The 69,785-nt window shown below is 41.2% G+C and overlaps 7 protein-coding genes across 16 annotated transcripts; 3 read left to right on the plus strand and 4 right to left on the minus strand.

The window, feature by feature from the left end:
• Positions 1-1,649: 1,649 nt before the first annotated feature.
• Positions 1,650-7,266, minus strand: faxca (failed axon connections homolog, metaxin like GST domain containing a). Its single transcript, XM_029497144.1, has 6 exons — positions 6,954-7,266; positions 4,555-4,690; positions 4,001-4,197; positions 3,591-3,808; positions 2,826-2,942; positions 1,650-2,502 (listed from the first exon to the last, which is right to left on the minus strand). The coding sequence occupies exons 1-6, from the start codon at positions 7,211-7,213 to the stop codon at positions 2,198-2,200; spliced, it is 1,233 nt and encodes a 410-aa protein (XP_029353004.1). The 5' UTR covers positions 7,214-7,266; the 3' UTR covers positions 1,650-2,197.
• A 2,358-nt stretch (positions 7,267-9,624) lies between these two features.
• ccnc (cyclin C) lies at positions 9,625-13,742 on the minus strand. The gene is made up of 12 exons (XM_029496279.1): positions 13,612-13,742; positions 13,143-13,249; positions 12,905-12,989; positions 12,330-12,399; positions 12,160-12,211; positions 11,977-12,032; positions 11,210-11,245; positions 11,029-11,120; positions 10,794-10,861; positions 10,581-10,660; positions 10,244-10,362; positions 9,625-9,792 (listed from the first exon to the last, which is right to left on the minus strand). Exons 1-12 carry the CDS (start codon positions 13,641-13,643, stop codon positions 9,738-9,740), a joined length of 852 nt encoding a protein of 283 aa, XP_029352139.1. The 5' UTR covers positions 13,644-13,742; the 3' UTR covers positions 9,625-9,737.
• A 603-nt stretch (positions 13,743-14,345) lies between these two features.
• On the minus strand, positions 14,346-19,752 carry pgm3 (phosphoglucomutase 3). 2 transcript variants are annotated; one of them, XM_029496555.1, is made up of 13 exons: positions 19,698-19,752; positions 18,177-18,385; positions 17,859-18,043; positions 17,530-17,597; positions 17,268-17,401; positions 16,913-17,108; positions 16,662-16,819; positions 16,497-16,580; positions 16,317-16,415; positions 16,042-16,161; positions 15,758-15,880; positions 15,306-15,479; positions 14,346-15,175 (listed from the first exon to the last, which is right to left on the minus strand). In XM_029496555.1, the coding sequence occupies exons 2-13, from the start codon at positions 18,381-18,383 to the stop codon at positions 15,086-15,088; spliced, it is 1,638 nt and encodes a 545-aa protein (XP_029352415.1). In that variant the 5' UTR covers positions 18,384-18,385; positions 19,698-19,752; the 3' UTR covers positions 14,346-15,085. The 2 variants fall into 2 exon arrangements, with proteins under 2 accessions (XP_029352415.1, XP_029352416.1); XM_029496556.1 differs by lacking the exon at positions 14,346-15,175 and having other exon boundaries at positions 15,337-15,548.
• Positions 19,753-20,384: 632 nt separating this feature from the next.
• Positions 20,385-39,891, plus strand: LOC115037829 (clathrin coat assembly protein AP180). 9 transcript variants are annotated; one of them, XM_029496583.1, is made up of 24 exons: positions 20,385-20,893; positions 21,014-21,308; positions 25,817-25,959; positions 26,471-26,546; positions 26,848-26,950; positions 27,097-27,190; positions 27,310-27,421; positions 27,511-27,617; positions 27,705-27,746; positions 28,355-28,428; positions 28,659-28,664; positions 29,253-29,265; positions 29,363-29,493; positions 30,036-30,109; positions 30,353-30,367; positions 30,895-31,065; positions 32,271-32,363; positions 35,222-35,293; positions 36,831-36,917; positions 37,675-37,736; positions 38,556-38,609; positions 38,764-38,841; positions 38,950-39,063; positions 39,568-39,891. In XM_029496583.1, exons 2-23 carry the CDS (start codon positions 21,179-21,181, stop codon positions 39,034-39,036), a joined length of 1,824 nt encoding a protein of 607 aa, XP_029352443.1. In that variant the 5' UTR covers positions 20,385-20,893; positions 21,014-21,178; the 3' UTR covers positions 39,037-39,063; positions 39,568-39,891. The 9 variants fall into 9 exon arrangements, with proteins under 9 accessions (XP_029352443.1, XP_029352440.1, XP_029352446.1 ...); XM_029496580.1 differs by lacking the exons at positions 30,895-31,065; positions 32,271-32,363 and adding exons at positions 33,515-33,772; positions 34,045-34,119; XM_029496586.1 differs by lacking the exon at positions 30,895-31,065.
• Positions 39,892-41,406: 1,515 nt separating this feature from the next.
• LOC115037830 (serine protease 23-like) lies at positions 41,407-44,121 on the minus strand. The gene is made up of 2 exons (XM_029496589.1): positions 44,009-44,121; positions 41,407-43,477 (listed from the first exon to the last, which is right to left on the minus strand). The coding sequence occupies exon 2, from the start codon at positions 43,471-43,473 to the stop codon at positions 42,043-42,045; it is 1,431 nt and encodes a 476-aa protein (XP_029352449.1). The 5' UTR covers positions 43,474-43,477; positions 44,009-44,121; the 3' UTR covers positions 41,407-42,042.
• Positions 44,122-45,959: 1,838 nt separating this feature from the next.
• Positions 45,960-47,216, plus strand: LOC115038075 (C3a anaphylatoxin chemotactic receptor-like). Its single transcript, XM_029496902.1, has one exon. It carries the CDS (start codon positions 45,980-45,982, stop codon positions 46,892-46,894), a length of 915 nt encoding a protein of 304 aa, XP_029352762.1. The 5' UTR covers positions 45,960-45,979; the 3' UTR covers positions 46,895-47,216.
• Positions 47,217-60,706: 13,490 nt separating this feature from the next.
• Positions 60,707-64,292, plus strand: LOC115038268 (terminal nucleotidyltransferase 5A-like). Its single transcript, XM_029497133.1, has 2 exons — positions 60,707-61,780; positions 62,747-64,292. The coding sequence occupies exons 1-2, from the start codon at positions 61,355-61,357 to the stop codon at positions 63,560-63,562; spliced, it is 1,242 nt and encodes a 413-aa protein (XP_029352993.1). The 5' UTR covers positions 60,707-61,354; the 3' UTR covers positions 63,563-64,292.
• Positions 64,293-69,785: the final 5,493 nt, after the last annotated feature.

The raw sequence follows: 69,785 nt of genomic DNA on the forward strand, positions 1-69,785 counted from the left end.
TTATTCCAATTCAATTTTGATTCAATTTGACCTACAAATTTGCAATGTTACCTGATAACAAGCCATGTTTACAGCGCTGACCTCTGAGGTGACAGGGAGCAGGAGAGTCTATAATGGAGGGAGCTATAGTAGCTTATTAACCTTTACCAACCCTATCTGTTGGAGTACAGACGGCTCTGCAACAGAGATGTTACGAGACAGGAGTCAGTTCGTGGGAGCTGCTGTGACTGACCAGTGCCATTGATTGATCACACCACCAAATTTCAGGAGCAAAATCTTCCAAAAAAGACATGTAGATTACTTGAACTGGACCATTTATATACATGATGTATATTGGCTGAGTCAGTAAATGACAGCCCGGTAAGGATTCCTCTTAATTTCAAACATAAACAATAACTGAAGTTTGGCCAAGAATAAGAAGCAGCAGCATCATTATAACTACCACACTTTAACAATTACCAAATATCTTTCTTTGCCAGACAACCACCATTACTATTACCTAAATAAACCCTCAGGCTCAGCTGTGAATGCTCATCAGTGCGTCATCATTCACACAGATGGCGACTCAGCCATGAGCACAAAGCACATACTGTATATCCGTTGCTTGCAGCCTTAATGTGCATTTGCTGAATGACAAACACACATAAAACCTGCCCCTTACCACAACACACCACAAATACCACAAAGCCTCGCAGAAAATGAAAGATGAATGCAGTGGACCTGTGTCTGCTCCCTTATTGCTTTACATAATGTCTTCTGAGCTATGCATCATTTTGACATATGCCATCTGACACAGAAACTCAACTAATCCATCGGCTGCATCTTCACCGTCTTTGTGTGGCTGATTTGACTTCAGAGGCACCAGGAAAAAAAAGAAAAAAGTTTCACAAAATGAAACTTAAAGAGGCCAGCAAAGAATTGTAGATGACAATATCCATATGAAGTGTAAAGGTAAGTTTTTTTTGTTTGTTTGTTTGTTTTTTTTTTTTGGGCACGAGCCAGCCATGCACTTTCATTGAGATTATATATCTATATTTTATCTATTTCTACATGATTGTTTGACTCGCTGTTAATGCTTGAACGCATGTAAAATGTCTATCTGACCAAAGGTTATTGTCCTCAATGACAATGCTAACAACTCAGGAGGCTAAAAATGCGCGTTGTCACATTGTCATCCTGATGTTGGACAAAATGAAAATCATTTGGCAAAATACGTGTCTCATTCAGACGAAAGAGACTTCAAAGTGCTTATGGCAGAACGCAGTTTACCATCCATTGTCCTCCATTAAATTTTACTGCACTATTTAAATATGGGCAGCGGGCATGACTCCCAGCTTTGGCGAAAGACACGCAGAGGAGGTCATAGTGTTCTTCATACAGACCCTTGAACAGCAGATTGGGGATTCATGGCGACTACTACGAGACAGCTTGGCCACTTGTGTCCAACATATTCAGGATTTTATAGAAGAAACACCAAAATATTTTTACACCATATGACAGAAGGGATGACTTTATGTCTGCAGGCTATCTATACTATTTATACTCACGTAGAATCAAATATTCTATCTATTGAATCTGAGAATCAGATCCATCTATATATTTACACTGAACTGTATTCATTCACACAAATCTTGTACAGTTTCTCTACGTGTCAATGTCATATCAATACAAGGCGTTTAAGGGTTCAGTTGAAAACGCACAAGGCTGGGTGGTGCAGGTTGCTACGAGGGGAAAGCAGGGATCTCACGCACACGTAGTTGCCAAGGTTGCGGCAACAGGTAGGTGATAGGTAGAAGGTTGTGACAGCAGTTGATGTCCACCATGTGGAGTTTCTCAGCAGCAGCGTCATTTACTCCTGATTTTCATGCTTTTAATTGGAACTTTTCGGTTTTTTTTCCCTCTTTCTCTCCTTCTCCTTTTTCTGCTGCCAATTTTTTCCTCTCTCATTATTATTATTATTTTTTTTTAAATCTACGCCTCACTGCCTTTGCTTCTTCAGCAATCATTCATCCACCACAGTGCACCAGTTGCACCTCATCGCCCTACACTTCTCCACCAGCACAGGCAACAACAGACATACTCCCTAGTTAGTTCCTGAAGTAGGAATCAGGAGAGGTAGGGAGCATGTGTGCAGGTGGGATGCAGCACCCTCCTGTGGTCTGTGCATTTGTAGTGTGTCCTGTAAGTGTACACTTTGTCAACACTTCAGCTGGTCTATTTCAGAGCACTCTGTGTCCATGTCGGAGTCGTACAGCGAGTGGCCTGTAGGGTCGCTGTCAGGTGATGGTGGGTCCTGTGGTGTGTGAGTATGCGGGGTGCCTGTGTGTGTATTGTCCTGGAAAGTGTCTGTGCGAGAGTAAAGACCCAGATCAGGGAGTTTGGACGGTGAGTCGCTGCCTTCTGAGATGTCCTTGTAGCAGAAGTCCTCCAGGTCCACGAACCACTCGGGCCAGAATCGCCGGCGGATACGCTCACAGTACATGGCCAAGTTGATCAGCTCGCCTGGGGTTTTAAATATTAAACATTCCATCTTATAAAAGGGGAAAATGTTCTCATTTTCTTTGTCTACTGTCTGTCTGTGATACTAAATGGAATATTTGGATATTTTTCTCTTTTCTGACATTTTATAGAGCTTAAAAATAATCAGTTAACCAGCCCAATGGACTATAGATGAATCAACAATGAAAGTAGCCTTTAGCTTGAGGCATAATTAACTCTAATGGCTGTGAAGAAAGGAGGAAAAAGCCCTCTGCATATCACAGCTTTCTGTAAATAAACCCAAAAGCCTGCATGCAATGATCCCTCCTCCAATTTGATTTAGTCACCTTTAATTAGCTGTTCTGGGCGTGTTCCGGGAAGCGTCCACATAGCAGGAGCCAGGTGACTGAACACTGCAGCATCTACTGTTGAAAGTTTAGAGCCCATGAGATACTTCTTATCACCTAAAACAGCACAGAGAAAAAAATATGTCAGGTAAAAATAGAATCGTTGTGTAAGAATGCTCTGCCTCCAGCTGTCGGGAAGATTTCATGTGACTGGACTCATGAAAGTCAAAAATGTGTGGACTGCAGACTTGCTTGACCAAAACTGATACGGGATGTTGACTGACTGGGAGCTTGAAACAGAAAACAGGTGGACCTGACTGCTCTCTTTTATAAATATCTGGATTTTTCTAGATATTTCTCTCCTCTGAATAGATTTCTCTTTCTTTTTGAAATCTCACAACATAAAGTAATGGGCTGTAGTATTAAATATCACCACAGGAGGTCAGTGTGTAGCTGTCCTGCTCTGCCTTGTATATACACTTCTTGCAAGTGTGAAGAGATTACAAAAATTGTCACAAAGTTTCCCAAATACAAAGTCTAAAGTATCTTTTTGACATCTAAGTGGACTATGTACTGTAAATCCAACTACTGAATACCTGCATATATGGTCAAGTCTAAGATGGCTGAGTTGTTTGAGTTAACTTGTGCTCTTATTTTCAGAGCTGCACTCAAAGCCTCTGCTCCCCCAGTGAGACACAATAAAATTCACAAATACAAAGAGTGTAAATTCCTCAGTAAATAAAAAAAAAAAACTCGGTTTGTCACCTAGCAGTGTGGCCAGGGTGCGCATGTCCTTCTCCATCAGAGCGTAAACCTCCTCCTTGGAAAACCGCCCAATCCCGTGCCCGTACATCTCCCTCTTAACAATCCCGCCGGTCAGGTGACTCAGGATCCACTTGAGCAGGTCGCTCATCGGACCGCTCACGGACAGCATCTTCTGCGTCTCCTCCAGGTTGTCCACCCACTGACAGTAAGCAATAGTCCTGTCACACATATATACATACATTTGTAAGTAATGGATGTGTCATGCTTGCTTCAAAATTTTCCATAAAATAAGAAGGGAAAAAAACTGTACATATGAATACAGTAAAATAAGAGGAAAAAAATTGCACACTATTAATCAATATACAGCAATGGCACCAGTACAAAACAAAATAACACTGCTGGTCCCTCACCAGTAGAAATGTTCCTCGACCATTTTCGTGATGGCGCGGGACATGGCCCTCTCTTGCGGTGTCAGGCTCTTGTTAAGGCTCACACCCAGCCGCTCTTCCAGGAAGTCGATGATGAATTCTGTGCCACACACCTGCTCCTTGTTGTACTCGATCCATGGCATCTTTCCTTGTGGTGAAAGCTTCCCATCAAAGTAGTTCTGCAGGGAAAAGGGGTTCAGAAAAAGCAGAGGGGGAGAACAACGTGATAAAGAAGACAAGAAAAAAAGGTGTAACCTAAAATGGAATAGAAGAAATGGTTGGTGATAAGTATTAGGTGAATTAAATTGTAATTGGATGAAGAGAAAGCATTTAATGGAAATTTTAATTATCCCTTGCACAACAGCAGACAGCGGAGAATCTGTTTGACAATAATTAACCACAGCAAAAATAATTACAGCAAAAGAAGAAACAACTGATTTTTCCACCACACACACACAAAAAAATGCACTTAAAGCTCAATTCTGGACATCTACTTGTAGAGAGTTGAAGTAGTAGTGTTTAATCAAATGCTTTACCTGGTAGGGAAGGTCAACCATGCGGAGGTAGGTCTCCAACTTAAGGCAGAAAGGCGACAGGGATGGGGCGCCAGTTTTGGGCCTTGAAAACTGGTGGAGTATGATGGCATCTTTAGAGTCCAGCTCTTCTTCCTTTCTGTGTGGAAGAAAGCATGACAAGGCTGCACGTCAAGTAGTAGGAAAGGCTTGTGAAGACAAACTGTGTGTAACTGTGTGTGTATATACTTGCATGGGTAATGTAGGAGAGACATAGCTGTGTTCACAGTCACGTTATGCTTAATTTACAGTTAGTTCACACTGTGTTAACCATTCAACGTTAGGCTTTGATGTTATAGTCGGGGTTCCAATTGATCTTGAGGGTATGCTTTTATTAAAGTAACTCTGGACTACCAGCAATAGCAGGCACTTCACTGACCTGTCGCCAGAAAATTATCTGATTCATTGCATGAGAATTGTTTGTGATGGTTTAATTATTTTGTGTGATTTTGTGTTTTTCATAATCACGTTTTCAGTTATTTCACTTCTCGTGTTCACATGTCGAATATTCCAATAATAAATTGGTGTTTAATCAAATTAACTCTGATGTAGTATTCCATTATTGGTGTACTGGTTGTGCGGGACTTAATTGGAAATTAAAGCAAAGCACATACACATTTCAATTAAGATGATTTTTTCCTCTCAGCTGCACAGTTTAGGTAAGTTTCCAGGGCATGAATGGAAGCACAAAAACAAGTCTATGTGTATGGACTTGGACTGTTACCTCTGTGGGAGCCATTTTTAAACCACGATAGTGGGGACATTGCAGCATTGTGAGGACATTATGGTCTTTATCACTTCTCAGACGTGTAACCTTAAATGTAAAACATTAAGGTTGGAAATAGGAATTCACGCATTTGTGAAGGTTAAACAAGAGCCCAAACAAGTGTAAACAGACAAGCATTTGTGTGTCTGTGTGGGTATAGGCTATCAGAAGATAACTCAAGTGGTTGGGATTGATTGAATAAATCAAATGATCTGCATCAAATGCTCTCTGAGTGGCCCCTGGGCTGTTTGTCCTGGCTGAACGCACATTGCTCTGTCACAATAACAGATAAGCTCTTATGAAAGATTACTATGTATTCATAAAAATAATATCGGAGATACAAAGCTACTTAAAGGTCCAAGCACGAGACCAGCAATGGCAACAAATTCACGTGGGCACAATGCAGAATTATAGGGAGCTGTCCTCTGTGAGCGGTGCTGAACCGTGGAAAAAAAAAAAAAACACAAGCCGAGAGCAGAGGAGCTGTCTGTTCTGCTGTGGTGCTGAAGTGCCCGCTCACTCTAACGAAGGCACGTTTAATGGGATCATGTCAAGAATGCGTTGCTCTTTGATACAAAGGAAAGTGCATGCTGGCTTTATACACGGAGAGAGAGACAGCTGCAATGTTTCACTGCACAAACAACAGCCAGGTGGATTCTGCATCAACAGCGGCTGTGTACTCCAGAATGTCGCTGCTTGTCAGTAAATGCAAACATTTACATTCTGACAAATAAGAGTTTTGAGTGCATTAAAGCGGTTCCAAGTTGTTTGCCCTTCCTATGACTTGTGTTGTGATTTCAAGCGTCCTTCTAGACTGTGTTGTTGTAGCCGCGGGCCTGGACTGCAGGTAACCCGAGACTCTGAATAACCCCCATCCCCGACAAAGAAAAGTCAATAATAATGAATGAAAGTAGGATTATAACTGTCACATTATCTTTTGCTTTACAACTTCCACCTCCGGATGTGGCGTTTGGCTGTTTACATTAGAGGCTGTAAAAGGATTTTCCTTCATAACTGCAGTGCTTTGCTCTGAGGTCTAACGCCGGACATGTTTATGAAAGCTGAATTGGGAAGGGGCGGGGGGGTCAGAATAGAGCAACAAAAGGTGAAGCTACATACACATCATGTCGCCTTGTCCTTGAAACACAGACAAATGAAAGTGACCTGCTGTCATAGTCTGCAATGTAACAGGCCTTCGGGCTAGGAGAACAACCTCTCAAACAAACAACACGGGATGTGAGTCGTTGCCATGATTAGAAGTGTTTTTGATTGGCTGACTCCAGAATAACAGACACTGCAGGGTGTCACTCGCGCCATTAATTCATCAAAATAAGCCAAAAAGACGGAAACCTCCTGATGTGTATGTTTGTGAGGAGGAAGATGGCTGGGGGAGTATGCGTGGGGTGGGGGCTTCGTTACATCATAGCCCACCCACTCACGATTCCTTATTTTCCCCTGTCTGCGCTCTCACCCTCCCAACCTGACGAGATTAAGTAACACCAAACCCCTGAGAAAATACAGCTGACCTGGGAGATCCGGACTGATCCACAGAGCCCGCCCTGGCCCAGGAGCCCTGCAGCTTCTGTGTTATTAGTACCTGATGGCCAGCAGTTCGTGCAGCAAATAAGCCGCGGCAGCCAGCAGAGCGCCCCCGGTCAAATACAGCGTCTTCCGCCACCACGAGTCCGAGCCCAAAGCTGACATGATCCCGCCGTAGTCCTGCAGTGGGTAGGCGATGATGTACCCATAAAACGAGAGCTGCTCATCAGAGCCCAGCAGGCCGGAGGAGAAGCTCTGGTTCTGGCCAAGATCAACCACACACGACCGCGTCCAGGCGTACCCGACGCGCCAGTACATGCTCTCCGTCTCCGGCCACTTTCCGCCTCACTCCGGCAGCTCGGGGCTTCAGCGGAGGCTTCATGGGTGCCGGGGGCTGCGGCTGGAGGGCGACTCACGGAGCAGTGGCCGACTGGACACAAGCGTCCCGCCCGGGGCTTGTCCCCGCTGCGGGGTCGACATCCTCCGCAGCCAGCTCGGAGCTCCCTGGTTGTGGCCTCCCCCGATGTCACTATCAAGTCAGACAAAAGAAACAACACAGCGTCCGGTTACACCTTACAAAATAAAAGAGGCTGCAAGGAGAGTGTTTTTGAAACATTCTTGGGCAAATGCCAAAACAAACACAAGCAGATAAATACGAAAGGGAATATTATTTGTTTTCCACATAGACACACACGGCCCAGACTGCACAGGGGAATAGCTGTAGCTGAAGTTATAGTTTGGAGATAAGGAAAGGGATGAGAGCTTATCGAAGCAAATAAGGATTTCTTTGCACAAACTAGCGCAGTAATTGCAAGCTTACATTGGTACATGTTGTTGAAATTGTCGCATTCCATCTAATGTAAACGGTCACATATTTTATTTTGACGGAGACATGCCGTGGTTTGGAGTACTCTTTCCGCTGCTCTCTGCAGGCTTCATGCAGCCAGTTCCAATGGTACAAAGTCCTAGAGGCAACTACTCTTAAATATATCTAATGAGAATTTCCGAACATGAACCATAAACAAGGACCAGTGTGTGGTTGATTTGTTCATCTGTTCCTTCTCACCTTAGCTGTCTGTAATTGAAAGTAAAGACATTATGGCAGTGTGTGTATATATATATATATACACACAGACAGACTTTGAGTGACTTTTGCAACATGCTAGAATATTCCCCTAAACTCCCAAGAGATTGTGTCAATGCCGCATAACAGCTTGAATAAAAGTCCAATGACCCCCTTTCTTTTTCACTTTATACATTTTATTACCGTAATTGATCCTCCAAAGCAAAACAAAAAAAAAAAAAAAACACATTTTCAAGTAAATACATTTTGGATTTTTTTTTTTGTTTTGTTTTGTTTTGTTTAACATCAGTATTTGTAGGAAAATTCACATAATGTGGAACCTTTCTATTTCCAGGCCCATTTATGTAACAGATGGAGCTTGTCAAACGGTATGAAAATGCCAGAAAAGGGCCAGATGGAACCTGAATTCTCTTCTTTCTGCTCTCTGGGTAGAGGAAACGTGGGGTGGCCTTAAACAAGATGTTTTTGTCCTAGTGAAAGTGGCATCCCTGTAAGGGACAAACCATGGGGGGCGGGGGGGGGGCAAATCTAATTACTACAAACACATTTACCCCTAAAATACATTTTACAATTTACCTGAACAGGACAATGTGCAATTATGAAGGGTATTCTCTGTAACCAGCAGCTTTTATTTTATAAGGCTTTCAAGCACCTTGTTTGACTACGACCACACACAGCTCCCACCGTATTACATCACAAAAATATAGGCATCTACAGGTATATGCATACATATATCGTCACAAATCAATGATTAAATAGATGACAGACAGCAAATAGAAATAAGAATGTACAATACAAATTAAAAAACGAAAGTTGAATCAAAAACCGCTTTACACAAGACATTATTCTACAACTAAATCAGGATAAATGAACAAATAATCACAATAAAAAGAATAAAACTTTGCAGCAGGCAAACTAATCATTACAGTGAAACCAACAGGGGCTTTTTCATCTGAAGCCAAAATACGAAGCTAAACTCCTTTAACAAGCAAAAATGGGAACGATAATAAGTGAATAGAATTATATGGATATTTACAACAGACAGGAGGGAATGGCAGGAAGGAGGCATAGTTGTCATGATTCATAAGAGTAAATTCAAAGACCTAATTTTTTACCTTAAAGAGGAGCCTCTCCTTGATCTTATCCCACCAGGGTTCATGATTAACCATCAAAGGACAGGAGTATCCAATCAATTCACAGTTGTAGTCGGTGCTAACAAGTCAGATCCGCTCTTTAAAACTCAAGATCAAATTATTTAACAGAGAGGACCACTGTACTATATAGTCCCTGAGGAATGAAACCCCCCCAGGCTGGCTGCTCACATGATGTACACATACAGACTCTCATGCATACACAGTACTTGTGATCAAGTTTTCTTGATTCCCATAGAGGTTTGCATCCAATGACGCGCTCCTCCAGGCTTTTCAAGGATGTCAGGATCATCACAATGATAATCACTCAGTTTACCCAACATTTCCCCGCCCCAGGATGTTCCTCAGTTTTAGTCCATTTCAAGTCAAGAGGCCTCATCCAGATAACCAAGCTGCTGCCAGCGTTTCTATGGCTGCTTGTTCGTTCCATAACCCACATTAATCAGAAGGGGGAGAGTGAAGACATGGGTCTCTGAGTTTGTTCAGCTGAGTGCTTTTCCAAGCTGACATAGCAAAGTTTGTGCTGTGCGATTTTTTTTTTTTTTCCCAAAAAGGTACACTCTTCGTTACATCAACATTATGGATTTCCATGGAAACAGACGCCACACTAAGACTGGCTGTAGGAGTTGCTTTGGTTCCCGTTGGAGCTCTGGTCGCTCTCACTAGAGACAGATCGGTGAGAAAGATGTAAACTGTCATATTGGAAACGCCTGCTCTTTTTCAAACGAAGTGAAGTTAACTAAAATTTGGAGGAAATATAACTTCAGAAACATTTATTCAATAAGTACAAAAAGCACTGATCGACAGGTATTAAACTGTTTAGAACTGACTTCTTGCACATTTGGCTTCAAAGCCATTTAAAAGGCATGAGCATATTACCATTGGACAGTGCAGCGCACAGTTTGCACAGAGTATTTCTTAGGCAAAGGAAAACGCACTGTAAGTCCTGACTCAGCATGACACCAGGAAAATGCAAGGTTATGCTGTTTGAAATTGCTCCTTTGTAATCACTGTATTTTACTGTTTGTACTATTTGTTTAAACAATGAATTAACATATATATGTACTGATTACAACACTCGGGTTGTCATATGGAAACAAATCTAAGATTTACCTATTAGGAGGAGGTTTGGGCTTAGGCATCTTGTTTAGCACAGCAGCTATCTCCTTCCTGTCATCGAAGTTTTTCCACTGGTCGTAGAGCTTTAGGATGACACGAATAATCTCCAGGATCTTAACAGGAAACACACAGAAACACAAGTTAATCATAGCTGACATCCCATGAAAATAAATAGCGCATCAGTGTGAACAAACCAAGGGAACAAGGAGATGACTTTTGCTGCCTTTAAAATTTAAGCAGCAGAACATATATTTAAAGGACATGAGTAGCTTTGATTAAAAATGGTCTTCCTCCTCAAAAAAATGCTAGCGGCAACTTTAATAAGTCTTACTTTATCCATGTCAACGGAGAGCTCTGCAAACCACTGCCTGGCATCTTTCTGTTGCACCACACAGGCAACATGTAGACAGGCTGTAGGCAGAAAAGAGAAAAACTGATAATGTTGCCGTCTAATAAAGCTTTTCATACATCAGTAAATACACTATATGCATATAAAAATACACTATATAGCAGCAATGACAAAATGCAGAGTGACAGCTCTTACCCAGAGCAATCATGAAGGGAGGGTAGAGCAGGCACAAATCTGTCCTGTATGTGTCATTCACTATTCGCCTGGTACAAGCACATGACAGCAGTGATTGAGGCCAGCAACAAAAAAAATAAAAAAAAAAATAAAACACACAGACACAAAAAAAAGCACAAAATCAAGTGTTGTTTTTTTCCTTATACAAATTTCTATCACATAAACAACAAAAACCATTCCACATGTAGTATCATACCAAGCCAGAGGCAGCAGCATGTCCTCCTGCCCCATGTCCTGCACATACTGCAATAGTGGTCTGTAGGGGTGGTACACAATGAGGCAGCAGTCCTGAAATATTGCATACATCACTGATAAGTCACACAGGCACTCAATCAACCCTAAGACAGAAATGAAGATATAGATCTTTTTCTACTCACCATCAACTCCAAAAGGTAGAACTCACATTCCAATATCTGTAAAAGCACAAATTAAATTGTCAGAGCAGTTAAGTGAATTTTGTAATACCTTTGTCCATGCATGCACTGTTGCATTTGACAGCTCATATAAGCAACCTCGCTCCCAATGCTACATCATAGGACAGATTAACATTTGTAAACATTTATACAATCACTGTTGTTGTTGTTAACTACTGCAAAAACTGTAGCTTTTCTCCTTGACACTGATTTCGCCACATGTCACCATCACTCAAATTTATGAAGCGTGGAGAGGGAAATTAAAATTTAGGAGGTGCAGTCCCTTGCTAACTTGTTTTATACTATGTGAGCCGCTCCCTCCTTTTATCACTGCATGGTGGCAGACTATAAATAATAATTAACACAATCCTCTGGACAGGCCAAGTGTTCAGGACAGCCAAGGTGACGTCCTGACAATTCAGTGGAGACACTTGCTAGCACAGCAGCAGAGTTTTTAAATCATATAACCACAAAAATTTGTAGCAGAATCTCAAATTTTGATAGACAATGTGTCAACACTGTATTGCTATTTTGTAATGTAGCACAGCAGTGAATATCTTTTCAGTAGAAGCAGGAAAAAACAACTAGCATATATGCCATTGTGCTAATGTCAGGGCTTTCACTCGTGAGTTACGGACAGTTTATTTTAGTAATAAAAGTAAATCCATCTGTATAAAAACAACTAAATACCAAAAATGTAAACTTCTGTGGCTTTTAGATGTTTTACTCACATGATTCATTCTATAAGGGAACTCTTTTGGGAAGGCATAGGAGAACCTTGTTTTCACTGTTGTAGAGTAAAAAAAAAAAAACAAAAAAAAACAAAAAAACATGTTATTGCAGTAGACAGCACACTTTGACATGAAGTGGCAGTGACATATATATTAAAAAATATATTAATAGTTGTAACTTACACACAGATGTTGCAGCAGAGATCAGCCTGGTATTTGATACAACTCCAAATTCCTGAAAGGACCATAAACAATGAATATTAATAGCAGAAAACGATACACGTGTACTTTGTCCATCTCACCATTTCCCATGGCTCATACGTTCTATTCCTGCTAAAAACAGACTTCCATACCTCAACTTTGGAGGCCAGGAAAACACAAGTCGGAGCCATGAGCACTGGGTCTATACTTTTCAGTGAATACCTGTAAATAATTAGGAAGAAATAGTTACCAAATTTTAAAACTTTAAAAGTGAAAAGAAAACACTTCAAAGCTATCAAGACCCTCAGAGCCGAATGGGGAAATTACCGACTATTGTGCCCACTAGCTTTTAATCATCGTGATGTGTAAAAATATTGTGGCTAATGCCTCTGTGCATTATGATATTCTTTAACTGATATATTGATGTAGCTGACTGAGCAGGACAAGTACAGATATAGTTAGAACCGTTAACTGTAGTTTGGATCTAAATAAGTGACCCTGTATACCAAGTCAGTGGATCCTTATTGATGCTATCTTTGTGATTTTCTGCTGTGTCATAACAAAACGTATATATGGATGTAAATAAAGACGTTGTCATTTATTGTTGAGGTAATGTCCACGCAATGTTGTTTGCCCCAAAGTGACAACATTAAACTATGCAACCTAAACTTATAATCTACGAGATTTAGACATGAATTGCTATATCTAAGTGCCACCTGCTCCTCACCTGGCATAGAAGCGTTTGAAGTAGACAGTTGCGGTTGCAATGACCTGTTGTCGCAGCTTCAGGTGTTCCCCTAAAGCTTGGATCACTGACGGAAGAGATAAAGACAAATTATACAGTTCTACTGTTTTCAAATACAATCTCATGGACACCGGATGGACAGAAGAGGTTCTGTGGTTCGATGTAAATAATGAACAGGTATTTAGCTGAAAGCAGACAAAACAGACACTATTATAAATACCATTGGCAAAGAAGATCTGCAGCTTCCAGTACTCCTCCTCTGTGAGAAACTTCAGGTCCTTCTGTCGCTCTTTCATCAGGTCCTGTTTGTCCAGGACCCACTGAAGACTTTACACATAAAATGCACACCATCATTCAAATATAATCACACACTTGGACTGGTTTGTCAAACTGTGAGCAAGCAAGCTAGCAGGTAGCGCAACATTATTTACTCCACACAGCGAATACGTTACCGTCGTGGAGCAAGGAAACTACAAAAACAAAGAAGGCACAATTGTACATTTTAAAACCAACACGTGTGTAAACGCGTTCCCTGTCTGTTTGTGTATGTCAGTATCGATGTATTTAGAAATAATAAGAGTTACAGATGGACAGCTAGCGATCCCACACAGACACCGCTAGGCCTCACAACAAAGACGGCGATTTACAAAACAAAGACTTAACATGTACAATTTTTCGTAAAAACTCACTAGTGGGAACTTTGCCAGAAGTTTCCCGCCATGTCGCAGAAAGTTGAGGTAGAGAAAAACACTTAAAATGTATTTTTCTTTCCGACAAATAAGTGAACACCGAAGGGAAAGTAGTTACGCTAAGCAGACACTGGAGTAACACTGAAAACTCGCCGGCAGCCCCCGATGAAAGGTTCCGGGATTTTATTTCCGCCTTCGAAGCCTCAACACAAATCTTTCACCCAATGCTTATAAAGACTCGTTTTCATACACATAGCTTCACGCATTAATCATAGAATTAATTAATTATAGAAAAGTTCAGATTCAGGGTGTAAAATATGTGGATGGAGGGAGTTAGTGATTAAATATTTTTGATGTAATGTGCAGTGCTAAGTGTAGTAACGTGGTTTAAAGCACATTACTTGTACATTAGACTTACATCATGTGGGGACAATTTCACAGTGGTAAAACTGGGATTCTTTCAACCGCCCTCAGGTTGGGGAGGTTCAACATTCCTCTGCAATGCTGATAGAAGAGCTGAGGAGGATATAAAGACCTCAGCAAACAAGGTGTCAGTGACCAGTGTTTCTTCATATCGCTAGCATTTTGACCCCCTTTGCCTTCCAGCTTACATGTGTGGTTTGGATCTTCAATGAGGGCCAGGAACTGGAGGCAATGAAAACAAGGAATGAGTATTTGAAAGCTCAGATCTGTGATGCAACTGAGGAATGCCAAAAAGTGGAAAAGGGATGACGTGGTATTGCACTCATTTATTTATACTTGTATATTTTCAGTAAATTTTCCCATGGCAAACCACCTTAAAATAAAAACTCTCATCTCCTCTATATTGTACCAGGAGTGGATAAAAGCATTTAAACAGGATTTTAGGATGACCAAGGAGAAGATGGCTTTGCTGCTGAGGGAATATCAGCAACTAGAAAGTTTCAAGATGGCACAGGAGCTTTCTTAAATTGTTTGGCGACCAAACAATGCAGTAATCTTTCTAAATGCTTCTCCTTTATCAAAGTTTTCAGAGGACAGTTAAAACAGCTGAGGAAACCTATGAAAATAACACACAGGAGCGCACTATCATCATATCCAGAGCAGAACAGAAAGAGTAAAACATATCCCAAATGTTACCACATGGTTATACGGAGCACACCGTATTCTGTCATAGCAATCCAGTTATGCTTTCCCATTTTTTAAAATTTGAGCTAAAGAAACACAGTCTTTACAGATACATTTTTAAAGCGTTAAAGAAATTACACTCTTTGTAAACCTTTGATTTCACAGTTTCAAAAAGAAGTGTCCCAGAAATAGAAAAGTACCCTGTGCAATTAGCAGTACAAAAAAATGGCACCTTAAAGAGGCAACTCTGATAAAGTACATTTTATAAAAAATTGCAATGAAATTAATTTCTTAAAAAAAAAACAAACAAACAAACAAAAAAAAAAAGACCAATTCAGAGACGGATCAACAGCAAATCATCAGTGTTCTAGTGTAATGGTTTGGGTTCATCCCCTACTCCCCCTGCGAGGCGATAAACAGCAAGGCTGACTTCATGTGCGAGTGCATCAGCACTCTCCTAAAACACAAACACAGTACAGACAATAGCATTTATCCACAATAGAATCTGATTCACAGGAATTTTTGGCATAAAGTCAGAGGCAGAAAAATCGACCAGAAAGGATTAACATAAGAGGAAGGTTTCTCACCTGTGTTTCTGCCTCAGCATAAACTCTCACCACGTCCTCTGTACCAGAGGGTCTCACAAAGGAGCGAGCCAGTTTATACTTCTTCACTAAACTGTCAATAGCCTCCTGCAGCCCCGCTGGACTCACTGCCCGTCTCTCTGCATCTGTTGTGTCTATCACTCTGCGGTCTGCCACCTACAGAAAATGAACCATATACAACCACAGCTCTTCATAACTGAATATATACAGCATACTTTTGTGGACCTGGAACAGAGACAACAGATAAAGATTATGTGTTAGACAGCAAGAAAGCAAGACTGGATGGAGATATGGAGAGAATTGAGGCTTATATTCCTCGGTGCAAATTATTATAAAAAACAACAACAAAATCATTTTCCCATAAACATCTTCAAAGAAATACAGGGATTTCTGTGCCTGGTTTATAGAAACCCTGATGGTATATTTTTACTTACCTTGACTTTAAGCTGCCTGTTAGGTAGGTCAGTGTATATAGCATCCCACTGCTGGACAGTCATACCCTTGATGGCTAAGATAGCTTCAATCAGCAGCATGTCAGAAATGGCGTCACCTACAGTCTTTAGAGGGTGAAAAACAAAAATATCATCAATATTAACATTGCTGAAATTGTACTTTCTACTTCTACTTTATATGATGTTGTTTTGCATAAAAGTAGTTCCAGCCATGGAATAATATATGCGAGACCTTTCATGGGACAACATGTATGTTGTGTTTCTACCTGGTTGATGACATTGATTGTGTTCTGCAGCAGTTGAGCTGCTCTCTTCCTCTCGTCATTGGTGTTAGGATCCTGAGTGAGCAGCTGGATTTTTTCTTCAGCTACCTCACTGAACAACACCTACAATAAGCACGAAACAAACACACATGCACATATTTTAAGTCTAAAATTAATAAATTGTATTCATGACATCATATAGAGCAGAGCATTAACTATTATGTTGCAATATTATTGGTAACTTTGCTCGAGTGTGGGTCTGTCTCTGATATACTCACCGTTCCATGGCCATTGGCCTCAAAGTACACACCAATGTCAAACTCCTGAGCTGCATGGTGAAGGTGCTTCACTCCAGTCTTAGTGCACCTCACTATTACCTACATGACAATAGAATATATGAACGCAAACTTCTCGTCATAAATATAACAATGAACAGAATGGCATTTGTGTTTTCTCACCTTCATAGTATCCTCCAGATAGCGTGTCGAGCTACCGTTAGCATAAGCCGTTTGAACCACAGCTATCTTCAAGTCTAAACCCACCTGTATATCCACAAATTAAAAAACATTTATTCAGAGCTTGTACATGTGTGTTTATTTATTGTCATGTGTTTGTATGTGTACCTGTGTAAGCAGCTCCTTAAGGAACGTGCTGATGAGAGTTGCTATCTTATCTCCATCTAACAGGTGAAACTGCCCCTCAGAGTCAGTGTAGTAATAAACTATTCGGTCTGCGTCGCCATCATAAGAGCAACAGCGCTCCCCAGGGCTCATTTCCATACCTTTGAAAAGAAAAGAGGGAAAACAAGGAGAAGTTTTAAATGAAAAAATATTCACTTTCATTTTTACATTTTCAGCAGCTCACCATGTTTTACCTGTTGGAGGTTTTTGCTGCATTTTGACAAAGTCGGCCCCACACTCGTAGTTGAGCTTTCCTTTGCTGCCGTCGTTAAAGACAGAAATCTGCAGCTCGCTCTTCACGTGACTCTCCATCTCATGCAACTTTAGAGCCCCAATGCCATTGGCGCCATCCACAGATAGGTGCTTCTGGTCATCTGTACAGTTGGATGCCTACCATAGAACCAAAGGAAGAAAAGAGTGGATTGCATGTTGAACAGATGAAAAGAAAAAAAAAAAAAAAAAACAAACAAACAAAGAAACACACACACAGAGAGACACAATAGAATACAGTAACTGTGGTCAGACAGATGGCACATCCTGGTTTCTTACATTCTTGATGAGCTGAATGAAAGCCTGGCACAGTTTGCGATAGTATCCTTCCACTGTAGGCTCGCCATATTTCCCCTGGGTGTTCTGACAGCAAACCATGTAGTGGAGCTGTGGGGTGGTCACCAAACCATAATCTGACAGTGCAGATAGTAAGATTTAAAGCCCGACCGAAAGAGAAGGGGACAAGTGAGAAAAGAAAAAGTCATTTTAAGGACCAAACAATGAAACAAACATATTTGAGGGTATAATATCTTAAACTTACCTTTGCTGTGACCACTGAGAGCCAACACTCCATCCAGTACTGCCTGTGAAAGGCTGACACTGCTGCTCCTGAGAATAAAGGACAAATATCGCATTTGAATGAGAAAGATTTATGAACAACTTTTAGCTCAACTGCACTAACTTTTGAGAGAATCTGCCATTTTAATAGAGTCTTATAGTTAGGATATTTCAGGCACAGCATTTTTAACATTTCTATGTGGTATTTTTTTTAGTTTTATTGGGGATTTGAAAAAAATGTGCTTTTCTTGCATCTATAGTATGTCAGCAGAGTAAATATTAACAAATAACAGATTAGTTAGCATTATGTACCTGGTGTCTTTACCCACAAAAACATTAGCCTCCTGGCTCATGTTCACCGTCTCTTTTTCTATAATATCTTTCAGAACTATTAGTAAGTCGTCCTGCTCTGCATTGACCAGCTGGGTAGCGTAGCCCTCCCATTCTGCTGTGACCATGTTTCCCATGGGGTCAATCAACTTCACCCCATTGTCCTCCTACACCAGTGCAAATATAAAGGTACAGGAAAGAGGGTGAATGGGAGAGATTTGATTAGGATTTATTGACTGGATACCAAAAAAAAAGGGAAAAAATGCAAAAGGACAAGAGGCCTAATTCTTGTGGCATGACCTCTGGGTTGTGTGATGCTGTGACCATGACTCCGATCGTTGCTTTGGTCTTTTTGGACCGGAGTGTGGCCAGCAGTCCCGTCCTGAACATGGCATGGTCCAGGTGTTTGGCGTTGGACCTGAATCCAGCAGTGCCATACTGCAGAACCAACCCTGGAGGCTTTGGGTGCTGACTGGACAGCTTTGATACTTCCTGAAACTGGGCCATAACTGAAACATTATGTAGATGAAACAGAGCATTCAGCGTTGGAGAAATTATTCAGGTTAGGGCAGTCAGCATTAACGTATTAATGATTGTTTTGAATATATATATATATATATATATATATATATATATATATATATATATATATATATATATATAAATATATATATATAGATAAGTGAAAGGAGGAAAGGAGGCGTATATAAATATATACACGCCTCCTTTCATTTATCTTTCTGTTACAAAAACATACAGAGAAAATGTGAATTTTTCAGCCAATTTAGGATTGGTGATTAAACAAATCGACAAAATCATTTAACAGCTCTCATTTAGGTCTTTTCTTTTGTAAAAGTATCAACACAAGTTGGCTCAATTTTTCCACTCTTCTGTTTTGAAGGTTAAGAATCAGAGAGAGATTTATGGACACCCCAAAATGAAAAGACTTACATTTTTGCAAATGAGAAACTAACCATTAAAACCTTGTACATTAGGTCAGTAGCTGAGACGATGTGAAGACAAAGGGGAACTCAGTGGCCATCATGTCAGCAAATTTCAATAAAAAGTAGATTGGAGATTGAATGAGAGGTTTACCCTTTCCTACACAACTGAAGACTACAGGTACCATCAAACCCCTTAGGTGTCCCATAGCAGCTCTGATGTGGCAATGCTTCTTAGAGCAATTATTGTTAAATGTTTTTTTTTCTTTTTGTGTCTCTGTATTTTTTACTTTTCTGCATTTGGATCTTTGATAGTGCTTTATCGTTCTGGGCCATTGTTCTTTGTCCCTGCTGCAGAAATGCAGACCACAAAGCCCCGGAGGAACTTTTACCCCTGTACAAGTTATTGGACATCAGTTCTGGGAAAATTAAAGTTTTGGGAGTTGTAGGTGTGACTGAACGTTAAGAGTGTTTTAGTGATGAATCATCACTAAGAGAAACCCTAACAGCAAAGACGCAAGATGTATATTCCGGAAAGTAAACACATTTTTTAGCTTTTGTAAGGAAAAGGGTTAAACGTAAAAAAACGTAAAAACGTAAAGAGATTTCTTTTTGGGGATAAAATACAGAATGAAAACAATGCCTAATCCAAACTTGTATGGAAAATGGAGAATGTTAACACGAGGAGCAAAGTTTATCAAACTACAGCTACAGTAAGATAAACTGAATGAACTGGATCACATAAAATACATGACTGGACTGATTCACTCTGACTTGATACTGTAACGTATCAATACGGAAGGCAATGTAGGTCATTCGGTGCAAAACCTAAACAAAAAGCAGGGATTCAAAAAACAGAAATTGATTTGAAATCACTTACTGTGTCGATGTGTAATCAAAACAGCCAATCCACTCAAACACTTCCTGGTTTTCCGTTTCCCCACCTCCCCGTGGCAACGTGGCTCCAGTTCCGGTACGTCATAAGACGTGACGCAAGCACGCTCAGCGTGCCCGTTTCCCCAGCAGGTCGCTTCACTGTGATGCGGAGCTGCAGCGTGAGCAGCACTGACACGCCAAACAACCGTTTGTTTTCACCCCATTAGTTACACAGGTCAAACGCATGAATGCACAGTCCTTCTTCAACAAATACGGACATACAGGCAGTAAAACGCTGTTTTGGTCCCAAAAGTGCCGGGACCAAAATAAATCCCCGCGCATTTTTTTTCATATTCTGTGGTTACATTTAAGGACTGGGGCTAACGTGTAGCTCCGATCTGATGTGCCTGTGTAACAAATCATCTGGACAATTAAAGAGTCTTCATAGCCTATCTACTAAATGTTTAATCTTCATCATGCACACCTTACATGCAGCATAAGTCATCTTGCTACGTTAACACCTTTCGCGACTCTGCACGGTGACCCGGCGTCGACTCCCCTTTAAGAGACCTGAGTTGCGACGTGTGTCATCCAACCCTGTGCCAGCACCCGGTGGGGAGGGGGGAGGAGATTGTAGATGGACACATAGATAGGCCAAATAAATAAACAAACGACAGTGAAGGAGGGAGAGTAAAGGAAGGAGAGAAGGAAATTCCCCGTCTGTCTTTTTTCCTCTCTCCCCGAAGCATCCTGCGCTGCGCAGTATTGGCCCACTGACTGGGAGCGGTGCGCATTTTCTGTCAGTCTGAGAGGACCAGTGCACCTTTGAGAGTCGAGACGAGCACATCGGACAGGGGGGACACATCTCAGTCATCCAACCGAGGGGGACCACAGCGGTTTCTTCTCTTATTTTGAACGCTTGTTTTTTTAACGCGGGACAAACCCCGATGTCCGCTGCAAACAGGATATTTAACCGGCCTATGGGGAGTTGATTCGGGCCGACAGTCCGTCATTTTCCTCACACATTTTAGATGCTCAGAGGTTTTCATTGGTCTGTTTGAGAAATAATATCAGCGGTAGAGAAAACTGCTTTCATTGCCAGCCGAGTGTTACATAACCGAGTGGCTTTAGCTGTCCGAGGTGCTGAACTGGGAGCCGGAGCCAATAACGGGACAAGCAGTGGGGGAATCACAACCTTGCGTAAGTCTGCCCATGTCTACACACATATTATCAACGTGACCTCGCGAATTGATCCGAAAAATGGCAATTTCTCTACCATTTCCAGCTCATCTGCTGTGTGTTTTCTTTTCACCCACACAGAAGGTCACGGGCCTGTCAGTCGGGAGGAGAGGAAAGCACGGGATCCACTCACCGATCCACTGCTTGGGTTTTTTTGTATTTCATTTATTATTATTATTGCTTTTATTTGTAAGTCGTCCTGTGTTCAGACATATTTCCTGAGGTGGTCGATTCAGCGGAAAGAAAATGTCGGGGCAGACGCTCACGGATCGTATTGCCGCTGCGCAATACCAGCTAACGGGATCAGATATGGCCCGGGCTGTCTGCAAAGCCACCACTCATGAAGTGATGGCGCCCAAGAAAAAGCACCTTGAGTGTAAGTGGGGACCTTCTTTCTCTTTCCTATGCTTGGGCTGGCTGTAGGGGGAAGCAAACAGTCCTCACACACCACACACCAACGCAGAGACATGTACAGAGACCACATGCCACCATTGGGAGCCAGAATGACCCGTCACTTGTTAATTCCCTTTTTCTTAAATGGGTGTGGTGCCGTAATGAATTTATGTAGCCATGGGGATGACCCTTCTGATGGCAAGCAAGCAAAGATGATGGAGAGAGAGAGAGAGAGAGAAAGTGGAAGAAAAGGTCATATTTTATGGTAGAATTATCAGTCAGCCCATTTATTTTAGCTCTATTTCCACATTGTTGTTTTTTACTTCATATTTAAGCTTTATTTTAACAGAACTACAGCAGGTCTGCAAGTCAGAGTGCGGATGTGAGTTTGTGAATCGTGTGCACAGATATTTAACTAAAATAAATTGAAAAGACATGATGTTGTCTGAGCAACGTACCAAAATATTAACCGAATCTTTGTGCTGTCCTTAGGTCAGCTTGAATCACAGAGTCACAGCTGAATAAAATTATTATATCTCAGTTTTATTCACACATTAGATGACAGCAGGGGCCACCTCATGGCAAAGCATGAATCACTTTCACGTATCATAAATACTGAGTCAGACCAAAGCAATGAATACACACAGTGATTGTGTATCCACTAGCTGTACACGTCCTGTCTACCTGTGTGTGGGCTCTGGGCAGGTTCTGTGTCTTGGGCTAGGACCTTATATCTTGTGATCCGCTCACCCGCTGAATAATTTAATAATCAGCCAATGGCTGCGTTGCATTATTTACACAGCCAAAGGTGACAATGCTCCAGACTGTCGCATCCACTTTTTGTGGTGTGCCCAAGCACTTGTCTTCCTTCTGCGTCTTTAACTTTGGGTACCACCATTTTAGACTTCAGTTGCTGCTGAACAAACTGTCACTGGTCCAAGTCATGACTAGCATATGTTGCATGACAGACAATGCCTGTGCCCCAGTAGGATTCCGATGTCTTTTCAAAGCTAGTTCAGCACATATGGATTATGTCTTCCTAAAGGTTTTTGGTCTATGAGGTTATGCTGTATCCATTTCTAGGGCAATTCAGTGAGCTCCCTGTATGTAGGCCACTGTGCTCGTCTTCCATGCACATATTGGCTGAAGGAAATTCCTAACCCCAAAAAAACTAAAAAGCACTTCCAACTAGACCAACAAGACTTTCAAAGGAGCAGACAAAATAGTAATAGATATAGTAATAGTAATAAATGTAATGTGTTCATATAGTTCTGGCTGAGAATATGAACAAATGAGCCTAATAGTATTAGTAACTGAAATATAATCACTAAAAAACACAAAGAGAGTTCACATAATAATCCACTTTCAGCATGTTTGATTTTTTTGACACAGTATATAACCTGTCATAATTATTCCTTATCATCTTGACACAGTCTCTGACCCTTGGGGTGGGCGGACTTGGTGGGTGTTGGTGGTGGTGCAGTTGCCATGACAACAGATTGAGAGTGCCAGGGGGGAGGCACTGTAATGACAGAGAGAGATTGCGTGAAGGAAGAGGGTAAATGACAGGCCTGCCAACTGTAGAGTGCAGACACATCTTAAATGACTGCAAAGTTCTCCAACCAAACCAAAACACTGAATGAAGAATGCTCCTAAAAGCATTTGCATTGATGATGAAACTTGATAAATATGGTCATACAAAAAAATTAAAATGGTATCAGTCTTCTTGTTGAACTGTTGACAAGTAAGTAACCGATTGTCTGAAAGTGTTTTTAAGATACTTATTCAAGTATAGGTCAATTGCTTCTGCTAATTGGTGGAGTCCCAATCATTCAAATACTGCCATGTTATTTGTATGTTATTATACATGATATGTAGTGTTTGCCATTTTATGCATCTCAACTCTGAATATATAGTTTATGACTTCAACTTAAATATAATGCCCCTAAAATGAGTAAAAGTAAATTCGAATGCAACAGTTATATAACTCAACTGCATTCATGTTTTAAACCTAATTTTTCTGTCCCAATTTCACAATAGAAAATATTTTTGATTGACTTTTATACAGGTAGTCATGAATGATTGATGAAGCGATGGGGAGTGATTTGAGACTCAGTCGAAGTCTAAACTGAGACCCTCTCCAGAAGCTCTGTCAAGATGGCACTAGTGTATCCCTGAGACCATTTAGACAGAGATAAACCAATACAATATCACCAAAAGGCAACGTGTAATGTCTGTATAATTTCATCTGAAATATTTGTGTTGTTCAACCATCGAAGTGTCAGACACTGAAAAAGACAGACGCTGTCACACACATACATACAGTCGCACAGTACAAGGCCTCACAGTTCATTCTTAGATCTCGCCTGTGGGCTGTGGATTACCGTAAGAGTCTTTATTTAGCTAGCCAATCCCCATTAGACACACACACACACACACACACACACTCACATGCATTACTGATGTGAATGTGTGTATGTTTCAGGCTAATGATACCTCAACTAGATTATAGCCTATGATATGACCCGTATGGCAATGCACAAACGCCGGTAAACAGATATTATATCTACATACAGGCTGGGAATTAAGAGCAGAAGGTCTGTGGAAATAGCTGTTGATAATACTGTGTTCATGATGCTGGTATGAATATAAGCTTAGTGAGTAACTGTGCCTGTGACATGATAACATTATATAATCACATATCAGCTACTGTTGACCATGTCTCTGTGTGCATGCGTGTGCGTGTGTGTATGTCATTTGAAAAGGCTGCAGGGAAGTGTAACCTTCAGGCATTTCATAAAAAAGTGAAGTTAAAAGAGGAACCCGAAGAAGAGAATGGATGAAAATAGTTGAAGATTTGAATGAGACAGACAATTCAGCTTTCAGAATAAAAATGCAAAGGTGCCACACAACAGACAATGGGAATGTCTATAGGAGCCATAGGGCCACAGCAGATTAAAGCTACTGCAACCATCATTCAACATAAAAGCAACAGACATGGCTGTTGCTGCGCGGCTGTTACCATCTGGTCAAACTGTACAGATGGATTGCAGCAGAATGTGTTCTGCAAAGATCAGAAAGAGAGCAGTAATTACGCTATTCCCTTAAAAGACACTAACGAGATTTTAAATCTATTCGCCACTTATTTGTGATTAAAACTGATATTGCTTTTTCCATTTTGTGTGAGGGAGGCAATTAAATAAACCAAATTATGATACTGAGCAGCAACGGTGACAAAAAGCAGATAGAGAAACAGGTGGTGGGATGTACGTGTTTTTGTGCGTTAGTAGTACGGGGGATGGGCAGTGAGATGCCATACAAAGACTAGAACCAGTGATTAGCAATAATCTGTTTGCAACCTAACCAACCTAACCTTTCACTTCATTTCTTACACATTCATGGCAAAATCATTGGCATTCATCAGCTGTTTGTTTGAGCGTCTGCAAATGTACAGTTTGGTTTCTACCCCCCAGACCGAGGCCTGTTGAATAGGTAAAAGGTTAGGCTTATCCCTCCCTCTCCTTCCATCACTGGAGTTGCCTGCCAGTATTTGCTGCATTACTATCTTGCTCTTTGTATTTGAGCAAGACTCTTTGTAATGAAATAATTCTTTGTATTTTACTCCAATCTAATGTTTGTCTCTGGATGTCCTGCAATACTTCAATTACATCTTCAAGCCATCTTATTTCAGAGCATTTTATCTTTGCTCCAACAAATCTTCTTGGTTTCCATTTGTATTTAGATTTTCCTTTCTGTGGCCATCTGTCTGCCTAACTCTCTCTAGAGAAACAGCACCAGCAGAATATCCCACACCAGACAAAGAATTGATTCAATTTTAGATAGAAAATTTTGGGTTTGTCTTTTTATCGAAATTGCCAGAAAGCTGGGGTTGTGCATCTAATCATCAGGTAATCTGTAATGTCTTTGATAAAGTCAATATTTGGAGAAAAGCTTGCACAATGATTTCGAACAGCAGCCATGTCACATTTCACCAACGACAGTAAGTAACTGGCTGTTTTACAGAGTTTTAGCAGTGGCATGCTCAATGTTCAGCATATACAGTATGTGACTATGGAGCAAAAGAAACAAGTGTGCCTGAAACAGCTTGAATTCAGTGCTTGATTTGCAGTTTACCCATGTGCCCTGGATGGAGTTATATACATGCACATCCGACTACACTTGTTCAGTTTTTATTCAACCTCGTGCAATGTTCTGGTCACGACTTTTGGAGATCTCCCTGCACGTCTGAATGTCTGAACTGGCAGTTCTCATTCTGCATTGTCAGTGTGTGTGTGTGTGTGTGTGTGTGTGTGTGTAAGCTGGTGCATTGACTTCATTTTGTATTTACATCAGGGCTACCCCCTGGCCTCTGAGTATGTAGTTTTCCCTGTAATCAAAGTTTGCTATCACACTGGTTGCTGTCAGATTTTAAGGGACAGTCTGATCAAACAGCAGCTGTGTGAAATTTTTTTTTTTTTTTTTTTTTTGCAGACCTGGTGTCAGCCACTAATACCACCAACGTGAACATCCCCCAGATGGCTGACACACTGTTTGAGCGAGCCACCAATGCCAGCTGGGTGGTTGTCTTCAAGGCCCTCGTCACCACTCACCACATGTGTGTCCATGGCAATGAGGTTAGCAAGAGTAATGGAGAAAAACTGCACCTGAAGTAAATACAGTTCAAGCTTGACTTTGAGCCACTTTTATCCAGCCATTTAGATAAATACGAAGGCTAGCATTCTATTTGCTAGTTTCTTTCTTCTAGTAAATAGAAGCCCAGACTATGAGTGCATTTGGTCAATCACACATGAGATACATGTGTTGGTAATTAATCTGTGAGGTTACCACTACTGGGATCTGAAATTGATCCTCTGAGTGAGTTACTAAATTGTGAGTGGTAGATAGATAAATAAAGTGTGTGACCTCATTTCCTCAAATACAAATACATTCAGTCCTATGGGTTCAGTGTGTGTGCCGCCATCCGCTGAATCAGCTCTGCAAAAAGCGGCTATATAATAAAGCGAAATGCCATTCATTCAAGTGCAGCACCACAATTAAAATTAAAATGTTATTTTTGTGACTGTGCTTTTTCCTGCCTTTGACAGGTAAAAGACTGTTAACTGCTTTTTTTTGTCTCTTCCTCAGAGGTTCATTCAGTATTTGGCTTCCAGGACCTCCCTGTTCAACCTCAGCAACTTCATCGACAAAACCGGCTCTCACGGTGAGAACACTCAATCTGATCATTTTGGTGTGCGCACATTTTTAACGTATGCACACAGATCAACTGTGATATACATTAAAATTAAAATTACAGGAGGGACACGCATGTATTAACATAGAAATTGTTGAGTCCTCTGTTATTGTTTAAAATCTCATTAACAGAACCTTTGGGGAAAAAAAGTTAAAGCTTTTTCATTTTGAAAGTGATAAACGTAATTTTTCAAAGGCTATTGACAATCAACAAAAATGAGCTCCGTCAGTTTTTGCTGAGCACTCCCTGACAAAGATCGTATTGTGTTTAGGCTATGACATGTCTACATTCATCAGACGGTATGGACGATACCTGAATGAGAAAGCTTTCGCCTACCGCCAGATGGCTTTTGACTTCACCAGAGTCAAGAAGGGGTATGTAAACTATGGTTATCATAGTCTGTTTAGCATAGTCTCATTGGTCATGGGAAGTTTTTCTCTTATTTTAAAATCAATATTTATATCCTATATTTGTTCATCTCTTTCTCATCCTTAATCTTCTGTCTGTTGTGTCTCCTCAGTGCTGAGGGCGTGATGAGGACCATGACCACTGAGAAGCTGTTGAAAGGCATGCCTGTTTTGCAGACTCAGATAGACACACTCCTGGAGTTTGATGTGAGTCCGACTTAAACCTTCACTTATCATTTCACTTGGCAGCCTTTGAATGTTGAAGTTTTTCAGTGGTCTGAAAGTCTTTCTTATCTCCCTCTTATCTCTGCCCTTTCTCTTTTCAGGTTCATCCCAAGGAGCTGAACAATGGGATCATCAATGCTGCATTTATGCTTCTCTTCAAGGACTTGGTGAAACTTTTTGCATCGTATAATGATGGGATCATCAACCTATTAGGCCAGTAGTTCATTGAGCTCTTCTCAGTTGGAAGATCAGTCAAAGGTCACAGTGAATCTGAACCTGCAAACCTCTTGTTTTCCACACAGAGAAATACTTCAAGATGAAGAAAAGCGACTGTAAGGAGGCCCTGGAGATCTACAAGCGGTTCCTGACCAGGGTGACGAAGATTGGAGAATTCATGAAGTTGGCTGAAGTAGGCAAACGCTCGACATTATATCCACAATTATTTCATGACAAAAACAGCGCGGCCATGCTTACTTTCAACTCTGTCATTCAACAGACAGTCGGAGTTGACAAAAATGACATTCCTGACATCAACTATGTAAGTAATGTTCTCTCTGCCATATTTTGTGTGTACTCTTGAAGGGGTAGAACTTCAAACATGGTGTGCATGAATGCCACCCATCCCTCCTCTCTCTCTCTCTCTCTCTCTCTCTCGCTCTCTTTCGCACACATAAACATTCACACACACACACACACACACACACACACACACACAGAAATACACGCGTCTCACCCACCAACGTCTCCCCAACCTAGTGTCTCCACCCGGGGGTAGTAGTGGATCTAGCAGACTCAGACGATGAAGACTGTCCTTTTAAACCTCTGGAGGACCCGGTAACCACAGAAACATGGGGCACCCTGGCTAAGTGCCTGTTTGCAGGATGGAGTGTCAGCATGTTGATCTTAATTTAATTCGACAAACACACAAATCTCCTTTGCGTGTGTGTGTGTGCATCCGTGTGTTTGTACGTGCATGAGGGTATTGCAGTGAGATCTCCCTAAGCCCTGCTACAATCAACAGTTTTTGGAAATTGAGATGTAAACATGATTAAAATGCAAGTTTTAGAACGTGAAGGGACGATACATTATTGATTACTTCGGTTTTACTTTCAGATTTACTTTCCCATTTTCTTTTTTTTTTGTCAGGCTCCCAGCAGTATCCTGGAGTCACTGGAAACACACATGAATGGTCTTGAGGATACAAAGGGTGGAAAGAAGGGGTAAGTGATTTCATAGGTCACTTTGAGTGCCTCTTACTCTCAGTGCGACACCCAGTACGAAACCAGAACTGAAGGATTGGGCTCATATAACAGCAAAGGTTAACAAAGTATGTCACTAAAAATCTTCAAGAGAAATGTTGCGAACTGTCCTATGCAGATGCTCTATTTCTTTAATTTTCGTTAACCCTTCCTCTCTTTTATTCCCATTTATGTTCATTTGGAATCACCAGTGAAGGGTGAGCATATATTGTGTTTTGTTTGGAGTTAACTAACGTCATAGAAAATTGTGCAGCTGTTTTTTTTTTTTTTTTTGTACTGCTGTTTCCTCTCCAAGGTAAACCTGCATATTATTCACATGTGAGTCCCATTAAAGGTGATCTCTATGTGAAGAAAAGCACACTGCACATTATCCGCCACTGATGTAACTAAGTTCACATGTGATAATGTGTGCATTGGTGTGATTACATGAGCTCTGCAAGAGCCACATGTTTTGACACTAACATGTACACGTACGTTATCACATCCTGACTTTGTGTATCAGTGTGTGTATCATGGAATCAGTATATGAAGGATTTTGTTCCAAAGTTAAAATGATATTTGGGACACTTTTTTCATATTGTGTATACATTAGATATATAATATATTACTTTGGAAATGATCTCTTCATATTTTCATATATTTTATCTGTTTGATTTCTTGAGTTTAGATTTTTAGATGTGAAAATAGATCCATCCCGTTGTTTCCATTCCTCACAGATCACTCTCTTCAAGCATGAAGCACTTCTAATTCTTTTTTTTTTTTTTTTTTTTTTTTTTTTTTTTCAGGTCTCCAACAAAGGTAAGATTTACATTCACATTTAATATAGTCTGTATTTTTGTTAAGTGGTAGCACTTTGATGCACCACTCCAATGGGGCTCCTCTGGCTATGTTCCAGGGCTCTCCAACAAACAATGTGTCTCCAACTTCAACTCCAGCCAAATCTTCAAATGCTGTTCCCACACTGCAGCCTCCTCCTGGGGAGACCGCTGCTGCTGCTGCTCCGGCTGCTCCTGAGCCAGCTGAAGAGTAAGTGACTTTTTCTGTAACCTATTTTGCCTTGTCATCCCTCACATTGTTGATTTTGTTTTTGTTTTATGTGATTTTTGGTCATTACGCTGCTCAGTTCACCACGTGGGTTCGATGCTACATGATCTATAGCTATGACATGTTATACAGCTGTTCATGTTCCACAGAGCATGAACTTTGCCAACTTTCATGATCTCCTAAGGGTTTTCAGTGTTTCCTGAAACACCAGTGTGAAAGACTTTATGCTGTATGATAAATGATAAATGTAGCAACTGACTTTATATTTGAGCTTTGCTGAGACTCATGCTCCCTTGGTAGGGGCATCAACAGCAAGCATGAGCCTAGCACCTGTGCCCCACTGAGACTTGGCTCTTAAGCATCTGTGAAACGGCTCACTCTTGAGCTGACCTTTGGAAGGGGTCTCAGTCATGATCCAGGACTGTCAAGAGTCCTGTGGAGGAGGCAGTCAACTCCCCGACAAATCAAATAAATCAACAGTCAGCCCTAACCCTGTCTATCTCTCTGTATTTCCAACTCTTCAGTTCCTTGTTGGACCTGGATCCTCTATCCTCCTCAGGTCCCTCTGCACCATCAGCTGCCCCCACATCATGGGGTGGTAAGTCTCCCTCCTTCATGTCAAGTCTGTTTCTTCATCCCACAGAATACACACTCACAACCAGCATGTATAGCATGTCCAGTCACTGTGAGAGCGGACAAAATAAAATTAACCTAGACTGACCCAGTATCACTCAGTAATTTGAAGTTCTTTACGATTAAATGTATATCAATGGCTGAATTAATATACATAAATAACATTTGTAAAATATGTATTTTCTCTCTACTCTTGTTGCCTCCACAGACCTTCTTGGATCAGGTGAGTGTTACTCTACTTACATCCTCTCCAGCGATGTAATTAATTTACATTTTCAACACACTCGCCTGGAAAAAACATCAATGTCTTATTCCAATCTGAGTCTACAGCTAGATTTTAATGTACCAGTGACACATAGTTACCTCCCGTTTGTCTCCTCAAGCTGTTCTCTTTAGTCTGAGCAGTCTCTTTGTTTCTCTCTGCCTTCTCTCTCCTCCCTCCCTCCTCATACTCCATTGTCTGTTTTTGGTTTTCAATGGGGGCTATTTTGGTTGGGTTTTCTTGATTTGTTGATTATGACCTGATGGTGTTGGGTAACTTTATAACTTTAATTTGGTTAAAATTTGGATCTTGCTTTGGTCGGTCCATTCCAAATGATCTTCTTTGGCTTTGATTTGATATTTCTTTTGGCTTCCTTTTATTCACTGTTCTTTTGAACGGTGACACAACTGGTTATTTTTCTCGCATTTTGGGGGTTTTGCTTTGGTGCCTTTCTTTGGGGATTTCAAACGCATCGTGGGTACTCGCAGAAATGGGCGATTCCTTGCTTTCCGAACCCACCCTCACAGCAGAGCCCACCCCCTCCTCTGCAGCAGCAACGCCCACTCCTGCAGCGGCAGAACCCGGAGTCTCTCTAGCTCCTCCCACTAGCTCAGCAGCCGCCACCTCCCCTGGCGCCGCCAATATGGATCTGTTGGGAGGTCAGTGAGCTTCCAGAAAATTCTCTACGAAAGAATCACTCTGGGAAGCTCAACCCAAAAACCATCGCACTATCTGATGACACAGACATGCATGTCCAGACGCCAACAATGTGCAGACGAACTTTGCTGTTTAATCAGTGATATTATTTGTATCCTGCAAGCAAAGTTATATCATCAGATACAGCCAAGTGTGACCACTGCATTGATGCATACCTCCATCATTTTCAGCTATCAGCTGTCTCAAAATAATGGACCCCCAAAGTGTTGGTTACGTGAAATAATAGTGTGAATAAATTCTATAAAAGATATATAGGAATTATCAAAAATACTGAATTATAAATAGTTCTTTATATTATTAATAGTATTTACATTCACATTCCTGCCAGACCACTAATTGAATGCCTACTCTGTTTCTCCAAGTTTTTGACTTTCACTGTCTCTATCAAATAAAGGTAGACAAATTGTAATTGGAGAAAAGGAAAGAGAAAGCCTTTGAAAAGGGGAAATTAAATAAATTGAATAGATTTTAGACAATTTATTCATGTTATTTATGCAGTGATCAATCATGTATTTAATATTGACAGCCTCAGGGCTTCATAGAAAATGTTGTAGGTCCTGTTCAATGAGAGAGACACACACCAATTTTCTTATTTTTTCTCTTACATACAAACAAGCACACGCAATTCTCGGCTGTAAATACTCCATATAATCACAGGCATTTCTGAAATGTGTAATTACATACCGCCACGCACTCATAAACATACATAAATGCCGTTGCACTCATTCTCCACATGCTTCTTGTCTGATAGGCCGACATGCTTTTCTTTCTCCTCAGTGAAAAGCAATTCTATCAAATCCAGTCACATGGCTTCAACTACAGATGCTAGCTGTAACACTTTCAGGCTCATTCTGCTCTCTGTGTGGTAGATGAATCCTTTCTGTAGTGCCTCCTGTCTGTTTTCCATTCAGCTGTCAGTCATTAATGTCCCATATTAACGCTGTACGGTACAGACTTCAATTGTGAGTGTAAGAAGTGCTGATTATTTTGTGTTGTCTTTAGCACTGCACTATAACCTTTATTTTCCTGATGTTCTCTTTTTCTCCTCCTGTTTCCTACCTTACATTTTCTTTTCACCCTGATTTCCCTTTCTGTCTCTGTCTCTCTGGGCATCTCTGTCCTGTCCTGGGGTTTTTGTGAACCTCAGATGCCTTTGCAACACCTGCTCCTACCACTGAGGCCTCTGCGGCAGCAGCTGAAGGTGGGGCTGCCGCCACGCCAGCCCCAACCGCCACCACTGGTGGGTGACTGAGAGAGTGTGTGTGTGTGTGTGTGCGTGTGTGTGAGAGAGAGTGCAATTCTATGTATTCACGCTGCATTCAAAAAACTGTGAGTTCATATACTCTATATTGATACCGAACAGATCACAGTAAGATACAGACTTTTTGCCTGAGATTTTAGCCTCAGTCTTTTAGCATCAATTTAGCATCTTTTAGCATCAATTACACATTTGAGACTTTTTTTAACAGGGATTTAAGTGTGTTAAAACTACTGTAAGAGTAAATTGTAGCTTCATTGTTGTCCCAAACTTGTACATTAGTGTGAATAAAAACGTTACATGAATAAAAAAATAAAAAATACACCAATTACAAAAAGTCATGCTCATAAAGACAGTAAACTTAACTTAGAAACAAGAATGCTTCTGTTTTTGTGCAAATAAACAAATTACATTTTGAGTTAAAAGAGGACTTCACGCGACAGCTGGTAAATGGATTTTGTTTTCTTTGAAAGAACTAAATTATCAGAGCTGTGTCAATCTGCTCATCTAACTCCAAGCAAGCAAACAAACTAGTTGATTTCTCCAAATGTGGATCTCATTTCCATCACTGGCTTGAGTGTCATGAAAATGAACAAAAGGATATTTGATAGTTTGTGTGTGTCTGTGCTGTGTATGTGTGCATCTCAATTTTTCATAGGGTTTTAATCTCATGGTGTAGGGACAGTAGACGTACAGATTCACTATTCATTCCTGTTGGTGTGTGGACTGTGCTATTGTTGTTGCCATGGTGACTGAGACAATACATGTCTCTTATCTTCAGGCTCTGAAAGATTTGTGCTTTTTTTACGGAGAAAGGGTTGCTTGTGGCAGTCACTGGTTGTAGTTGGAGGTTTTAGGTTTGTGCTTTGTCAAGAGCTTGTTTCATTTTTCTATCACAATTGCTATTTTTAGCTTTTGGATTCTGTTGGAGCTCGGCACATTTTTGCCTTCCTGTCATTCCCCGCGTGGGCTTTTCATTTTCAAACTCCTCAGCTTATGTATATCTTTAAGTTATGTCTTCATCCGCAGCACATTAAACTGTATGTCCACCCTGCTTTATGTTAAATTAATTTCTCTAATACTCCGTCTCCACCTCACCCCTCCACCCCCTCCATCACACCTCTTCCCTAAAGACCCCTTTGCTCCCTCAGATGGTAACGCCAACGCATCGCCTTCAGGTGCAGACCTTTTTGGCCTGATGACGGTGGAGAATAATAACCCGGGCAGTCCGCTGGACACCTGTTTTAGCGCTGTGCTGCCCCAGCTCTCCCCCTCCCCTTCCCCTTCACCGCTCTTCACCTCCACCTCCTCCAGCACCATCACCACCATTGCAACCATTTCAGCTCCCGTAGCCCCCAGCAGCACCAACCCATCGACCGACCTTTTCAGCGGTAAATGTTAGAGATTTGTGTTTTAAATGCTAACCTCAGTATTTTTGTCTCATTGACTGGCATTTTCCTGGCTTTGTTGTCTGCCTCCCATCTTCCCCTCTCATCTCTCATCACACCTCCTATGTTCTTTATTGATTTCATCAGGCTAATGTGCACATATTGAAGGACTCTTTCCCTTCAACCTGGCTGCTTTGTGAGCATCACCACCAATTTTTAAGTGTTAAAACTTTGAATTTGAATATTCCTGACTGTGGGTGCACATGTGTTTGTAGATCTCTTTGATTCCTTGCCAGACACAAGCTTCACCAAAGCAGACCCCGCTCCCGGTGTTGACTTGTTTACAGCAGGTATACCCCATCGCACACAGTTTGTCACCTCTCGTGTGCTTCTACTCTCATATCTTGTCTTGTCCTTGTCCTAGCTTTGTCCTTGGCTTTGATCAGGCAAGGGAAAAAAAAAAAAAAAAGGGAAATGAGTTTGCTCTCTCATGGTCAGCTAAAAGCTATTGAGCTGTCTGAAACCTTTACTAAATCACTCTCACCCCCTCTGCCATTCCAGCATGAACTGCGCTCACTGCATTTGCAGTTGATGAATGTGCAATGCAATCAATCACACTCAACAGTTTGTGTGTATTTGTGTGCTCGGGATCTAAACATCATCTCCACCTTGCCCTCCCCAGCAGATGTTTTCAGCTCCCCTGCCCCCAACCTCTCCTCCACAACCCCATCCAAAACTGACACAGGAGCCTTCATGAACCTGTTTGGTGGTGGGTAACTCATGACAGCCTGCTTTTCCTCAATCTACCCTGTTCATGAACGCATACTCCAAAAAAAAAAGAAAAAAAAAAAAAGCTTTGCCTCGATAGTCATGACTTCAGCGTTTGTTGCTGCGTATTGTACTTTTTATAGCTATCCGAGGATGTCAGAAGGTTGTGTTGTTAATTTAAACTGGTAGATTACTGCGTTTGTCGGCAGATAGTAAAAGCATTACGAGCAGATAGGTGAAACTTGAATAAAATCATTTATCAGCTGCAGGTAAATTACTGTGTTGACTACCATGTTTATACAAGGTTGTTAAAACAGTTACAGTAGGCTTGCTGGAATGTGTCTTCTCTGGAAAAAAGGCGATGCAAAGAGATATTACTTTGTATACGTGTGTGTATTTGATAATGCATGGGGATGCTTTTCTGCTAAACAGTTTATTTGAGTATGGAATTATGGTAAGACTGCATATGTGTTTTTTTTTTTTTTTTTTAAACATTCTTGCCCAGTTTTGTCAGGAAGTAACGTGATTTTGGGAATTTCATCGCTTAAGCCTTCTTCTCTAATTCTGAACATTTTGTTTGGTATTGCCAGTGTGACGCTGAAGGCTGATTATTACCCCCTCTTTGCCCTTATGCTGCGATGGAAATGGTTCAACCCTGGCATGGTATGGTTTGGTATGTGCCAGAGTCCACAGGAGATGCCTCAGCTGCTGCAGCTGCGGCTGCAGCTCCTGCCCCCGGTGCTGAGCTCATGTCAGGTAAAAACCTTTCAGTGCAAAGTACCAGCCTGCATGCTTATGTTTCCACCAACGTGTTGCATATTTCCACTTTACTGAAACACCTATTGCAGATACTGTTAATCCACAACTGCATGCTGCCTTATTGACTTCTCACCTTTCTATTCCAGTGGGTTATACAGTTACTTCATGCCAATTTATTACAACCTGTCATTTGTCTCTAAGATGGTTGTTGTGTGGCCACCTATTTGTCAGACACTGTTTCTATTGACTCTGGTAATGGTTAATGAAATAGTTTGCTGTTTTGCATTTCATTTGATATTTGTTAATTTGATTTGTTGTTGATTCAGTGTCAAAATAAAGTGCCATGGATTTCTGAGATGCCCATGTATGGTCATGGTAGCATCGTCATTGTGTCGCCTGCTTTGCATAGTCTCACTGTTGTTATTAGTCTTTGGGGAATTCCTCTCATATTTCCCACATTAGATGATTGGGTGGTCCATGTTGGCTGTGGTAACTGTAACCGTGGCAACATGGGCCCTCCTCACCTGGTCCCTGGCCATCTCCTGTCCTGTGCCATTGGTCCGTGTTATGTAACCGACGGTTCTCAATACTACTTGCTTTAAGGCTTAACTCTTTCTTCCCCCTTCTCTCTCTATCATTTGTGCAATAACCTCTCATTGTTTCATTCTCATCCCCCTCCTTTCAAACCTCATTGCATTTTTCCTCTCTCTTTGGCATCTCTGCTTTTTATTTTCCTCTCTGTCTCACTTCCTCTCCCTCTCTCTCCATCTGGCTCTTGGGCTGGCTCATTGCTTGCTTCCTGCCATATGATTGGGTGAGTTTCCTTGCTCTTTAACACGCTAATTTCCCACAGTGCACTGCTGCATTGCAGTGGTATAAGGCAAGCTCAGCTGCACTGTCCCTTTCACCAGCAGATGTGTGATGGTTACAAAATGTGTGAAGTAGCAGTATTATATACTGCTTCTGTAGCATTAAGCACAGCTTCCTTTTAGCTGCAAAGCTTTTGCTCTCATTATAATTTCTGCTGTACTCATCCACATAGAGCAAAAACAGAACTACTATTCTCGAGATGAGATATCTAATTATGATGGCAAAATGTAAAATTGCTCATTGCATTTATTGCATCTAATCGAAATTCATTATCGTCATTATACATATATAATTACGTTTAGCAGCTGACCCAACAGATATAACTGGTTTTAATACACCTGTAGTCTATACAGCATACAGATTCTGTAGGAAAATAAAAAATAGAACGTTTTGCAACAAAATAAAACTTTTCAGGATATAAATATGCTAGAATTGACATTTTTACATTTTCTAATGAAATCATTGAATCATTTTTGGATAATATATTATCTAGTAGCTTGCATTCCCATGCTCCTCTCCTCTCTTTGTTGTCATGGAGACACCTATTGGCTGTCATGGTAATCCCCAGTTGTATGGAGGTCTACTACTAAGCGCTTGCACTGAAGAATGCTAATATCTCCCTCTGTCTCCCCTTCCTTAACCCCGCACTCCCCACCCCCCGTAGTATTTGATGGACTAGGAGATGTAATGAAGCCCACTGTGACCCCTCAGGCGGGTGATGTTGACACCTCTATGGCTAACATGGCAAGTAGTAAGTAGTCCTTTAGATTAAACGTGGCAATATCATAAAAAACTTCAGTTCAGCATTTTGGGACATCAGCTTTCTTAGAATCGGTGAGATGAGAAGATCAATACTGCTTCACTCTTTTTCCCAAGCGGTGCATTTCACACCGTGTTAGCTCACATGTGGGCAGTGCCTTTGTATTTAAACATAGGGAGGGCAAACAGGGGGGACTCAAACACAATGAACACACAACTTTCTTAGACTGGTTTGGCAAACTGCAAGAAAGCACAAGCACCCATAACACCCATGCAACTTCATTCTTTGGAATATTATACTATATACTCTGGAAAACATTACTTTCATTATCTTTACTGAGAAAATAGTTTTTTACTGTGGTATTGTTTCCTAAAATTGCTTTTACAGCTCTGATAAGCATCACCAATATGGACATGTTAGACTGCTGTTGTGTTGCTGAGTAAATCTTTTAGAGACAGTTGGATTGGCTATTTTTCCACTTCCAAACTTTGTGATAGACAACAGTAAACCAGAGCTCCATGCTTATGCATGCTAGTATTGGTATTGATCATCTCCTCTAACTCTAAGAACAACATTGAGTAATCAATTTTGCCCAAAATGTTGAGCTACTGCTTTTATATCATGTAAACTTTATTGTTTTGCCTCCTTAAATGCTTGTAGCGATGTCAATAAATGAAAACAGTGATTTTGCAGTACTTCTCTTTTTTCTTTCCTTTTTCTCCTTCTCTCTTTCTCTGTCTTTTCTCAGATCTCACAATGGGAACCGCAGCGGCTCCTCAGGTAGCTCCCCCCAGTTGGGGTGCTCCCATGGTAAATGTTGTCTGTGTCTTATAGCATGGAGTGGAGCTGCATGGCAGCAACTAACAGGGCAAACCTGTAGCAGCAATCACAAGCATTGCCTTCATCTGGCTCTCCAGGTTCCAGGTCCAAACACAGGGCTATCAAACTGAAACACGCAACAGTGAAGCAAGGGAACAAGACTGGTGACAAACCTCAGTCAGTGTTATAAAACCAAAGTGTGCGCGCGCTGCTAAATGTACAGAAGATCTTCAAAAACAAATGCAGAAATGTAGGCACCTTTAACGTGAAGTCCAGCTCATGTTTCCTATTAATGGAATATCTACTGGAGAGTGATGAAGTGGCAAATGATTGAGTGCAAATTTTCAGAAGCTGTTGCGTGGAAACAAATTCCTCCTCTCTTATGTTCATATTTTTAAGCCTTATAACATCTAGGCAAGACACCTGGTTTCTCCCCTCACTGCTGAACTCACTCCTCCATCAACACATTTGCTTCTTATGGATATTTCAGTCGTCTTTATGGCAACAATAGATCTGACACTCTTATCTAAAGAGACTAACTGCAGCAAGCTTCCCCTTACTTCTTGAAGGCCTTGTGCATGCGTAAATAAAGGATAAAAAAAATCTCATAATTAAAGGCTTTCACTGTCCCTTACCTGTCTTCATTTGGTGTATGTTTGTTTTCATTGTTTTTATATGTTGCTAGAAAACATTTTAGCATTGTGCACTGTTTGTTTTGTGTCTGTAGATGTCTTGCAGTGTGTCTGTCTCATATGTAGTGTGGTAACATCCCAACTCCTCCTCTCCCTCCCCTCCCGTCCACACCTTTAGACCGTACCCATTGGTGTTCCTCCTTTTATGGGGACTCACCCCAACTTCAGCATGGTAAGACCACGAGTCCAGTCCAGTAATATCCTTAAAGCAGTCAGGACATTACTGGACCCAGATGGACAATGACTCCCTTTAGGTGGCCCAACACCTATCAGAAAGTCAATGTTGCATCTTACTTTCTCTTTTTTCTCGTCTGTCTCTGTGTAAGGCCGGAGCACCAGGAGTTGGAGCTCCCATGATGCCCATGGTGAGGCCACTTGCAACTGGAGCCACCCCCGGAGCGCCGGTAACACCCTCATTCTGAGATGGATTATATGCATGCTGATATCAGAAGGTCACAGCTGTTCTAACAAAAGAAAAATGCTTCAAGTGCTAAAAGCAGATGTGTCTGCAGATGTCTCCTGGAGTGGCCCAGAGCCCCAGAAAGCCTCCACCTCCCAGGAACGCTCTGGATGACCTCAATATTAAGGACTTCATGTAGACGGACGGACTCTGCTAAATTCCCAAGGTACGCATGTCCAGTAGGAAGGTTCAGTATAATCTGACAATTTGGAGGAATTAGATGAAGTCTGAGAGAATGACCTAAGACAATGCCATAGTGATGTTGTGAAGAGAAAGAATGTATTGCTGGTTTTACTATGGAAAATGGGATCGGTTTTTAATACTCCTGTCCCTTGCAAAACTACTTACTTTTAAAATGCGCAACATTGAATTTCTGAGGCAAAAAGCTGAGAGATAATCTCCCCCTCATTACAGTGTGAACGTCCATCTAAATGTTTGACTGGGACTTTATGCCAAACATGAACATTTGTTGCTTTCCGTTTCAGAAGAAGGGGTAAAGGGGAGAAGTTGTGGATACCTTTTTTTTCTTTCTTTCTTTTCACCTTTTGGGTTATCCAAATGATATTTTGTGTAGCTGGTATTTCCATCGGGATCCCAACTTTATTACCACTGACCTATTTCTGTTGAATGGGCTTGCTTTAATCAAGTCTCTCTGCTTCCCTCTCTGTAGATTTGTCATTGTGTCTGGAGCTCCGTGGATGTGGATGTCTGCACTTTCCCACTGCATCTCCTCAGTCATGACCCAGCCCTTCAGCCAACCAGCCATCACATCTTTGCCCCCTGACCTCCTACCAGCCGCAACCCCTAAAAAAAACCCCTCCTACCCTTCTTATCTAATGTTGTAGCACAACTGTGAATGTGAACCCTAGATACAGAAAACTAAATTCAGTTAATGTGTGTGTGGGTGTGTGTGTAACTCAGTGTTAACCTTTACTTAATATACTTCAGAAAAATGAAAAAAAAAAAATACTAAATGTGTATTAGATTCATTTTGGATTTGTGCGTATCAGCTGACTTGGAATGGTGGATATATGTTGTTTCTTTACGCATCTCCCTGATGAGGACTGTGTTGTTAAATGTGGATTGTGTTCAGTGTGTGTAAGTTCACTGGCCAACCCCCCGACTCCCCCCTCTCCCCCACCCCCCACTTCTTTACCCGTGTCATCCAAACTAATACTGAGCTATAATTATGACATCAAAGACTTGGTTGTTCCTATATCTGCTTGGCCATCTGTCCTCCCACCTGTCAAGTTTTTCAGCAAACAATTCTTAATCAAATCTACCTGAACTTGCAATTCAACTTGCACTGCAAATCTGGACTTATCATTGAACACATCATGTAGTGTAGAGTTTCATTTTTCCTTTATCTTTTTGTAGGGGTTGTACGAACATGCAAAAATGTGTTCAAATTGACATATGCATTTTAAACTATTTTAAATGATAGATTACACATATTTTCTTTATTCTTTATTTTGAGAGAATAAAAATGGATCATATATTTTTAGTTACATCAAATTAAATGGTTGAAACAAAGCAAGTAGACTAAAAAAGAAATCTCCCTCCTTCTTTACCTTTCAATCTGAGACTGTATGGAAACCTTTGCCCTAAATGTTTACTGTTGCTCCCCCTGCTGGTGTGGAGTGATACTGCATTGTAGCATGCAACACAGGTCATTCTGAAATGCATTATGCATAATACAGAAAGAGATCCTTTCCATGTCTCAGTCGCCACTAAATGACTTAATGTTCAAATGGAAGTCAAGGAGACAAGGAAATGTCTCTCTATGTAATTGGAACGGGGCCTCAGCCCTCTTTGGGCCATTTGTGACACAGCAGTTGGTGATTTGTTCCTGTGCTGTCGCTGGAAGTCTCGGGGACTCTGACCGTAAAGTACTCAAGTATACGCTGGATGTTCTGTGTGTTGTTTATTTCCAAAAAGGTCACTGTACATTAATCCATTGTGGCATTTACAAAGTGTTGAATAAAAAAATTACTACGATACAGAAAAACAACAAGAATGTGGATAAATAATATTTGCAAAGTATTCATATGAAGGCAGTTTTTTTTTTGTTGTTGTTTTTGTTTTGTTTTTTTTTTTGGTTGTTATCAATGGCATCGCCCCCTCCCTCCCTCACCCCCGCCTGCATGTGAGTCCAAATGGGATGCAATAAAAGACAAATACACTGATCCAAACAATCCTCATGGCTCATCACTCATCACTGGTCTGCTCTTGTCAGCTTGATTTATAAAATCTATATACAGTACCAGTCAAACATTTGGACACGAATGGGAAAGTGTGTCCAAACGTTGGACTGGTACAGTGTATAGATATTTACACAATGTGAGGCATTGTATGCCTCATATCACACACATGTGTGTTATTGTAACAACAGACACAAAACAAGATGTTTACGCTGTGTGCATATTTTGTATTCCCTTTTACACAATTACAGTTTCAGTTAATTGCACTTATATAAATTAAGTGTTTCAACACCAGGCAAACAACTGGGCTGTTTACAATACAATAATAAAATTAGGAGAAAAAACAAACAGGTTTTTTACCAGTGTGAAGTTTATCACTTTTTTTTTTTTTGCAGTTTTTGAGTCACACAGTGTTGATCCAGTCTCGGATGGGCTTCTGATACGGCCTGACACTAATGAGATTAGGTGATTTTCACATTGTCACACTTGATATATATGAAGCTGCTCAGAGTCACATTTTGGTTTTGAAATGATCAAATTTCTTCGGAAGACGTGAAGGATATCTTATAATGCTGACACACTGATAAACTGTTGGAATGCTTGTTTACTGAAATGTTTTATTCTTAAAAGTTATCTACAACTACATTTCTTCTCACCTTCTCCTGAAGCATTTAATGTTGGTTACAGCTAACAATGGGAATGATTTAAGACTTTCAGAGCTTCACAGAGGGCATTTTGGGATGGAAGGCATAAGTGTAATTACCACAATCAACAATTAAGCATCTAAGTCCTACTTTCTATTTAAAACTGTATACCTCACAAGTCAAAGTTCTGTTGTTGTTAAGACTAGTTCTTTGGTGTTTTACTCATGCCAGTCATGATCTTTAAGTCTCTTATTGAGTGACAACAGATCTTTTTATCAGTTAATCTGTTGCTTTGTAAGTTCAGACCTCTTTACACAGACTTGGATCTCCATGGATCCAGTGACAGATCTGGGCAAACTTGGGCGAAGTGATCCTTAAAGCAATATTAAAGTCCTTCAGCTCACCTCCATCTGCCTCAACCCACTGATGACCTAAAAACACCCCAATCACTCTCCTCTGCCATTTCCCTTTGCCATCTCCAGCTTCTGGTTCCTGTCTTAGACGGATGTAAACACCTGCGCCCACTGCGCCGGCCTGGGCGTCACAATGCTGGTACATCAAATCATCAGACTCCTTTGCCACTGAGCAAAAACGATAAACCACCTTCTCATCGCCACGCCCGTCCAGCAGGCTTTTGTCGGCATCGTAACCTGAGAAGTGGATCCTTGTCAGGGGAGAGGAGGAGGGAGCCACTCCGAGCATCATGTACTTCTGTTTGGTTGGTCGTTTCAGCTCCAGAAGAGCGTAATCGTAGTCAGAGGAGCCTGAGTTGGTGGAGCTCTTGGTGTGGATCCATCCCTGAGGGATTTGGGTCTGCTTAACTCGTGCCCAGCGGAAGACAGGCTTCTTCCTGAGTTCAACACTGCGTTGAACACGGTTGCGATATTTACGTTTCCTTCCTCCTCTTTTACGTTCAACTGTGCTTCCACCAGCAGCTACCACATTACTTCTCCTTCCTCCTCCTCTGCGCCTACCACCTTTGCCTCCATTCCTTCCTCTTAATACATCTCCATCAATACCATTCTGCTCAACTTCCTCCATCTTCTGATCTTCTCCCGTCTCCTCATCCTCTCCTCTCCTCCCACCTCTCTGCAGCCCTCCTCTCCTCCTTCCTCCTCTTCGTTTTTTGGCCTTAAGCTGCAGCACTCCGACTTTAAGCCTCCTAGCACTCTCTAGGTAGTCACTCCCGTTATGAATGCAGTGTGCTGCAGTCAGCACATGTTTAGGTGAGACCAGGACCCCTGAGCAGCCTGTGGACAGGCGAACTGCAGTAGAAAATGGGTAGTTTGTGATAAAATGCGAATCAGAGATCACGAAGCGCCCATCTGTTCCGTAAACCTGTCGCTTCCTTCGAGTACTGATTTGTGGCTGAGCTGGAGCTGCTGCAGATGACTTATTAAACCCCCACAAGCTGACATCTGTATGTGTGCGTGTCCCATTCTCATACATCGTCTCATATCCCAGAATCCTCTCTTGCTCAGCCTGGTCGATAGATGATGGGACGCCTTGACACTCTGTCTCACATTGTGCATTTACTCTGCCTCTAGTTTGCTCGCCCCCCTCCTGCTCTCTGAACAGAGGGGGGTTTAAAATCTGTGTACGAGTGTCCAGCATCACCGGGAGGCTCTGCCTGGTCCAGCAGAGCTCGGTGTTCCCATCTTTGCCAAAAACACTCGAAACTGTCAGGAAAGCCACGCAGAGCAGCAGACAGACAAGGTGTTTGAGGCCCATTACACTGAAAAGGAACAAAGAGAGAAAGACATTTTAGCCTGATTTTTAGCCAGAGGAAATGAGACCAGGTTTGAGAAGAATCATTGACATCTGTTTCATTCGTGGTGCGTTTACATTTTACTCAGCCAGCAGAGGGCGCACATGCCCATTTTTAAGTCTCTTAACAAAAAAGGTTTGTGATGGCTGTGTTTTAAAAAAAACAAAAACAAAAACAAAGAAGTGACCAAATATCATTATTGTTAGATGCACCAGCCAACATTAACTGGCATTCAATCGCACAGGTGATATTTCTATAATACAGTCTATAAGTCAGATATTATTCTACTTATATAAGTTTTTGAAGAGTTACACACACAGCCTGAACCGAATAAAGTAATAATTTTAGTTACATATAAGATAGTCTAAAGATGAAAAGTACACATAGCAGTCGATGTGATATTCTCTTTTAAAAAGAAAATCCCTTTCTTGCATAAGTGGTGGAAAAATATCAGCTGTAGAAAAGACGCAAAGAAAACGAACTCCAAACATTTCTCACCTGCAAGCATTCAAAAATCTTCACGAGATCTTCCAACCAACGTTCTCCGTCTCATTAATAAAAAATGCACTCCATCCAAGCGGCTTCTAGCAGACTTGTATCCATCATTTCCTGGGCTCAAAAAAAAAAAAAAAAAAAAAAAAAAAAAAAACACGGAGCTGCGAGCAAGATCCTCAGGCAAGTCTACAGCGCTCTGTGATGAAGGAACAAGTGAGGGCCAACCCGGCAGGAGGGGGGTTTGAGTATGAGGGGCCTGAATGACTGAACGAACCTTTAATGATATGATGACATTGAATCTTCAGTCAAAATTGGCACGTGTGTATGAGCTCCTGGGTATTTTTGTTTGAATTCCGATTTTTTGTGGGTAAAGTAGGTATGCTTTACGTGAACAGAAAAGATTAGTGCGCGTTTATCCGCTGGTTTGGTGGTGAAAAATGCGCGTTTAGATTCATGTCAGGTGGTTTGAAGTCTGTTGAAGTTTGTAAGATCCCCCCCACCACCACTGCACACAAATAAATACAAATTCTTAAAATATGAAAGACTCAAAGTTTAAAGTAATATGGTAACAGTGGGAAAGTCTGGAAAGTGTTCACGAAAAGATAAATGAATAAACAAATCATATTTTACCATCAAAATACAATAGAATTAATGTGTTAGATTACATTAGATTACAACATTACATTTCCAACATACTTCAGTCATCTTTTCTTGTATAAAGGCTGCACAAACACATGGAGCCAACAGTAATAATATTAAAATAACTTAATGATAATAATAATAATAACAATACATTTTATTTAAAGGCGCCTTTCATGGCACTCAAGGTCACTGTAAACAACACATAAAAAAAAACCATAACACATTTAAGAAACTTCCCCATTTAGACGCAATTAAGGCTTCAAGTTTTGCATGGTTGAGGGTGTTTCATTTTGGTTGACAGACGGATGACTATGCAGTATGTATTTCACATTGAACAGAAAACTTTACCTTTGGGGGGAATCAAATTTGTACTGAAGTTACTCCGAAACTACTCGGCCGTCTATCTGTCCAATTGCTGTTACAGAATATCTGCAAACCTACAGGAACAGCAACTGTGATGAAATATAGGCCAGCAATCTCAGGGTTACATTACTTTCAAAACTTTCAAAAAGAAAGAAAAAGCAACAAATAGCAACATAACCCCTTATGTCCTGAAATAAAGAGGAAGTCAATTCAGCCATCATTAAGCAAGCGCAGTTTGTAAAATAAAGTCCATACTTCCCCTTTTTAAGAAAGTTGTCCACTTCAGATTTCATATAAATCTAGACAACTTTTGAATGAGCATGCAGACAACATATCAACAATGCTTAAAAAATTTAGTCAAAGTGGAACAGTGCCATGTTTTGCTCGATGTACTGAACAGAAAAGGATACAAATGGCACAGTCGTTTTTTTTTTTATGTTAAATCTACAAAATGTAATTTCTGAGTAGCATTATCAATTATTAGCATGAACATTTGTGCTGCTTTAGGAAATCAGACATTAAACGAGAACAATTCCTCTTCCAAACAGGACTCAGTAGTGAGATTCTGTCTCTATCTACAGGCTGCTGGTGTACACACAAAACTTTCAAAGATAAAGGAAGGATGTGTACAAAGAGAAGTCACTCCCATGCCTACAACACTTACTTGTTCCCTATGACAAAAAAAAAAAATTAAATAAAATAATTCACACACACGTACAATTCTATTGGTAAGGTAAAGATAAAAGAAATGACTGTAGGGCTGTGTGAACCACAGTCTAGAAGAAATAGACTGTTGACCATAACATGGGATATCCCCCAAATATGAAACTGAATTGTAACCCTCAACAAGAACCATAGTCTGATTCCTTCCCCTCTGACACCATCAGATAAGAACATCTTGTTCCTCTGAATGACTTCACATAACTGTTTTCAGCTCGGTGCAGAGCACTCAGCTTTACTGCCGGCAGTATGGAATTACTCAACTCCACTGTGTTGACTCCTAACATCACCACCTCTCCTGAACCTCCACCTGCTGTGTCCACGGACAACCTGGTTCCTGTGGTGGTTCTGTGTGTCTGCTTCTGTCTGGGACTCCCTGGAAACATCTCTGTGATCATCTTCAAACCAAACTGGCAGCATTTATCCAGTCTGAGCCAGATTTTGATGCTGAATCTAGCAGTATCTGACATGCTCTGCCTGCTGACCTTACCCCTGTGGATCTATTATCTCCTCTACAGCTGGATCTTTGGACTGGTGGCCTGTAAGATACTAGGGTACCTTGTGTACTGCTGCCTTTATAGCAGCCTGCTGACTGTAACGACACTGAGTGTCCAGCGTTACCTGCAGGTAGTCTACGTGCAGAAGTTTTTAAAACAGGGGGGGGCGAAGAGGCTGCTTGTTGTACTCTGGCTGGTCGCAATGCTTCTCTCCATCCATGCATTGGTGATTCGAGAACCTATCAAAGGGCATCACAAGACATTCTGCGAACCTAATTACTCCTCTAAGGCCCAGATGGTGGCTGTGCTGCTTTCAGAGTCCCTGATGGGATTTATTTCATTCTCCATTCTGGTATTTGCATACATTTGCCTCCACAGAAAAGTGAACCAGGCGGCTTTTTTCAGTCACCCAAAGACAACCAGACTGGTCACCAGTATCATCGTCACCTTTTTTGTCCTATGGATGCCACATTTAATCATAAATGTGCTGGGTGTGGCGGCTATTTCTCTCAATAATGCAGGTCTGTTGAAATTTTGTATGGACAGCTGGGACATTGTGGGAGCGCTGATATTTGTGAATAGCTGTCTGAATCCACTTCTGTATGCGTTTGCTTCCCGCAACATGTGCACTGCCTGCCAAAACACTGAACATAAGTGCTGGTGTTAAATCAGAAGCTCTCCAGTTTCAGGAAGTCTGACCTGCCAGTCGACACATGATTGAAAGCCATCAGAAAGCCACCGTCCTGATGTCCCGAGACAATGAACAAAGACGGGTTCTGTCAAATGATTTCTCCTTCTCTACTGATACACAGCTTGATTAGATGACCTGTGGATTAATGATGCCTTTATAAAGCTCAATGTAAATACACGGAAATATCTACCAACTACTGATTACAGCTGATCCTTAGCCAGCACTGTGAAAACACAAGAATCATTATAAATGAATCATGTAGCAGGTCTGAAACTGAATTAACAAAACAAATCTGTATAAACACCCATAAAATATGCATCAGCGTTTGACAATAAATACAATGACTTGACTATGACTCTAAGTGTTGCATCTTTGCCAAGATGTGTGTGTGTGTGTGAGTGTGTGTGTGTGTTCAGGCAGTAGCACTGAAATAATGCTGTTTACAGATGATGACATATAAGCATTTTAAGCTTTATGGAAAAGATCCAGTCAGAGGAAACGACAATTAATGAAAAGATTATAGAAATGTTAGTGTTGGAGTTCATCCAGGGAGACGAATGACCATTTGTCTCCATTGTTTATGACGGAGACAGATGAGGAAAGATAAAGAGAGCAATGTATTAATATACTGATATGCACTGTTTAATGAAGAACCAGACTTTGCCTATAATACACATCGTTTATGAATTGTGTTGTGTTATTTTGAGCGTGCAAACATACAGTATGGGGGAGATTTAACATTGCTAATCGTGCCCTTATGTTCTCTTCAGGATGAGTGGAGAGCAATGTGGGTTGACTCGTGTCTCCTTTTGTCTAGACACCGCTGTTAATAACAATTCCAAAAAGGCAATTCAGCCAAAAGGTCAGGCCTGCTGCTGCAGCGTGGACTTTTATGTGCTGATGGTGACTCAGTATTTCCCCCAGCTGCTCCTTTCGGCCCAGGCTGGATAGTCTCTGGTGGGTTCACAACAAAGAAAGCATCTATTTCTCATGCGAGGATGTCTTCTGCTCTGAAATCTGAAATTCTGCTTGATCTGAAACAGTCATTTTTTAATGCGCATGCATGTTGAAAGGCTTGTGTTTAAAATGTCCTTTGAGTGAATACAATTTGTTTTTGCCTTCCTCTGCCAGTACATAAGTTGGTGCTTTGTGAAAAGATGCAGCGTGAAGTCATACAATTTGTTAGTTGTGGGTAATTATGGTTATGGTTTCTACAAATCACATCCAGTGCTCTATGCAGATTGCAGCATGAGAAATTCCAGCTTGCTGCCAAAGCTAGCTAATCAGGGAGTATAATGCAAAACTCCTGCTTTTTCTCAACAGGGGAATATTTGACATTTTGGGAAATATTCTTGACCCCAATCTCGATGAGTCTGATAAGAGCATTGATACCGCTGCCATGCCTTTGCACTGAACAGCTAACCAATGTTTGCTGGAAAAGAGAAATATTTCTGCATTTGTACCTTTTGCCCACTACTGTGACTGCAAAACTATGCTTTTTTTTTTTTGCTCATTAAATGTGAAATAATATTATTGTGACTTGTGAGTCAAAAAGGGGGAGGCTAATTAGCGGTAAGAAGACAGCAACAGGTTATTACTAGTTCCAGCCAAGACATTGTCAGCAACACTTTTCACGTGAAACAAACAAACAGGATAATTTTCTTGATGTTTAAAGGTGCTTGTAGGCGGATTTTGTTGCCTTTGGACCGACATATTTTCTTCCTCTACAAATTAGCTGCTAGCTATAGGATGAGACTGTCTGCTTTTGGTAATAATAAGAAAATAATAAATAATAATAACAACAACAATAATAAAAAAGATAATAATAGTAAGGGTTCTTCCAATATGGTGAACAATAAATGCTTAAGAATCCAAATAGGCTCAGTCAATTAACAACAGTAAGCTCTCTTTATTCTTGAGCACTTAATAACTGAAAATGCAATATACAAGATCAGAAAAGTGGATTGTCATATGACATCATGGGATTGTTTTTAAATCTGCTGGGTCAGGTCTAAGAAGAACTAAAAATAACAGGAACATTATTACCCTGGGAGGGTAGATGACGCATTTCTGCCTGTTTATTGTTCTTTTCTCATGCATCTCAGATTTACTGTACTTTCCCCCTCCCCTAATCCCTCAATTACTCATCTGAACTGTCCCATGGTGCCCTTTTATAAAATACTTTCTATTTAAAAAAGTGTGTTGTAATGCTATCTTTCTTTGTTTATACAGAGATAATCCAGGTGCAGACACAGCAGCGAGGACGCAGTGAAAAAGAGGAGGTGGTTTATATTGGCTATCTACACCTCTCCATGGCTCTGCTGGTTCCTGTCCAACCATAATATTGAGTTTCATTTGAAATCTGCAGTTAAGTGGAAAATTTCCCCTTCAGCACTAAAATAATTACAATATTTAGACCCAATGAACTGGATTTGTGATCGTTTTGATAACGTGACCTTGAGATTCACTGATGGGTCCAGCTGCAAGTCAACCAAATTCATAAATACAGTGGCTTACTTGAGATCATCAGTATTTAGTTCATAATTGAAATACTTCATTAATTTTTCTGAGCTGAAACAATAATAATAAATAAAATTCAAAGCAATGTGCAAAAAATAAAAAATAAAAATAAATAATCACAACAATGTTCTTATTGCAGGAATCAACAGTCCTGCATTAATGTGCTGACACTATACTATACTAACTATAATTACACCATAACCTTAAGTGAGAATAAGCCAGAACAAACCATAATACTGGTTGAGATGCACTCACAATATGCCTATATCAACATTTAGAGTGTTGCTCTAATTGCTTCTGAAAAAGCATCACTCCTTTCAGGATGTACACTCATGTGTCAAAGGAAGCTCCAACATCGATGGACATGATAGAAGACTGAAATATTCAGGAATGAAGCATAAGCTCAGCTCAGAGAGAGCACCTTTAAAACAACCGAGGACGACCAGAAAGATGTGCAAGTCCGCAGGGAAGGACTGACACAAAAGTACATAATAGCACGGCAAAATATGCGACATAATACCACATTTGCACATGCATATACAAGAACAGCATGTTGCACATCGCATGTCGCAGTCAGATTGAACATTTGTCCTTCAGATATGCAATTGAGGCACAAATGGATGGACGTGTACATTAATTTCAAACATAAGCCCATGAGACACTGAAGAAATCCAATTGGTAATTCAACCCATGGTATGACTGCAAGTTTAGCACTGAAGACTGAATAAACCGACCCTTTTATTTTTACATCGCTGGGTGAAAGGCCTGAACTAAAAAGCAAGAATGTTTTAGCCTGAACTATTCCAGATAACAGAAACTTGCCAAGAACCTCTTGATTTCAAAGGAATGAGAGCCTAAAGGTCTTATGTCAGCTCAGCAGCATTCAGTTCGAGCCCCTCTGTAAAGTAAAACAGGGAAATTCCCCGTTCAAAGGGATAAACCAATGAACCACAGAACCACAATTCTGACTGAAATGACTGAAAAACATTGCTGTTATGGACAATTTGAGATGTCTACTTTTCTTCTTTCTGCGGCGTCAATGGAGAATTTATTCTGCAAGCCAAGGGCAGGGCTGTTCTCTGGAAGAAGGTCTACATTTTTATCCTTCTCAACTGTCCAAATAAAGTTGAGAAGTTAAGTTGTTGTCGAATTTCAGCGGAGTAGAACCATTCTTTGGTGGAAACATAAATCCTTCACCTGTTCTTTTGAACAGGTGAAGAGTTAAACGTGACAATAAAAAAAAGTTAATATAAGTATACTGCAATTGAAAACCTGATCACAATAGGACATTTCAAAATACTTTGTTTTTCATTTTCAATCTGCATTCTTTGAATTCTGGGACTTTTAGAATTAGATTATTAATATTGGAGTCATTCTTTGGTGAAGATTTCTATTGATTGTATTTAGAAAAACAATGCAGTTGCAGGCAGGATGTAAAGGATGTTAGATTTTAGATGGACACCCCATTCCCATCACAAAAATGTACTGATGGGCATAAATGATAAAATCATGTACCAACCATCTCACCAAATCATAGCAATACACCTTAATATTAAACTAAATCTATTTAAAGAAGGGCACTAATACCACTAATAATAATAACAACCCGCCCACTCTTTTTTTTATTTAAGAAAAGATGTATATATATATTTTCTTTCTTTTTTTTAGTCAGCATCGAGTTATTTCAGGAGTCACAGACTCGAAAGTTGAAATAAAAACTGAGGAGACCTGTGATGTCAGTGTCTTCCTGCTAGGATAAGCAAAGTCGTGGGAGACGCACTAATGAGTGTGCTGACAGTCATCATGCCATCACTACAGCAAGAGCAGGAAGCTTTGCTGTTCTGTCCTCTCCAAATCATAACAGATGTGTGTATCTGTGGGGGCGCGTGTTTGTGGGTCTTGGATGTCTTTGCAGCAAATAGTATGTTTGTTGGTGTGTCCCGACTTCAGCTACATGTGTGTGTGGTCCGTGCCTTCTGTTTACACACCATCCGCCATGATCGGGGTCAGTTGTCTGTGCTGTCGTCGTATTTACTCTTCTGTCACTCAGCGCTACGCTTGACATGCCCAACTTTGACTTTCACCATGTGTTTACCGGTTGAAGGCCTGTAATCCGTGGAGGGACCTGGACGTTAATACGTGGCATGGCAGTCTCCTCCTCACTCCGAGGAGCCAGGTTTAATGTTGGTGTGAGTGAGAAAAAGGTCTTCAAATAAAACACTAAACTCCTATTGATCCAGCAGGATATGTGAGGGGCACTTAAGATTTCCCAATATTTGCCCACAACAGAGCTTTCGAACCTTTAAATAGCGACCACTTAAACAGAGTAAGATTTTCTCCCAAAGGCAATCAAATTAGCTCTTTCCCTATGACGCTGATATTATAATGCTCTACATCAAGAAGGTAAAATTCTGTACTGCCACATACATCATGGTTTAATGGCGGACCTTTCATTTTAATGATGAAAGTCTTCATATAAAGTATAATTAAGTCAACATTGCTATGCACCAGTGCACAAAGTGAGGTCTCACAGATTAATTTTTCCCATTTTTCTTTGGAAAAACGTAATGAGCCTTCTCCCATCCACTGCCTTCGGAATACACTAGAAAGTAAATCCAGCCTCATTGTATTATCAACCATCACTGTTAGACATCACTAATGCTGTTGTGGCAGAATGAGGTCATGTCTCTGTGGCCAGGTTGTAAAATGTTGGGCAAATTATCATGGATAGGTGGAAACTTTTGTTTTATCTGCATTGAATTATTGGTTCACAGGCGTCTTCTGCGTTTGTCCATTTACTGGCCTCCCTCTCCTCCTCTGTGAGTCTTTGGTAAAAGGTGAAAGAGCTGATTAGCCCTAATTACTATGAGAACCAGAGTCATGGGCAATTTAGTAACCTCTGCAATGAATTCAAAGCTAATAGAATCCGTATTTGCTGTAGCTAAATTTCATCAGCTGTATTCCTGGCAAAATTACAACATCTGACATTTTGGAAAGCAGAATAAGTACAATATATTAATACCATCTGCAATAAATGTGTTCAATGAAGTTGACTTTGGAGTAGTAAAAGAGTCTGTCTGGACTGGACTTTAAGATAATCTGGGAGGAAAACTGCTTGTTCCAGGTTATTGACTTTTTGGACATACTGTACATACAGGGCTGTATTTTTCTTGGGATGTGCAAAAGACAGACTTCTGAAGAACTTAATTTTGTCAGGGTGGGGTGCTAAACATGCTGCAAGCATGATTATGAGGCTTTGGGATGCTGAAAAGTGCCACCTTATATCAGGTATGATAGGCCAGCATTAGTGTAAATTAAAGGCAATTTTAGCACGGTCGTCTCACTTCAGGCACTACGCCCTCAATCTGGTGAAGCTCTCAGATAAAGAGGTGATACAGCTAAGCTTAGACACTTCTGCATCACATTCCCACAGAAAGTAGCTGGAGTTTCAACTTCAGAGAAATACAACTAATCCCAGAGGAGCAGCTCCCTGCAGGGGCCACTATGAAGCTTGTCTACCGGAACACATAGATTGATGGATTTATTGACCCATGGTTGGTTACGTTCAATGCAGAATAAATAAATAAATAAATAAAGGAATTTGAGTGGAAAGCTACCTGGCTTCACACACAACTACCAACACGCTGGATCACTGAGAGATGATGATTCTCTTTTCTCATTTTTACTTCCTCTTTGTCTTTGTTCTGCGGTTTTGTCAGGTCATGCAACACTGAGACTTAATAAGCTGCCAGTCACTTTCAAAAATGTGACATTCACTGTTTTGGTAATGCAGTAAATGTCGTCATGTTAGAAACTTGGGGGCAGTTGGGTAACGTTCAAGCTCGAGAACACATAATGACACACGAATAAATCATCCACCTCTGAGAGTGTTTTTCTCTTTTTTTTTTTTTTTTTTAATCACCTCTGGCTCATTGTGGATCCAAGTGTGTGGAACAGATAGTTAGCTTGGAGTCCAAGTTTCACAGCACACACAAAACCTGAGTTACAGCCAGGGATTATATCCATATGACCTTATATTTATTTGCTATATTTCTGCTGTTGTATAATTCTCCTTAAAATCAAGCAAACCAAAACTGCATGGAAAAACGAATGCGTTCCTTCATTACAGAACAAAACTCCATGTTCTTTATGCTGCTGACACGAATCCTCCAAAGTAGCTGGGCCAAACATTTTATCAATAATAATAATAATAATAAAGAATGAAAACATGCAGCTGTTGATTTTTATCTTGCTTTCCAAAGGCAAGCCTTTTCAACGTTCCCAGGGCCAGGTTTCAACTACAAAAACCCTCACCAGCCAGCTGGGAGGAATCTGTGAGATGCTGATGTGTTTCAGATGGCTTAACTAGCCACATGTTAACATGTTGTCCATCGCTTTAATATTCTGGGGCTCAGCAAAGATAAGATGACCTAATTGAGTGAGTGATGACTAAAATGAAACATAAAAATAACAGGGAGTATCAGTGAGTTGCATTCAGCTGTTGGAACAGAAATTGATGGCATGGTCCAACTGTGCATGTAGTGACTACACCTCGAAGACATCCACTAATTATTTTCGATGAAAGATATTCCATCTGGTGTAATTCTTGACATTTCTTTCCAACTGCACACACGTAAAGAAAACAATGCACACTCACTCTGACCAAAATCAGCCTTTAAGTGTCTCTGTTACAAACAGGAAAAGCTGTGATTATAAACACAAAGCAATTATTTATTAGACAACAGTAAAATAGTCAGCTATTTGAAATCAGCCCAATAGAAATGTCTTTCAGACACAATCCAGAAATAAATGTAATTAGATGGAAGAAGAAAAAGTTCCTCATGAGAAGAATGTGACCATAAAAGGCTGTTGATGGTCCCTTTTCCACGTTGAAGTTTGTAGATAAATACAAGCCTGTGGACACGACAAACAACTGGAAGTTTTAGTTTTTAACTGATATGTGTATCAAAGTCATAGAACTGAACATCCAACTTCAGAAAAACAGAAAGAAGACCTTATTTAGCATTATAACTATTAGCTAATGTTTCTCCCCTTACCACAGTAGGCTGCTACACTCAGAAGATGTCCATCAGAGTTTTCTCATTACAAGATAAGCCATTTTTGTGCTTTCCAGCAAGTTGTCATTTCTCAACACTTTGAAAACATTCCTACTTGCAGCTGGAATAAACAGTATGTGTGTGTCTGTGCATCTTTGTTTAGCTAAGCAATCTACTCAATAATTCATAGGCCCTAGATGTTCATGGACTAAGTTGACAGTTTCACCACTAAGGAAGTAGGTTGTTAAAATTGCATTAAGTCTCTCATCTTTTAATGCCACTGTTTACCAATTCAATAAATATTTTTCTCGAATGAAAAACTTGAGTGTGACGTCTTGGCAGGAATACAAAAGGGTAGAGAAACTCAAATTGCGAAACAAAGCATAAAAAAAAAACCCCAGCATGGATGTGTTTGAGAAACGGAATCTTAAAGGAAAAGTCTCTCAGCAGAGGTAAGTAGAAAAAGTTGTGGTAAATGACATCAGGTCTGGACACGATCAGCGGCCTGGATGCTGTATGTGAGGTGCTGACGTGGGGAACTTCCTCCATCATATCCTCCTCTGCTCCTAATGGTTTGTTTATGCCTTCCTCCCCCCTCCATCTCCGCCCTTCCCTGATGTCCAACTCATCATCACTCCCTTCACCCAGAACCTTAATTATATGCCAGAAAGCATTTCTCTCTTTCACCGTCAGTTCACTTTCCTCTTCCCTTCCATCGCCCACTGCCGTTCTGTTCGATGGTAGTAAGGGAAGGACAGCTCATCCTAAATCACCGCTCACTGAGGTCGTGTACCGAGAGACATCCAGACAAAAAAAGCAGAAAAGTCGCGCTCCACCCTGAACCTTTCATGACAGTGGAAAGTGCCAAACGGTTCACCAAGGCAAAAATTACTGCCACATCACCTGCAGCTGCAGACTCTTATAGCTAAGATCATTTGTTCTTCCGCAGCACGTCTTCACAAAACCAATCAATAACCTGATCTGAGCAGGAACCTGTCATGTGTTTATGCTGAGAGTCGTGTGATTGAATGTTTACTCACTCATTATACTAGCCAACAAGGCGCAGTTGGTTTTATAAGGAGCAATGTAAAAATGTCACCTTCCAGGCTGTTCACATTTACACAGATGATATCAATGTTCAATCAACCATACAGCAGTCTAAGATATGTGCACACACACACACACATGCACGCACACATGCACACAACTTTGGTAGATGCCTCAAAGACATTTTGCATCATTTTTGGTCATAAATCATCCTGCAGAAGCAAAACAAAGCTGAGACTGAGCTTTTGCCATGGCTGCATAATCCAACCAGTCCCTGGAGTCATCTGTCTCACAGACAAGCAACAGGCGAAGTTGTGATCTGTTGTTGGGGCAACATAGTATTGCTGACAAAGGTCTGCATGACAAAAATAACAAACAACATCATCAGCGTTACTCACGTTGCTTTCCCACGGCAAATAGATGGAATATGTCGAAGGGCAGCATTGTTTGAAAGAAAGCAGGGGCTCACTCTAAACATAAATCACTCTACACATATGGCTGATAGGTTCTTTGCGTGAGATAGCTGATCTGCCTGATTTTGGCATACTTGCATGTATTTGATTAGTGCATTTTTACTCATTGAGCTTTTAATGACGATGTTATACCACACCACATAAGAGGCTAAAATTACCTAACCCGGCTCTTGGATGATGCTGTTTACCCAACACAGCTGTACAAATAGATGTGCTAGCATTTCAGTGCAGTCTGAAGTGTGGGAAGCTGAGAATAGGAGAGAGGAGAAATGCAAAGTGTGTTTAAAAAAAATGGCTTGCAGCACCATCTAGTGATGCGCTGACAGGATCAGTACGCCTCCGGTGTGCTCGCCACAGCACCGAGCAGTCCCAGCGCTGCAGCAGGTGGCAGTATTGTACCTCCATGCTGTGTGAGTGTGACCTATGTTGAAACTATTGGGGGATTTTCCAGTTTCTCAGCGAAGGGGGAAGAATTATAAAAAGTAAATCTGTTTACTTATGAGTTTACTGTGAAGACGGGTTGGGGAGAGGCAGGAAAATAGACTTGAGACATTCAGGAGATAATGTTTCCTTAATACAATGGTTCAAAAGAACTCTTTGTATTTTGAAGCTTTAAAACACCGCTCCATACTAAATAGCTAGTATCTAGACTGACTAAACACATTTCCTCAGTTCAAATACACAAAACTGGCATAGTAAAAATATACACTAAAGATCAAAAAAAAAAAAAGTCATATAAAACAACAGCTCATAAAACCCGTCCCCAGTCACATTCGGGGTTCAGTTTTTCTCATCGCACCCATGTCTGAGCTTCATTTTTATTTCAGTTGCTGGGCCCAGTAAAGCATGTTTCAGTGTGTGCGCAACTTGTCTGTTTAGACAGTGTTATCACCACAGAATATCAATTGTGGTCTTGGCATCACTGACCTCATTATCAAAGGGGAAGCTAAGTCACAGATAGAGAAATTCATTTCCTGTTTATCATGTCAGCAAAGTTTGCTGTCTTTAGTACGTCAGGTCAGCAAAGAGGAACAGTTTGTTAAAAAAAATGGGGAAAATTGGGGCGGTTCGGGGGGGGGGGGCTGACAAAGATCTACAGTGTGTTTTAATGATAGATGACTCATAAACTTCATCAGTACGATAAGACTTGAGCCTTTCATAATCATATTGTGAACAGTGTATTTTCCTGTAACTTCTGCTTCAACTGTTGTCTTTACCTTCCCACAGTGTGCTTGCATGACAACATTTCTATGGGACAGTGACACTCTCATACATGTAGGACCTTCTATGAGTGCTTCAGCTTGGCTTACAGTGCAGGGCACGCCAGCGAATCTCATTAGAGGCTGTGGAAGAGTTTAGTGGGGGCTTACACTACTGAGCACACTCTTCAAGGTTGATTCAGGTCCTATACTGGGGTCAGGGTTAAAACTGATATACTGTTGAGTTTCGTCTTTGCATGGATACAATGCCATTACCTTCATTGGGTAGCAACCCTGTGGTCTGCACTGTGTCAAAGGGCTGTGGGCTGCAGTGTGAATTTCATGCACACTAGCAGGAACAGAAAGACCATGCAGCTCATTTATTAGTTGTGCTGAAGTGTAAGATCAGAATGCATAGTTTGAGGCAACCTGCAGGATGATAGAATAGCAGTGTGATAAAAATTATTCTGTAACCCAAAACGGTCTTACAGTGGAAATACAATGTGTTCTTTTACAGCTTGTGAAAATGTAATACACAATTGGTTGTATTCACACTATGAACAGTAGGATTAATCACCTTTCAGTATTTTTTTCCAATGTGCAGCAGCGATAAAATACTGACTGGGACTGACAGATTTTAGCAGATAAGGGTCAAAGGTCAAGGCTATCTTTCATTCTTGTGGATGCAGCATGATAGGGACAGTCAGAGGGAATTGCATCATGTCTGGCAGAAAAATAACTGAAACTTGGGAATGAAGTCGTTGGTATTTGGCGGTCAAACATCAAAGTCGCCGTGATCTCAAAAACAGCTATAATTCACAAATTGATAAACTAATTATGATACGATTGAACTGAAATATCTGAGATTTTAGATTCAAACTTAACTGAACGTCATGGCTGTTCGCAAAAAAACACCTCTGGCCACTATCCTCACCAAAACAATATCCTGGGGGCTTTCTGTGTGGACTTTGCACAGGTACCTTCCAGTTTCTTGCCAGACATAGACATGCATGTTAGTTCAATCGTTGACTATGAAGTTTCTGTGTGAAACTGTGTGAATGTTTTTTTACTGACTTTTTTAAATGACATTAAATCATCTCTTCATCATTAAATCATCTCTCCATCCCAATGGAGGATATATATACATATGCCTTAATAAAGAATTTATATTTGATAATAAAACTAAAAAGGCATATTTAGTCTACAGCAGAATAAAAAAGAGTTTAGTCTGTTTTTTTAGATAGGCAATTAAAAGAGCATTTAGGGACAACATGGTATCAAAGACAGAATTTTTTCTAACTAATTAAAATCCAGAGAATAAAAATAGTGGAGGATGTTAAGGGAGTGAGGGGGGAAGGGGGAAGGAGGAAATGCATGAAAGCACGTTCAGCTAACGGGCTCACTGTAATCCCTTAATGAACTTCCACGTGTAGGAATGTTGGAAAAAAGGGATAGAAAAGTGGATGAACAAAAAAAAAAACAGGGGGAATGGTGAAGTACGGCCGGAATAAGGGATGAAAAGTGAAAGATCCAGAGTGAGGGAAGCAAAAGATAATCCAAATCAGATAGCAGGAGGCCCAAAGGCCGTGGACATAATGTCTGATTTTTTTAATGGAGTTTGATTTACTGTTTCTGAGTAGTTACACAAACAGAAGCATAACCATAAAAGTGTGAGTACACACATAAATGATCACAAACAAATATACATCAATGTGGACACACAGGTATCCAGACACAAATTTGGCTCCGTCTGTGGCATTTAGCTAGACATCTTGGCAAAAGGGGTCTGTTGAAATCCCCTCGCCAATCCCCTGATGTCGTCAGACACTAGAAACCAAGCCGGTGTCATCCACTTGACGTGTCAAAGGTCAGGTAAGTAGCTGCTTCAGGGTAAGTTTCAACGGCTGTAAGCCTGACATTGAGCCAGTTGGTGAATGGGGAAAGTGATGCGTGAGACTGACCTGCTGTCTTTGTGTGAACCTGCAAAGCTGCAATGTCTGCAAGATGGGAGTGAATACTGAGACAACATTGGGTTTGCCTCAACACTGAGAAATGCTCCAAGATATGATGCCATTTTAAATGTTTCTTCATCGGTCGTTTCAATAAGGCTTTGGCCGCTCATTACCAAGCACAACCAGACAAGAAATAATATCAAGAAGTGAGAACGGCTCCCACGCATTGGTGAAATCAGCTACACTGAAGTTTCCAAAATGCTTCATGCCATCATGTGAAATCACACATATTTATAGGAATGCACGTGATATTGAAATGCTCATGACTCAGAGGCTTGACAGATAAAGTGTTATCGAAAACACCACACATTTGATATTGCTCTGATATTCCTCCAGCCCGTTTGTTGCCAGCTCCAGCGCTGTTACATTGCTCGCATTCAATTTTTCACATTTTTCACCAGTGCCTCGTGGTATGAGCATGCACAAATACTAAAAATTGGCTCTACCAGCAGAGGTGTAAGGGCACATGCATCTTCTCACATGCCCGTGGGTGTCTGTGTGAGTGTGTGTTTCGCTGCATATACGGGGTAATCTGTGGTAAGCTGGTTTATGGGCTCGTCTGCAGTGACGCAGATATACGCTGCCAAGCTCCACTTTTATAGATTCGCCATGACAACTAGCCGGCAGAGACTCCACGGCCTCCAACCTACTTACTTGCAGACAGTTTACTGTAGATATTAGATTTTACGCCTGCCTAAATTGGTGAACAAACATATTCGGCATAAGATAAGCTGTGCAGCTTTATGCACTTCACTGCAAATTCACTGCAGAACTCCACAATAACCCACATTGAAGAATGGCTCCAAACACACCCCTGCACGGCCAAATGATGAGTGGGTGAAAAACTACCACTAGGTGGCATGTACTGGGCCTGAGCAGTCTGTAATGAGACTCCTGGGAATTTGTAATGCTGACAATTATTTATATTTCAAACATTTATGTCCGGAATATATTCTATTGAAAATGGCATTAGATTTGCTGCTCAACATTCATGATTTGAACAGACAGGCACTGCTTTGCCATCACATTCTGAGTTAGGGTTGTATATTTATACTGCATGTACAATATTGCCATGTTAATTCACTTTAAAGGAACCAGTCGAGTTGCACGCCTGTCTTCTCTGCAGTAGTCAAACAGATCTAGAGAGGCCTTGTCTAGTTAGGCTACCTACCTCAAATGACAATACAAGATGAAAGGAAAGTGCTTCTCTTGCGTAATAGGGGTGTTGACATGAGTGACCATTTTGGGAGGAGTGCAATAAAAGTCAATCCTCCCGCGCAGAGGGTTTTGGTGAAGGGTTCAGATTAACACCCCATTCTCCAGACCCGCCTCAGCCTCCGGGTCGGCAGCCAATCAAAGTAGCTCAATCAAAGGCAGTGGCAGCCCCCATTAGCAAGTGTGAGCTGTCAATCAAAGCGACCCGCCCATGCGCGTCTCGGACTGGAAGCGTGCTATTCACAACTCCAGCAGCTGTGGAGTGGGACCTCCGCGGCGTCACAGCAGTACCGACGAGCGACAGACGGCCAAAATGTAAAGGACAAGCAGCCATACACCTCTTCCTGAAAGCAGGTGTGTAGTCGACAAGCGGGGCAAGTCTGAAAAACGACGCGTAAAGTTGACGTCCAGCAGCAGGGGGGCGCAAAAAATCACTGCGTAAAAGTGAGCTCAAAAAAAGGAAGAAAGAAGAAAGAAGCAGTCGGTCTCGTTTCACGGATGCCATGGAAGCTTCTTTGAGCCTTTTGGGGACGTTGTGAAAAGCTGATATTGTGAGAAACGCCCGACTTCAGCAGTTGGTGCTTTCCAGGCGCAGGAGTTCAGACAGAGCCAAAGTGGAGCGCGCAGCGGGGCGGCAGATGCCGGACAGTGACTAAGCCTGGCTGGAAAGCTGGTGAATTGAATTTGTCTGGAGTGCAGACTTTATGTAAGAATTAAGCCAAGCTTTTACACACCTATCCGACCAGCTCTTTCCGCCGCGCAGAGATGCCCAGCCGACCGCCGTCCCGGTGTGATGGTAGAGTTTAGCTCCGGCGGCTCAGCTCCACAGAAAATTCGCGGCCGGCTGATGCCACTTCTTTAAACGGGTGGGGGAGGGCGGGCTGCTGGAAAGTTCGTGCTACCTCTGACCGACATGGACGAGAGCGTCCAGTCCGCCGCCTCCGCCGCCGTCACCGGCGGGGAGAGCATCAACCTCAGCGTCCTCAACTGGGAGCAAGTGCAGCGGCTGGACGCCATCCTCACCGGCTCCATCCCCATCCACGGCCGCTGGAGCTTCCCGACTCTGGAGATGAAGCCGCGGGATATCGTCAAGGTGGTCCGGAGCCGCATGGAGGAGAGGCGGATCCACGTCCGGGAGGTGCGTTTGAACGGCTCGGCGGCCAGCTACGTCCTGCATGAGGACAGCGGGCTGGGATGGAAAGATCTGGACCTGATTTTCTGCGCCGAGCTGAAAGGAGAGATGGAGTTTCAGATCGTGAAGGATATAGTTCTGGACTCTCTTCTCGACTTCCTGCCCGAAGGAGTGAATAAGGAAAAGCTCACGCCAGTGACCTTAAAGGTATTGTATGAAGTTCTAATTCATATTCAGACTATTGAGGCCACGCATTTCAAAGCAGAATGGACATTGTCATCTTTAAACTTTTCAGACTGAAAAGGTTGCGCATGCTGATCGACCTTCTTTCCCTTCCTAATTTCATTTCCACTCCTCCAAATTACAAGGTTTTTGTGTCTGCAGATGCTTTTAAACTAAATTGTTTTAGTCTAACAAAACCAAGGTTGAGATTTGGCTTGAATACATTCAACCAGCACAAAGATATAAGCCTTCAAATGGTAAAAAGGTTAGTTTCCAGTTCAAAGAGGATTCTGTCTAATCCAATTGGAGTCAGATCCATATTAATCAGTCAGACCTCAGTTACCTGGATACCAAGGACTACCCGGGTTACTAATGGCCTACCAACAGATGTGATCAGCAAAACATCATAACAGACCAAATCCAGATTTTTATCTGATGCAAATAACATTAATGTCCAGTCTTTACAGTCATCTTCAACCAAGAAAGAAGCACAGTGCAATCTCTCATTAATCTGATAATGAACCCAAAATTCTGTGTGGTCGTTTATTATCATTTCCAGAGAAGCAAGACATAAAATGTCATTGCTGAAATGACACAGCATTATATGTGTGAAAATAAGAAAAGACCAAGAGGAGGAAATGGTTTATCGATGCAGAGAAAGCAGTGGGGCTCAGCGTGGGTTTCTTCTTTTGAAAAATATCATTTCGTGAGGAAAAGTAACACTGATCCAGTTTAGCCTATTATTTGATCTTATTCTGCTGCTGAAGCTTTTTGATTCTTCTGCAATTGATGGATGGAGTTCAGAAAACACATGGTTAGAACTAGATGTATTTTATGTATTTATGATGGATAACATGATTTAAACTTTGTCTTTTTATTCTATTTAAGCTCTGCAAATAGCTGCAATGATGTCAGCGATGAAAGCTAATTCTTCACTTTTGTGTTTTTAAGGAAGCCTATGTGCAAAAAATGGTGAAGGTGTGCAATGACTCTGACCGCTGGAGCCTCATCTCCCTCTCCAACAATCACGGCAAAAACGTGGAGCTTAAGTTTGTGGACTCTCTTCGACGGCAGTTTGAGTTCAGTGTGGACTCCTTCCAGATCCGGCTGGACTCACTTCTCCTCTTCTATGAGTGCTCAGAGCACCCAATGGCCGCCACTTTCCACCCCACCATCCTTGGGGAGAGCGTCTATGGCGACTTTCCCACTGCGCTTGATCATCTGCGCAAGCGCCTCATCTGCACGCGAAGTCCAGAGGAGATCCGCGGGGGAGGGTTGCTGAAGTACTGTCACCTCCTGGTGCGCGGTTTCCGTGCAGCTTCTGATGTTGAGATGAAATTACTGCAGCGCTACATGTGCTCACGCTTCTTCATAGACTTTCCAGATGTGAGCGAGCAGAGGAGAAAGCTGGAGTCCTACCTGCACAACCACTTTGTAGACCTGGAGGACAGGAAGTACGAGTATCTGGCCACGCTGCACGATGTGGTGCAGGAGAGCACGGTGTGCCTGATGGGCCACGAGAGGCGTCAGACACTCAGCCTCATCTCGTCACTGGCACTGCGGGTCCTGGCTGAGCAGAACGCCATTCCCAACACTGCCAACGTGACCTGCTTCTACCAGCCGGCCCCTTATGTTTCAGATTGCAACTTCAGCAACTATTACATAGCACAGGTTCAACCTGTCTACCCATGTCCTCCCTCGCCTCCTCAGCAATACCTTGCACATCCACAGCACCCAATGTATGCCACCTGGTTGCCCTGTAACTAAACCTTGTGCACGTTCATGCACTTTTGTGTAACTGGCGTAACAAATGCCCACTTACAAGGGATGGATGACGGCCTTCGTGTCTCTTCAATCACATGTGAAATTTAGGGACATGAGGAAATACGGGAGACAAAACCAGACAAGAAGCATGGATAAAAGAAGAGAATGAGAGAAGGGAAATTATGAGAAAGAACCAAGATCAAGGCAAGGGGCCAAAAAAAAAAAAAAAAACTTTTCCCCAGTGTAGGGAACCACAACATGGAGGCGCAGAGCAGACACAGAGAGATCTCAATGAAAGAGGCTGACCCATCAGTTTTCTGGTTCTCTTTGCAGGGCTAAGATCAGTTTGGTAGACCAAACCACAAGCTGAGCTCAGTCGCAGAATCATCAGCAGATAATAACGTGATGATTTTTTCCTCCTATTTTGTGAATTACAGCTCACAGGACCTCAAATATCAAAACGCTGAATGTGTATATTATCCACATCCGCTGCACATCAAAACAGACATTCAAAAGCAGCACAGCCATGGAGATGTACAGGAGGACACGTGATGAAATGAAGATATGGATTCATGTATGTATGTCACTCACATTGCAAAAAAGAGGAACTGGATACTGTTTACAAATCCACAGATATACTTTGGTAATGAAGTTTATCTGAGCTCTGATTAAAAAAAAAAAAAGACACAAAACAATGCATGCTTTATTTCTGAAAAGGAATAATTTTCTTTAAGTGCCTAGATAAAGCCTAAAGGGAAGAGATATTTTTGCAATTTCTTTATTCTAGGCAACTGTTGAATTGTCTCGTCTCATTTTCAAGCTGATAATGAATGTACTTAGGATCAGAGAGTTTGCCCATGCTGAGTAAGGTCTCTTACACTGAGGGAGCTGTAGGACCAATATTTGACGATATTTAGCTAAGGACCCTGCCCTTATCTGCAGTCTTGCTGGACAAATGCACATCCTGATTACCAAAGCGGAAGTAACAACGTAATCTCATCAGCTGTAGAAGGAGAAATGCTTTTTTTTCCCCAAAGTCCCTTTAAAAACGCTATTTCATTACATAGAGCTCTTTTATCAAGACATACATTTTGAATTGCATATTAGTAAACCATTTTGAAATATGCAAATTAAGGAACCTTAAACGTGCCCTGTGGAGTTTTTTTTTGTTTTTGTTTTTTTTTAATAAACAATCTAATTTATTGTTATAGTCAAATGGATCATGACCTATTAGTTGGCAACGTGCAGGGGTTTTTTTTGTTGTCTTTTGTTTGTCTACAATGCATGTCATTCAGGATTTTCTTGGGGTGTTTTTTTTTTTTTTTTTTTGGTATTTCTAATGAAAACACATGGTGTGTGTCCATTTGGTCTGAGGAAACTTCCTACCTGCTCTTTTTGCCCATATATAATACTGTTGGCACCCTTCTTCTTTGCTGCCTCTTTTAGTAAAACAGTGACATTGGCAGAAGGGTTCAACTCACCATGTCATGCATGGTTGCACGTGTACATGTGCATCCATGTATGTACGCATGATTCAAACAAAACAGGGGCACCACTTGTGAAAATATCCCTTCAAAGCGCTACTAGAGGCCATAAGCTCTACAGGGCACCTTTAAGTTTCAGATCTAGTAAACAAATCAAATATTTATTGTGTTTGGATTGAAATAAACCCAGGGAAGTTTTCATACCGTCAACCTAATAAAAAAAAATACAAATGAATATTTTATATCTACCCTTTTTCCCAAATATATAAAATTCTCCTTTTTAGACCTATTTTCTGAACAATTGCATTTTGACATACTGCTACAGAGGAAAAAAAAAAGATTCAGGATATCCATCCCCTCTGTTGGTGTCTGCACACATCTGCTGATCTCACACTAATACAACAAACTGTGTGTTTGCCAGTTGGGTGGAGGCTGGATTCTCTATGTAGGGAAGTTGCAGCAATGGGCGAGCATACAAGTGGCAGAAGAGCACAGTCAGAGACCCTGCAGATGCTTTATACATGAAGTCAGAAAAGCTTCAGCGGTGATCTAACCTCAGTGAATATGGGCCAATTTACAGTATTTCATCCTTGCTTTCAAAAACCATCAAAGTTGGTAATGTCTGTAAACTGTATGATTAAATGAAAATCTCTTATTAACACAGAAAAAGTACAACACAATAAGCAGCTAATGTAAAAATAAATGTAGAAGACAGAGACAATCATATGGTTATTCGATTGGCAATAAGGCAAATTGGCTTTCGGAGATTTTGGGGAGATAATCACCAATCAATTCAGTTTTACAAGTGCAGGAGACTCATTACATTCTCTCAAACATGTCAGAGCTCATATTTTTCTATCAATCTCTATTTTTGTACAGTTTACGTTTGGCTGATGTAACAGACGGATTCAAAGCTGCATCTTTGAGTCTAAGAGTACTTTTTTTTTTGTGGTGTATGCAAAGTTGTGTTTTATTTCGGCCAATGTTCAGCAGTGCGGGTGGACACAGGTTACAATGAGAAGCAGTTTTGACTTTTTGTTCATCGGGTGTTTGCTCTGAGCTGTTTCATACAAATTGCTGTTGATCCAAAGAGATTATTTCACTGTAACTAATGTGTTTTTACCTGCCATCCTGTTTGGACAATGAGAGTAATGATCTGATTATTGTGTTCAAGTTTATTGACATGATAATTAAAAATAAAAAAAAATAATAATAATAAAAGAACGAGACGAGTATTTTAGTCCGTTTTTTTTTCCTCATCACTATCGTGACTACATGATGTTTCTTAGATGCTTCACCTTACTGAGCCACAGTTTTGCTGAAGTGAATCGCTCTGGCACTTAGACTGTGTCCCCAGGCTTTGACAGACAGAGGAAAGGTCTTCATCAGTTCAATGCCCCGTGGTGCCCATGTGATTTCAGCTGGCACAAAAGTGGCTGCCAGGAAGTGACAGCTGAACGTGACGGATTTCCCTCCGAGAGACGTCACTGGCAAACATCAACGAGCGTCATTGCGCTCTTTGCCAGACCTCATTAGCTCCGTGTGTGCTTGCAACAGCAGGTGGATCATGAATATGCACAGACCTTACTACCAGCAGAGCCTTGGTCTCCAGGGACACATGGTAACAGACTGAGTAGACTGGCTACAGGTCTGCATCACTCTCATGCCCGTAGGCCTCAGCCTCCAGATGTCACTTTCCCTGCTGACACTGAGAATAAATATTTTACTTAGTCTCTCTCTCATGATCTTTCATTTTTTTTCTGTCTCCTGTCTTTTTTCGCCATACTACTGTTTCTTTCCTCCTTCTATTTAACTTCAACCTTATTTTGCTGACCAAAAAAAGTACTTTTAAATCAGCTTTTGATCAAGGCAGCTCTTGTATTACTGGCATCTGGTTGTGCACAGTCAGTATAGTTGGTAGATTAGGCGGCCTCTTTTTTAAGGGGGTGGGGTGTTGTCCTCACTCATTTTCCATCAGCTTCTTGGTGAAATTAAACAGAGGGAGAGAGATGAACTATGAAGTGGAGAACAGGGCCAATATTATCCTCTGTTAAGAGGGAGAGAGTGGACACTAAATATAGGCCCCATTCTCAGCCACTGTAAGGACATTAACCCATCTGCAGAAAGCTGATTAGCCTCCCTCCATAAGCATGTGCCCAATGCTCCAGTGCGGTTACCGTGGAGAGCTTTAACAGCTATTGTACTGTAACGTATACCTCCCCCATCTCTGTTTTTAGGTCACTCTCACTGGAAAGGACAAAAAAAAAAAAAAAAAAAAAAAAAAAATCAGTTCACTTCCTTATCAAGGGCTTAGAGGGAAGTGAGAACACAGGATTGAGGCATTTAGTGTGTTGCATAACAAGGAAAAGAGCTAACCCAATAACTGAGGCCAATGAAGTATGTTGCTATGGTGCTTTAAAGTCGTGCGGCATATGAAAACTTGGTCTGGGGACATCTGACACTTCAGTTCTCGTGGCGGCTCACAAATTGAGATCATCGTTCAAATTGAAAAACACCTACAGTTCATTGCCCAATAAGCCTGAAAATACAACCGTACACTCAATATCGATTTAGTCTTTCTCTATTCGCTTGCAGGGAGCTATTAGTTTGAATTCAACATCTAATCAGCTCATGAGTAATGCAGTAAACATTTAAAGTTTAATTTGAAATGTTTTGCTTTCTTGCTGAAAAGTGCCTGGAGCTGTGTTCCTAAGCCCATTTTCTTAACACTGTATAAAGATGGAAACAGCTGGCTTCCCTCTGTCTGCTCTATAAAACTTGTTTTTTGACATGCCTTATTTAGTTTTATGTGTTGTTGTGTTGTTTGTGGCTTTTGATTTTGTTATCTTTGGATAGAGCCAGGTTAGATTTAAGTTTAAGAAATTGATAATGGAGTGAATTGAGTGGTTATTGCAATATTTCTTTGTCATCCTGGATAACTTTGTCATCAAGCATTTCAACTTCAGCATTTCCTTTCTCACGATTTTACGCCCAGTCACATCACTGTTGCCATCTTTAATTGAACTGAATTTCACTACAACAGGAAGTTAACAACACAAAGACATTCAGCAGCTTGTAAAAGGCTGGAATAAAGGGCGTGGTACGGACAAGAGGTTTTAATTTATAATGAAGTTCATAGACTTAATTTTGTCTAAGTCTTACTCAAAAGAAGCAGGCAGCTCTGGCAATTAACCAAAGCGAGCGCAGACATAAAAACCTAAACAGAATAACAGCATGTCAAAGACATATTATAACTGTGCTGTGTTAGTCTGATGGAGTTAAGAGCTTTACAATACTTCCATTCACACACACACACACAAACACACACGCACATCCCACTCATACACTGATGAACAGCCAGAAGGGACAGTTTGGGGGTTTAGTGTCTTATCCAACAAAACTTTGATGGACACAAACACACACATGCACATACACAGAGGTCTAGTGGGGTTATGTTGGAGATGAACCAGTTGGCGCAGCAACAGGGCCAAGAGTCTATCCAACTCAGTCCAGCCAGGGTCAAAGGTCATTGAGTAAATTAAACAACAGCAAGCCGAGACTGTGAGAAATAGCAATGTGTGTGCCTGTGTGTGTGTGTGTGTGAGTGTGTGTCTATATGAACAAGAGAAAAAGAGATAAAGTCAGATGGGAAAAAAGTGTGTGTGGGCATGCATGACCGCATTTGTGTATTTGTGCTGTCTTTGTATTTGTTTTAATGGAAAACTTGAGTGAGTGTCTGTGTGAGACATCTGCAGACCATGTTGCTTTCAGAGATTATGAATAGCAGCCATAAGCAAAACTCGATCCCCTTGATTATCAATCAACACAATAATAATAATAGTAATTCATACTTATGGATTAAGCCAATCACAAAGAGAGTTTTCTGTGACATCAGATGCCAAACAATTTGCTGGCTGGAGGAATAAATTGGATTCTTCCATAATCTTAAGTGCTTTTGCCTGATAGGATAAATAGTTTGGCCAGCTGGACCCAGGCTGGCACTGTGATACAGTTTGGCCGGTTACAGACCAGAAAGGGAGAGACTGTTGTGGTGGTAGTTTGACACATAGTATGTTTTCTCAATGGAAACAGGAGCTACTCTGGAATCAATCCATAAATAGGTCTGCAGAGTCTCTCCCGTGTCTGCATGTTGGTATGCAAGCATGTAGCTGCAGAAATGAGACAGTTTCACTTCAGTTTAAAGCTGCTAGTAAGTGGCTCATTGCAGCTCACTGTGTGGGAGACAGCTCTCGACATTCTCATAAAAAACGGTGGAAGTGGCTCCGTTGTTCTCTTTAACTGAGGTGGGGCAGTTAATCAGACATAAATGTTACTTTTGTATTACATGTAGATCTGTTTTATACTGGGCAAGGCCCTGGAGGCTAGAGTGCGGCTAAGAACACATAAATTTCTATCTGAACCCAACCCACATCCAAGCGTAGTTACTGACCCCAACACAAATGCGTTTGTGTAACCTGTCACACAGATGTTGTTAGCATTGCCTGTTTATGGGAACTGTGTAACTGACCATCAAAAGGCTGATGGGACCAAACTATATCTTGAGAAGCTCTGTTGGGTACCGCCGGGCTGTGTTGCCTTCGGTCTGTGCTTGTCACAGGGTCTGTCCTTTGAGAAGAGCTGTTCCAGCATTTATAAGATCTGCTAAATTTGTACTAATGCAATTTCAGAGGACGGGGTTATCAGCCTTCAGCCGACCCAGCACCAGGGCCACACTTTATCTG

The sequence above is a fragment of the Echeneis naucrates genome, chromosome 24 (genome assembly GCF_900963305.1).
Source record: "Echeneis naucrates chromosome 24, fEcheNa1.1, whole genome shotgun sequence".
In the NCBI taxonomy this organism is placed as follows: Eukaryota; Metazoa; Chordata; class Actinopteri; order Carangiformes; family Echeneidae; genus Echeneis; species Echeneis naucrates.

What these genes read in the sequence shown, in the direction of transcription:
- pgm3 (XM_029496555.1), bottom strand. Translation starts at nt 18,383, where the DNA reads ATGGCCCAGTTTCAGGAAGTATCAAAGCTGTCCAGTCAGCACCCAAAG. An exon ending in GCAGCAAAAACCTCCAACAG is followed by an intron (nt 16,820 to 16,912) that starts GTAAAACATGGT and finishes TTCTTTTCAAAG; the next exon opens with GTATGGAAATGAGCCCTGGG. An exon ending in CAATCAATGTCATCAACCAG is followed by an intron (nt 15,881 to 16,041) that starts GTAGAAACACAA and finishes CACCCTCTAAAG; the next exon opens with ACTGTAGGTGACGCCATTTC.
- faxca (XM_029497144.1), bottom strand. Translation starts at nt 7,213, where the DNA reads ATGTACTGGCGCGTCGGGTACGCCTGGACGCGGTCGTGTGTGGTTGAT. An exon ending in CACGAACTGCTGGCCATCAG is followed by an intron (nt 4,691 to 6,953) that starts GTACTAATAACA and finishes TCTTCCACACAG; the next exon opens with AAAGGAAGAAGAGCTGGACT. An exon ending in GTCGAGGAACATTTCTACTG is followed by an intron (nt 3,809 to 4,000) that starts GTGAGGGACCAG and finishes TATGTGTGACAG; the next exon opens with GACTATTGCTTACTGTCAGT.
- LOC115037829 (XM_029496580.1), top strand. Translation starts at nt 21,179, where the DNA reads ATGTCGGGGCAGACGCTCACGGATCGTATTGCCGCTGCGCAATACCAG. An exon ending in TGTTGACTTGTTTACAGCAG is followed by an intron (nt 34,120 to 35,221) that starts GTATACCCCATC and finishes GGTATGTGCCAG; the next exon opens with AGTCCACAGGAGATGCCTCA. An exon ending in CCAGTTGGGGTGCTCCCATG is followed by an intron (nt 37,737 to 38,555) that starts GTAAATGTTGTC and finishes CCACACCTTTAG; the next exon opens with ACCGTACCCATTGGTGTTCC.
- LOC115038075 (XM_029496902.1), top strand. Translation starts at nt 45,980, where the DNA reads ATGGAATTACTCAACTCCACTGTGTTGACTCCTAACATCACCACCTCT.
- LOC115037830 (XM_029496589.1), bottom strand. Translation starts at nt 43,473, where the DNA reads ATGGGCCTCAAACACCTTGTCTGTCTGCTGCTCTGCGTGGCTTTCCTG.
- ccnc (XM_029496279.1), bottom strand. Translation starts at nt 13,643, where the DNA reads ATGGCGGGAAACTTCTGGCAAAGTTCCCACTA. An exon ending in ATGCTGCTGCCTCTGGCTTG is followed by an intron (nt 10,862 to 11,028) that starts GTATGATACTAC and finishes TGCTTGTACCAG; the next exon opens with GCGAATAGTGAATGACACAT. An exon ending in TCCCTTCATGATTGCTCTGG is followed by an intron (nt 10,661 to 10,793) that starts GTAAGAGCTGTC and finishes TTCTGCCTACAG; the next exon opens with CCTGTCTACATGTTGCCTGT.
- LOC115038268 (XM_029497133.1), top strand. Translation starts at nt 61,355, where the DNA reads ATGGACGAGAGCGTCCAGTCCGCCGCCTCCGCCGCCGTCACCGGCGGG. An exon ending in TCACGCCAGTGACCTTAAAG is followed by an intron (nt 61,781 to 62,746) that starts GTATTGTATGAA and finishes TGTGTTTTTAAG; the next exon opens with GAAGCCTATGTGCAAAAAAT.